Source organism: Mustela erminea, chromosome 4, assembly GCF_009829155.1.
Source record: "Mustela erminea isolate mMusErm1 chromosome 4, mMusErm1.Pri, whole genome shotgun sequence".
Classification (NCBI taxonomy): Eukaryota; Metazoa; Chordata; class Mammalia; order Carnivora; family Mustelidae; genus Mustela; species Mustela erminea.
Window position 1 is genome coordinate 142,675,258 of NC_045617.1, and position 72,089 is coordinate 142,747,346.

Consider the following 72,089-nt stretch of genomic DNA (forward strand, 5'->3'; position numbering starts at 1 on the left):
AACAGTTTCTCCATTGCAAACAGTATGTATTCTTGGCTCTTAACAAAGACGAATACCTCGAACAGGGGATTAGTATTAGCATTTCTTCAGCAAATGGTAAAAATTCATTATGACCTTCTCTTTCAATCTATCCCTACATAATCTACTTTATACTTGGATCCAAGAAAATAGTGTAAGAATTTCCATGGAGGGGGGGAATGGCATTTTATTGTAAGTCAGAGAGATTTTTTTTTTCCCATACAGGAACAGCTACCCTTCCTGTACGCAAAAATTAATAGAAAATACATTCTTTAAAACCTTACAGTTTTAAAACACATATCATCTATATGCAAATATATAGAGGACATTAATACTTTCTATTTTTTCTCAAATTCAATTCTCATATTCTTTGATTTTGTATTTGTTATCCCTCAGAATACCAAAGATCTTCAAATGCTGGCATTCTGAAACACAACCATTAGGAGAGTTGTTACATATTTAATTTCATGCTCCACTCAGCATAAAGCAGTTGTGGGACTACAGACCAAAGCAAATTAAGTGGCTTCTTAGATAATTTCCTGCTTAATTGAAAGCAGGTAGCTTTTTAAAAGTAATAATTGGCATTTGTTTCAAATGATTGTAAGGTTATTTCTTTTTTTGAATAAATGGTTGTAGGATAACTTTCTACTGAGCCCAAGCACAGTGGGTTGGGAGGCCTCCCTGCCCGGAGTCTAAGGGACATGAATGTGACTTCTGCTGACAGCAAATAATTGCAGCACTCCATGAAGCTATGTGGATGTGGGGACATGGGGCAAGGTGAGAAAAAAAAAATACACCCATACACATACGTAGATGTATGTGGATATATATATGCATAGGTATATATGTATATATATATACATATATATATACACATATATATACATATACATATATATACATATATATACACACACATACATACTCACACACCATTGATGTGTATAATAGACTGGATTTCCTTTCTATCATTCTGCTTAACTCTTAGCATTAGTTTAATGTTAGCAAGTGATCTATGATGAGGTTGGTACCCCAGATCATATCTAACAGGTCTTCCTCATTACAGTATAAAACTGGCCATCAGCTGTGATACAGTCTCGCTGCTGTAGACATAGTCCTAGTAGTGAATGTGAGCATACCAATAAGGAAAGATGGAAGAAATCAGTTTGACGTAAATGCCTGTGTAATGAGTGTAACTATGGAGTTCTGTTTTGTCAGGAGTCAATTTTCAGATGCTTTCACATATATTGAACCTGCTAAAAAGCTTTTAAATTACAGAAAAGAGAAAATGCTTTCTTATTGCCTAGATTTAATAGAAAAACAGAAAGCAGAGAGAGAGAGAGAGACAGATACAGAATGAGACACAGAGGGGAAAAGGTATTCTTTAGAACCAAACATTTTAAAACACTCAAGGGAAAAATAGACACTGAATTTTTATATTCATCAATTGCCATGGTGATTCACGCAACTAACAGCGACCTTGGTGCCTAGAGCTATAGGATAGGGCAAAGAGACGCACTTTGGGTCTTTGCTAAAACTCGAATTTGCCTGCAGTCTCTTCTGGCCCTGATTCTATTATCTGTGCTACTTTGGATCACTGTGCATCGTCAGACTGCCTTTAGAACCACTAGAAAGGCAGCTACAATGCAACATATTTGCAAATCAAATTTTCTTCCACACTTAAAACCGTCCTGGAGTACTGAATGCTTAGCTTCCCATTTTTGTAGAATTCCCAGGAATGTTTTTCTAGTCATTTGCAAAAGGTCAAAGGAAGGAAGGGAGGGAGAAAGGAAAGAATGAAGTGGGGGAGAGAGTATGAGACTGTAGGAGGGAAGGAGAGAGAGGGGAAATGAAGGAGTAAGAAAGAGAGGGAGAGTTGCCAGCCAAAGAGCCTTGAGTGAGTCATTAAAGATGTTCACCAGCTATTCCAGTTTTCCATCTTCGTGGCAGGGAGTAAAACTACACTTCCCAACCTATTTGAAGTTGGACAAGGTAACATGACATGCTTTGGTCATTAGAATGACCATCCATCCCAATGGATGCATACAACAGCCAAGCAGAAACCTTCCAGAGCGATGTAGGATACACCTGCTTCCCCAGTTCTTCATGGCACAGCAACAGACAACCCTCCCTATGGTAGAGGCTCCATCAGCCTTACTCACATTTGGAAGAAAAACACACAGAGCACTGTCTTTAGCCAACACAGGATGGACACGCAGCAGAAGCAAGAAATAAACCTTTGTTTCTCTGAGCAACTAAGATTTTCCTTTAACATGACCTACACCCTAACTAATACAGTGAATGATGAGAGAGAAGTAAGAGTTCCACTTATAGCAGTGATTACCATAAAGTTGAAAGGAAAAACAAAACAAAACAAAAAAACCAGAGATGATGTATGAGGATATGGAGTTCTACAAAGAATACGAAACTAAGAACTCAAATACTAGCAGCAACTAATTGGTCTAGATGCTAAAACAATACTAACAATTCTATAAGGTACCCCTTAATGTAGACAGATGGTAAGGCCATATGAGTTTTGAAACTGGGGAGGTTATTTTAGCTCCTTGCTGCCATACTTGGGCATCCTTCCAACATTCCTTCCCTTAGTGCTCTACAAGTTTTGAGGGATTCCCGAAGGAAAAATCAATAGGAGTTGCTTATTGCCTAAAAAGATGATACCTGAGTTTCCGGCCTGAGTATCTGAATTAATGGAGGTGCTGTTTAATGAGGCTGAGAACACAGAGGACTGGCGGAATCTGGACATGCTGAGAGTGAAATGCCAGTGACATCCAAAGAGAGACGTCCCGGGATAATCAGAGATCCACTACGTGAGTCTAGAGCTTAAAGGAGAGATTTGAGCTGAAGACATAAATTAGGATCTTCTAGCCTTTTCAGACTACTTTGAATGGGACAAGATTATCCAGGGTCAGTACACAGGGAAGAGGAGGTCAAAACCTCAAATTACACCAACATTTAAGGAACAGGTCAAGAAAAGGGACTCTCCAAGGTAAAATGAAGTAGGAAGAATTTTAGTTAATGAAACTTCTGCCCTTCACCTCTATTCTCCTAGTCCTTTAATTCCTGCTACCGTTTTCCTTCCTTACTTACTCAATTAGACGACAGTCACTTTTACCTCTTTTCTGCAATGTCAACGGTCTTTCTTACTGACTTTCACCACTACCCTACATATCTTCTGCCTTGGATCAATAAAAAAATAAAAAATAAAACCACATTTCTATTTTTACAATGCTATTTTCCCCAGAACTATTTTTCTGGCTATTACTGAGTGTGACGTTAAAAGGTTTCCAGGGTAAGTCCTCTGATTCAAGAACCCACTCCCAGTATTTAGCTTCTATAATCTCTATATACAAGTGCTATACAGAGCATGACCAAGGGAAGAAAGAACTAATATTTAAACATATATGTTGGTCTTGCTCTGCGATATATCTTTTACATATAGCATATTTAATCTAGAAAGTACGGTGAATTAATTTTTATTGACTTTTAAAAATCTAAGAAACTTGCCAAAAATCTCTTTATAATTAGCTACTCTGCTTCCAAAAATCTTAGCCATGCCACGAGGCTCAGCTGCCTTCCAAAGAATAAGAAGGCGTTGTTCCCTCCTTCAAAGTATTTTCAATTCGGGCCAAGAGAAAATCCACTTATGTTAGAATTATTTAAAATAGTCCCAAACTTAACAGAAATAGAAACTGAGACCCTCCTTCATAACCCACAATGTTAAACAGATAGGCATAGCTCAGCGGTTCTCAACTCTGACCGGACTTTTTTAGAATCACCTATGCTGCTTTTAGAAAACATTGGGTCTTCTATTTCCAGAAAGATGGACTAGAAGCACTTCTCTGTATTCCTCCCACTAAGTACAACTAAAATCTCTAGGCATTACATAAAAAAATAAAATAAAATAAAATAAACATAAGAAGACTGAAGACAAGGCAAAGAGAAATAGGCAAACCAGCCTGGGCAGTTGGCACCCAAGGAACAATATGCAGTACATGCCCTGGGCTTTCTTTTTGCCTCAAATATCCCAGATGAGGTACTAGAAAGCTGGTAATTCCGAAATGCCAGAAAGCACAGATAAAAAAAGAAAAAAAGCCCCAACAGAAGCCTACCCTCTCTAGACAGAGGACAGGGGACATTATAGCCAGACAGAAAATGCTTAGACAATTATGGCTTTACTCCAAATACCATAGAGAAAACTGTGGCTCTATGCCCACCCCCACTAGCAAAAACTGAGTAGAAGCCTAGACTTTTCCCCTTGCCAGGTACCCCAGCACTCTTACCTGAGTGATGTCAGAAAAAAAAAAGTAGAGAGCCAAGGCTGTCATCCTCACAAAGCAATAGGGGGACCCCCCCCAATGGTGTCCATTGAGACTGTGTGAGGAGCCAGGCAGGACCCGAACACCACTCAGAAGTAATGAAGTGTTCTTTTCTTCCCCACTGGAGTGGTGTCACAGAAGGATCACTGGAGGGTCAGGGTTTTCACTGTCACTCAGCAGTAACAAGACTACGCCAATTCCACAATGTCAGTGGAAGCCATGTGGAGAACAGTAATGAAGCCCTCATGCCAACAGAGGCCTGGTGGGGAGCCAGAACTCCCAGTGAAAGGCCCATTCCTTTCAATCAACACAGGCATGGATTTCCACGCCTACCAGACAGTAAAAAGGCAGCACCTTTCTCCCTCACCCCGACCCTACATCCTCTGCCAGATCTGGGTTAGAGACCTTCCAACACTAAAGTTCTAAGATCCAGAGTCTCACCATAATACGCCAAACCACAAGTTTCAATAGAAAATCATTTTTCATGACAAGAATCAGAAAAATCATAACTTGAATGAGGAAAGAAATTTGATAGTCACCAACACTGCAATGACAAAGCTGTTGAAGTTACTAACCATAGGTTTTGAAGCAGCCAGCATAAAAGTGAGCATTATGAACATGCTTGAAACAAACAAATTAGGAAAGCTCAGCAAAGAAAACAAAAATATAAGAAAGAACAAAAAAAATTGTAAAAATAGAAAATACAGTAAAAAAAAAACAAACCTAAACAAAACAACATAAAAAAAAAAAAAAAACCCAGTGGATGACCTCAACAGCAGAATGAAGAGACAAAAGAATCAATGATTTTGAACATAATAATACAAATTACCCAATCTGGAAGATAGGGAGATAATAGGCCTTTTAAAGATGAGCTGAGCCTCAGAGACCGGTAATACAATAACAGGACATCCAACATTCACATCCTTAGAGACCAGGAAGGAGAAGAGAAAGAAGATGCAGTGGAAAATGTGTTTTAGAAAAATAATGGCTGAAAAAATGAGCAATCCTTGACAAAATATTAGCAAAGGGATTTTAGCACTATGTCAGCTCAGAATTACATACCATGACCTAGTGGTATTTATTCCTGAGATACAAGGATGGTTCAAGATTTGCAAATCAATCAGTATAATCTACCATGTTTATAGGCTAAAGAAGAAAAGTCACATAATCTTATCAACTGTTGCGGAAGAAGTTCTTTTTTTTTTTTTTTAAAGAGTTTATTTGTTTGACAGAGATCACAAGTAGGCTGAGAGGGGCAAGCAGAGAGACAGAGGGGGAAGCAGGCTCCCTGCTGAGCAAAGAGCCTGATGTGGGGCTTGATCCCAGGACCCTGAGATCATGATCTGAGCCGAAAGAAGAGGCTTAACCCCCTGAGTCACCCAGGTGCCCCTCAGAAGAAGTTCTTGACAAAATTCAATATCAGTTCATGATAAAAACTCTCAGAAAACCAGAAATAAGGGGAACTTCCTCAAATTGGTTTTTAAAAATTAAAAAGTAAACCTATAACTAACACTGTACTTAAAGATGGGGAACTGAATGCCTTCCCTCTAACATCAGGAATGAAGCAAGGGTGTTCCATTTCACCATTGCTACTCATGGTACTGTAAGTTCTAGCAAGCACAAGGAGGCAAGAAAAGGAAATAAACCAAAGAACTAAAATCCCCTATTTGCAGATGACATGATTCTCTATGTAAAAAAAAAAAACCCCAAGGAATCCAAAGCAAACCAACAAAAAGCCTCACAGAACAAATAAGTAAGTATAGCAAGGTCACAGAACTCAAGATCAAATATTAAAAAATCAAGTAAATCTCTACATACCGGTAGCCAGCACATGTAAATGGAAAGTAAAAATATAATAATGTTTGCAATTGCCCAACAAATCTAATCAACATCTTCGGAATTTGTATGCTGAAAACTGCAAAATACTAACGAAACAAATCAAACAAGGTCTAAATGAGTGGGGACCCATACGGTATTCATAAGCTGGGAGACCTCGCCTAGTAAAGATTCTTCCCAAATTGATAAATAGTTTAAACACAATACCTATCAAAATCCAGGCAGGGTTTACTGCAGATATACATAAGATTATTCCAAAATTTGTGTAGAAAGGAATGGAACTAGAACATAGAGATAAGTATTCCCTCTACTTGTGTATACACACACACACACACACACACACACACACAAAGGGAATAATCTCAAAGGAATCAGTCTACCTAATTTTAAGGATTATTACATAGCCACAGTTGTCAAGATAGTGTGGTAATAATGGAGAGATGGATATACTGATCTACGGAACAAAACAGAGAAACCAGAAATAGACTTCCTATAAATACTACCAACTGATTTTTGCAAAGGTACAAAAGCAGTTCAATGAGGGAAAGATAGTCTCTTCCAGCAAACTGGATATTCATAAGCAAAAAATGAAGCTTCATCTAAACTTCACATCTTAAATGAAAATTAAAATGGATCATGGACTCACATGTAAAATGAAAAACTTTAAAACTTTTAGAAGAAAGAGCGCCTGGGTGACTCAGTTGGTTAAGTGGCTGCCTTCGGCTCTGGTCATGATTCTAGGGGTCCAGGGATCAAGTTCCCTACTGGGTTCTCTGCTCAGCAGAGAGCCTACTTCTCCCTCTGCCCCTGCCTGCTGCTCTGCCTACTTGTGGGCTCTCTCTATCAAATATATAAATAAATAAATCTTGAACTTTTAGAAAAAAAAATAGGAGAAAATCTTCAGGACTTAGAACTTAGTGGAAAATTCTTAGGCTGGACACCAAAAGCATGATCTAGAAAAGGAAAAAAATCAAAAGATCAGATCTCATTGAAATTAAAAAACTTTGCTCTCCAAAGATCTTTTTAAGAGGATGAAAAGACTAAAACTACTTGCAAACCAAACTTCTGATAAAGGACTCACATCTAGAATTTCTGAAATTTCAAAACAACAGTAACAAAGCAAACAATCCAATAAGAACATGGGCAAAAGACATGAGGAGACACTTCATTGAGGAGGATATGTGAAAGGCAAATAAGGACACAAAAAGGTGCTCAACATTACTAATAATTGGGGAAAGGCAAATTAGTAATTCCACAGTGAGGTATCACTACACACCTATCAGAATAAACTAAAAAATACTGACAAGGATGGGAGAAACTGGCTTTCTCACAAATTGCTTTTGGGAATGTAAAATAGTACAGCATTCCTGGAAAATAGTTTGGCAGTTACTTAAAAAACTAAACATATACTTACCATATGAGCCAGTAATCCCACTCCTGGGCATTTATCCCAGAGAAATGAGAACTTGTGTCCACACAAAAACCTGTATGTACACGAATGCTCATAGCAGTTTTGTTTGTAATAGTGCCCAAAAAGGGAACAACCACAGTGTCCTACAATAGGCGGATAAACAAACTGTGGTACATCCATACAACGGAAGACATCTTGGTAATAAAAAGGAATAAACTGTTAATACATGCAGCAACTTGTCCGGACTTTAAGGGCATTGTGCTGAGTAGGGGGGAAAAAAAAACCCCTCAGGTCATAAGCTTGTAAGAATGATTTATATAACAGTCTCAATGACAAAATAATAGAGGTGGAGAAGAGTTTAGTGGTTGCCAAGGACTAGAGATGGTGTGGGGAGGGACAGGACTATAAAGGAATGACATGAGGAAGCACCTTGTGGTGTTGGAAGAGTTCTGTCTTGATTGTGGTAGCAGCTACAGAAACCTACAGGTGATGAGCTGACATAGAATTATAGAAACACTTTATAACAAAGTCAATTTCCTGATTTTTGTTATTGCACTGTAGATAGATAAAATGTAACCAATGGTGGAAACAACAGGAAGGGTAAATAGAACCTCTCTGCACTATCTTCCCAACTTCCTGTGAATCTACAATTCAAAAGAAAACTTTTTTTTTAAGTAGATGCTGAGGTACCTGGGTGGCTCAGTCGGTTAAGCATCTGCCTTCAGCTCAGGTCATGATCTCTGGGTCCTGGGATCAAGCTTTGCATTGGGCTCCCTTCTCAGCAGGGAATCTGCTTCTCCCTCTCCCTCTGCAGCTCCCCCTGCTTGTGCTTGCTCTTTCTGTCATAAAAATAAATAAAATATTACAAAAAAAAAAAAAAAGTACATGCTGAGACCATACCCCAGATCAAGTAAATAAGAATTTCTAGGGAAGGAACCTAGTCGACAGTATTTTTTCAAAGTTCATGGGTTAATTCTAAAGTGTGGTGAGGATTGGGAACCACTGGCATCTAGTGCCATTATTGAAACGTCAGGTGAGCTGCATACCTGTAAGTCTAGTGGCAGAAATGAAGGGGACAACTAACTCTGCGATCTATTTTAAGTCTCTTGAGGGTTTTTTTTTTCCCCCTGCCCTAATGATAACACCTGGCATTTAGTTGAATCCAAATAATGTGGATGGGATAATCAGTTATCCATTATGTTATGGACTATTTTATACAAAAATGCCAAACCTGATAGATTGTTTTTTGGATTCTAAAGCACTTGGTACCAGTGTTATAATTTTAAAATTCTAAGGAGCAATTACAATCACATTTAAATATGCAGCAATTTTAGAAAATTAATGTTTCACAGAGTCCTCATTTTTGATGGGTAACAAAATGAGTTTGAGAGTTTAAAAAAAAATTTTTTTTAACAAACTGCTGAGGACTACCAACTGTAACTCTGGGAAACATATGACAAGTAAGCATTTCCTATCTTGACCATGAATCTAATATAGTATTTATTTTTATTAATGATCGTTGACCATTGCCTGGTGGCTCTTTGTAATGAACTATTTTGGGAGAGTGTTGAAGATACAGTATCCAAGGGTTATTAGAAGCCAGTAAATGACAACCTGACCAACTAAGATGCCTTGGTACCCTTACAACATCATCAGAAGATATTCACTGTGCCTCTCTTCAGCCAGGCCAGATTTAAAGTTTTTAGGAAGGAGTCCTCTGCCTTCAAAGAGTTTAAAATCTGTTTTGAGGTCTAGACAAAATATATAAACTTAAATAATAAAGCAAAAAAGGATATGCAGAAATCAGGACTAACAGAAAGTAGAAAAGGGCCCAAGTGCTTGTTTTCACTAGAGGTATTTTTATAAGAGGTGGGAAGGGAGTTTGCATCTTCTGGGCTCATTTATCCTGCAGATAAGCAGCTTCAACAATGCAGATTTTTCCTATCCATGGGAGGGTTGCCCTTAGTTCTCACTTGTGGAATTAGTTCCAAAAATGCAGCTGTTTGAAGCAAGAGGTTTGGCCAAAAAAGTGAAATGAAGCATAAGGAATCACCTCCCACCCAACTCTAGTCAACAGTTATGTTTTCTCCCCCCCGCCCCCACCTTCAGGGTTTAAAGATTTTTGGATGGAGATAGGGAGTGACGGTGGGAGTGGGTTATTTGCGGAACTATTTGCCTTACTCCCAAACCAACAATCTCTTCCAACAATTCTTTTCCCTCCTCCTTGTTCTTTCTCCCTAGCTCCCTCCAAATAGGAATCTCACATACTCTCCATTCTAATTTACAGCACTACAATGTCCCAGATTTTTTTTCCCCTTGTTCTGGAAAGATTTATCTGTTTGGGAGACTTCGTTCCCAATTTTAAGTTTCTAACTGTCGTGAAGCCCGATTTAAAAGCATCATAAGAACCACCACGTTTTAATAAGGGATCGTGTGAATTCTTTTAAAGAAAGTTGTTTTGTGATTGTGGGAGGTAATCAACACCTACTCAGACATTCTTTTCTAAGACAGCTGAGGTTTATCATTTTCGTTATTATGGCAATGAATTTCTCCTCCTTTGCTTTATGCCTTTTGGCAGGAGCCTCGACTCTGCAGGTGTTAGCGCTGCAAGGGCTGAACCCAACCGCCAGTAGGTCTGCGGAGCCTGGGGTGGAATGTTGCCCAGCCAAATACAGAGAGCCCAGGGAGACCGCGACCGAGGAAGGGCGCCCGCAAGCGCGCTTCGGAGGGGACTGGGACCAGAGCCCTAGAAAACTAGAGCGAGTGCATTTCCCGGCAGGGCGAACCCGTAGAGCCTGAAAAAAAAGAGAGAGAGAGAGAAGGAAAGAAAGAAACCCACCCCCGCGCTCTTAAGCCCAGAGCAAGCAGCAAGCGCGCGGGCTGGCTGGGCTGCTCCAGCTGGAAGTCATTGTGCCGGCTGGCGTCTTCGTTGTCAGGACGACCGCCCGGCCGGCGCCAGCGGAGGGGGGAGGCGGGCTCCGTGAATGGGTGACGTCACGCGGCCGGCGCCAGGCAGTCTGGGCGGCGGAGCCAATGAATCAGCTGTCGGGGGGAGGCGGTGCGGCGCGCGGGAGGAGGTGCAGGAATGCGCCGCGAGCCTAGCGGCCGGGGCGGGAGGGAGGTGCCTGCGCCAGCGCCCCGCCCCGCCCCTCCCTGGGCGGCCGGAGCGTCCCGGGCTCGCCCAACCCGCGCTCCTAGTGCCTCGCGCCGGGGTTGTGGCTCGGCGGCTGGATTCCCTGCTCTCCGCCCACCGGCGCGCGCCCTGCCGGGCCTCCCGCGGGCTGGGCCCGGGCCGGGGTAGGGAGCATCGGCTTTCCACTCATTTCATCGAGACTGGGCCACGCACTCAAGAAAAAGGGAAAACCAAATAAAACTTGTCCTTGTCGATAAACTGGGCTTTGAAAGTGTTGAGGAAATTCTGTAGCCTTACCTCTGTGCTCTGCCTTGCCCTGATATCACTAGAAAGGAATCAGAGCTTTGGGAAAAGCTCAAAATTGCACAGAGAAGAAAGAAATGTAACGACTTCACGATTCGGGCTTTGAGCCGATTGCCTTTTCTTCCATTATTCCATTGTGCTGTACTGTACAGTGTTTTTGAGGGTCTAGAAGACAAGTGCCTGCTTCCAAAGGGGCTCCAGTATTTCAGTGCTTCTGTGTTTTGTTTTCCCTAGGTCCTGCTGTCTGTTACAGAGAGTGACCTCCAGAAGGCCAAGTACTGCGTCATGGTCATTTTTGTACCTCCAAAAGTTAGCGCTCTCAGATGCCCCGTAAGGACTCTAAATGTGATGGATCATTTATGGTGCAAGACGGAATGACCTCTGAGTAAAGGCTCGGGTAAAATGAATACCCTCGAATTCCTAACCATCTATTTTCGGTGCTTACTTACTGGTTTTTGGCGGTGTCCAAGATGGATGATGCATTGTTAGTGAAACTGGAAAACTGGAGAGTGTGCCTGAGTATTACAGAAGATGTTGAATCTGCCCTCCCTGCTGTAGTCATTTCTCTTTCTGAGTCTCCAGTTTCTTCGTCTGTAAAGGAAGTTGAAACCCTGTGAGATGTTATTTTAAGAATTTTAAAGTTCTGGGGCGCCTGGGTGGCTCAGTGGGTTAAGCCGCTGCCTTCGGCTCAGGTCATGATCTCAAGGTCCTGGGATCGAGTCCCACGTCGGGCTCTCTGCTCGGCAGGGAGCCTGCTTCCTCCTCTCTCTCTCTCTCTCTCTCTCTCTGCCTGCCTCTCTGCCTACTTGTGATCTCTCTGTCAAGTGGATAAATAAAATCTTTAAAAAAAAAAATTAAAAAAAAAAGAATCTTAAAGTTCTGTAAGCCCATCATTGTACTTATCAGCCTTTAAAACTAAATTTGTAGCTCACTATTCCTCTAATTGCATTTTGTAAACACAATGATTACTCTTTCATTCAATATTCAGGGTGAACTGCTATGTGAATAGAAAGTACTAGAAGTTTACTTAAATATTTTTAAAGTTAGAAGGTAGGATCCCAGAACTGAAAACATTCCTTATGCAAGTAAGAAACAAACTAGAAAACAAGGGGTGGGGGGCACCTTGGTGGCTCAGTCGGTGAAGGCTCCAATTATTGGTTTCAGCTCAGGTTATGACCTCAGGGTCCCGTGATCACTCTAAACCCAGTGGTAAATCTGCTTGAGTTTTTCTCTCCCTCTCTCTCTGCCCCTCCCCCCTACATACACACATACACTCTCTCAAATAAGTAAATCTTTAAAAAGAAAGAAAAAGAAGGAATAGAAGAAGATGCTAATAAATTGTTATAGACCAGTGCATCTCAAAGTTAGATGTGCATTGAATCACCTGGCATCTGGTTGAAATGCAGACTCTGGTGAGGCCTGGGATTCTGGATGTATGTAACAAGCATCCAAGTGATGCTGGCTCATGGACCATACTTTGAATAAAGAGGATCTATACTACAGAGTACCAAGGAAATCCTAAAGTAAGGATATGATACAGAGAAACTGCTAACATTTCCCAATGGTGAACTTGAGTCTGGTGACTGAGGATATGGTAGGAGAGGGGAATAAAACACTTCCAGGAGAGCAAACAGCATTAAAGAAAACAAAACAAAATAAAAAATCATTGGAGGGAAAAAGAGCATGAATTAAGTAAGGCAGTAGAGAGGATTTGTTTGACTTTCATTAGGAAATATTTTAGGGAGCTACAGAAGATGAGATTGGTTATTCACTGGTGGGATGCGTAGTATGACAATGAACCAGGGAACTTACAATTTCAGAGCTGAAAAGAACATCAGACTTGTCAGTCCCAACAATTTGGTATAGAGGAAACTGAGCAACAAAATGATTTCATGAGGTGATGGTAGAGTTTGAGATGGAAGCCAAGCCGAGGAATTTAGATCACATACATTCTGTAGACAGCCAAGTCCTTGACAGAAGGAAAACCATTTGTATTGCAGCACAAGGTGGAAACATGAAGGAAAAATGAAAGCAAGAGAGACCTATAGGAAATAATTTAATAGTCCAAGCATGGGTTTGGGGGTAAGTTCTGGTCTAGGGAGATGAAGAAATAAAGGGAAAAGTTTAATCTGAAAAACTCCTTAAATTAAATGGCTGGAAGGAGCTGATTAAGTCATCTTGTCCTATAAGAGCATTCCCTCCATCCCTCTCCATTCTAACACAATGTGTTTCAACCCTGACTCAACATCAACATCACCCCTAGGAGCTTTAAAAAATAGAAAAAAGAAAAAAGAAAAGGAACGCTTGGGTTCCACCCCACATGAATTTAATCATAATCTCTGGGAGTGGAGCCCTGGCATCAGTATTTTTAAAAGCTCCCCAGATGATTATAATGTGCAGCCAGTGTTGAGAATCACTAATCAGATATATAGTCACCAGCTCATTTCATAGACTTCATTTCTGTCCCTGAACATTTCCCTAAGTGTTAACTATTACACTGGCACTCGATCATTTTTAATACTTGGTGGGTTTTGTGGTGGGTTTTGATGTTTTATAGCACATTCTCTAAGCTCAATGTCTTCTACCCCTCATTAACTGTCATGACTTAGTCGTGAGCATATCCTGATACCTCTCATTGGCAAGAAAAGGAAAAGCGATTTGGCATATTATTGGATGGAAATTATAGATCTGGTTTATGAACCTATACGGTACCATAGTGTGGCAGTGCATTGCCTTGCAGCCATTTTATTTGATTTTACCTTTGCTTTAATAATCTACATTAACGGGCTCTTCAGGATTAGAGCTGTTGAAAGAGGTAAGTACTTAAAATTGATATTGGACTCTTGGAACTTTTGCATCTTCCTTCAAAAAATGATTTTAGTTTTTGCTGGAAAAAAATAATGTGAAGTGAGTCATTCTTGTAGTTTTTTCGTTGGTGACTAACTTAATTTTTAAACCATCACTGATTCATTTATTCTTCTAAAATTAATTGAGTACCTACTATGCGTCAGGTACTTTTTCAGGACTGAGGATGCTAAGAAGGAAAAACATTTCCTCTGCTCTAAAAGAGGAACAGATAAGCATAGTTAATTTCAGATATTCTTTTTATTCAGTTTGGACCCAGGTAGTTGGCTTTCTATAGGATCCTACAATTCCATTTTATGAGTACCTCACAAAATTTTTTCAAAAACCAAATTATAGAGAATATTCTCCCTCTCATTCTTTTCCTACATTTGCCTAATTTCCCAAACACACCCCCACAAAAGTCGCTATTATTAATTTTTGAGATATGCTTCCAGAGTATTTTTATGAATATCCAAGCCAATGCAAATATATTCATATTTTTCTCTTTTTTCACACTGTTCTCTATCTTTTTAAATTTAAAGTACTGGTGGGGGGGTTCTTTTTATATCGACCATATTCTTTCCCTTCTTATTCTTCCTCCATAATATTCTGTGTCTAGAAGTACCATAATTTATTTTACTGCTGCTGACAGTGATCTAGGCTATTTCCAATCTTTTATTACAAAGCTACATAAATAACTCTGTATCTGTGTCATTTTACCCATGTGTGAGCTTATTTTTGGTCGTTCTTTTTGTTTGTTTGTTTGTTTGTTTGTTTTGTTAGTGGGATAGAGCAGAGAAGGAGAGAGAGAGAATCCCAAGGAGGCTCCAGGTTCAGCATAGAGCCCAAACTGGGGCTTGATTTCACAACCCCCAACCATGTCCTGAGCTGCAATCAAGAATCAAGTGCTTAACTGGCTGGGCCACCCAGGAGCCTCTGTGTGAGTTTATTTGTAGGGTAAAGTCCTATAAGTGAAATCACTAGGTTTTTAAAGAGTCTAAGTTAATAATCCTGAATGTTTCCTTAAGATTAATTCATAGGCATGAGATTGCTAGGTTGAAAGCTATAAATATTTTTAAGGTTTTTGATACTTAACAACAAGTCATCTTGTACTATTTATTTTCTCACTCTGAAAACTTGCCTGCACTAGAAACTACCTTCCATCTTTTTTTTTAAACAAATCTTTGTTCATTTGATAGGTAAATATAAATATATATATATATGGTATACCATTTAACTATATATATGTATATTAATATGCATTTCTATAGCTATTACTTTGACCTTGATTCCATAAGTTTATTAGCCTTTGCATGATCAGGGACTTGTTCTTTCATTTCCTTTGTCCAATTTTGAAGAATTTTTATTTTTCTTGTTGATTTGCAATAAATAGCTTATATTTCTTAATATAAATAATAGCTTATATTTATTACCCCTTACCTTATTTAGGTGCTGTGCTAAGCATTTTTAATTGGTTTTTTATATTGTAAATATTTTATCTGAGTTTGATGTGTCTCTTTAATCCTTATTTAAACTATCTCCACTTAAGAACCTAAAGAAGCTTTAAAAATTATGTGATAAAATCAATCGATCTTTTATGGTTTTTGATTGTTTGCTTTAACACATAATAAAGCCTATGCCACTCTGAAATCAGAATAGTGTTCACCTTTATCTTTTTCTAGTTCCTAAGGATTTTAAGGAATGTCTAAAACTCAAATCAACCATAAATATGAGTACTTATAAATGCTTTATGCTTACAGTGTAACTATCTTTTCTGTTTTAAGAAAACTTTTGTATCCTTTTAAAAAATTTTTTTTGTAGAAGTACAGATAACTAGAAAAGGTAGTAGGGGGACTATGATTATCCACTGTCCCATCAAACTGAGTCAATCCCTATTAGCATTTAGAGCAAATCTAGTTGGTTTTCTATACATAAATATACACACACATACACATAGGGTTTTCTTTTTTTTTCTCCACACAAAAAAATGGCATTATACCATGCATATACTTTTTGCCTGCTTCCCCACCCCTAGTCCTGCTAACCACACAGATGAATATCTTTCTATGTCAGTGACTCTCCTTATTACTAGTAATCCATTGTATGATGGAGAACTCCCTAGTGAGATAATTTCAGCACCAGAGAAGGAAGCCTGGGCAGAAGCATTCCTGGGAAAACCTCACCTGTCTATTGGACGTTCATCTAGCCAGAATTTCCCACGTGGTTGCAACCTATTGTTTCTCAAAGACTTTCAGTTTCTTTGAGGGTCTAATTGTCAGTGGAAAGGAAAGGAAAGGAAGAGAAAAGAAAAAAGAGAAGAAAAGGTTAACACAGCAGTCAATCATTAACCCACCCAACAAGAGAGACAACTGAGAAAGAAAACAGAAAATACTTCCTTTGCAAGGCATGGTTCAAAATATGCTTCTAGACTTGTGTGCCTCCTTTTGCTTTCCCACATCATTTCCCCTACTAGTCAACACACACATCTCCTTTTAGATTATTTTAAACATATGCCACTTACGTATTTCTTAACAAAAATAATGGCATGTGTTACTCTCCCAGAGATCTGACCTGAGGTTTATTCTAGCTGCAATACTAGTAGAGACCATCCTATTAATTATGAATGTATTCGTGTGTGTGGAGGCAACAGTAGGCCAGTGATAATGTTACCTTATTCTGGAGACTTACCCTTATAAATAAATAATGAGATGTTTCTGTGAAGTGCCTTTAGCAAAGGCAGGGGAAAACAACACTTCTCAGACTGAACATTTTAAAGATTAAAAACTGATATTAAAAAAACTAATACCACAGATTTCTCCACAAGATATAAACAATTTATATGGGGGGAAAAGGAGACAAAATAAACTGGAAATCCTATAATGCTAAACTGGGTGGACAAAGTTCTCTAGCTGCAAGTATAAAATCGAAGAGAACAGATCAGATTAAAATAGATTCTTGGATATGCAGGGAAATTTCTCTCTCTCCCTCCAAGCATCTTGTGCTGTACATTTAAAATAAATTTCACTTAAAAATTTGAGGTAAAGATATAATTTGGGATACAATACTACAATCTTACCTATTAAATATGATATTGAAAATCACTTTCAATGACCCAGCAATACAACCCAGCAATATGTAGGATCGATTTTTATTATTATACATCATCTTTTTTTTTTTTTGCTTTCAACTAACTTTTATTAGGTTTATGCATTAAGCTAGATATTCAAGTCTAGGAACTAATTCAAATAGCTTCATGAAGTAGAACGAGTGCTAGCTTCCCGAGTGGATCTGGATCTGTGTATTCTAGTCCCACCGCTAAGCAAAGTAGAAAATGCTTTGTGGTTGCCACTAGAGGGCAAATAGCCTCCTGGACTTCTCTTTGACCAAGGAGCATCTCTGCAGGCAGCCAAAGTTTGAACATCTCACAAATCTAGTTTTAAATCTGCTATTGCCATCTTCTAGTCAACCTTGGTCTCAGCAAGCGAACAACTTTTGAAGTCGAGACTCTAAAATAGACTCTTTTACTTTTAACAAAATGGACAGATCTCTTGCCTGAGTGCACTCACTGCTGACCTTCTTATCCTAACCGTTTCCAATCTAGGTCTTAAACCCCGCGGCTCTGCCACCAAACTGAGCTAATGTCACAGCATTCGACAGCATGCTTGGACGTTAGAGTGCCATAAGACGCCCTTTCCAATCTGACCGATTTCTGCTTACCTTTCCAGTCTCATCTCCTACCGCTCCCTGATATTCCCTCTACACTGCGTGCTTTACAATCACTGGCAGTTCCTTAAACACAGCATGTTATTCCATGCCCCTGTGTCTTTGTTCAGGCTATTGCTTCTATCTGGGATGCTGGCACTGCCCACCACATGCTTTTGAAGACTTGGTTCAGATATCACCTGCGAGAAGCCTTATAGTCTCTACTGATCCTTTTCTTCGCCTTCTTCTTCAGAAGCCTATGGATTTAGTGTCTCCCTCCTCTGGGTCCCTCTAGCATCTCGTACACACCTCCGTTCACAGTGCTAACTCTGCTACTGGGGTTACGTCTGGCAGAGTAGCAACACTCATTCTCAACTGTTTTGTCATTTCTTTGCTGCAGTAGACACAGTTCAGACTTCTAGAAGGATGAAACACAAACATCCCCCTCTCCTGTCCAGGAGGCAGATTCCAGCAACTGTGGTTTTTGAATTCTCTGCTCTTTCTGCCCTTCACTAAGGAGGGACAAGATTTCTGCTGATAAAAATCCGGACATCGTCGCCAGTGAAATGACTAGGGTTTTAGTCATAAAGAAATATTTGGAATGTGGAGAGACTGAGGTAGACCAGAAAAGGCTTTGAGAGGCCAAACATTACTGCCCAGAGTCAGGAGAGTGGTCTGAAAGCACAGCCGCTGCCAGGAGGTGCCCAGTGAGTGGGCTGGGGGAAGAGCCCCAGGAGGGGCACGGCGGATGTGCCCGCAGGAGCCGCAATGAATTGCCTCTGCCAAGTCCCCATGAGATGACCAACTAGTTGAATGGGAGTCTTGCCTCTACGGCAAGATCATTGTTAAGACTAATGATCAGGATTGGTTCATTAATCATAATTGTTTAGATATTGTACTAAAATAAGATGTTAACAACAAGGGAAACTGTGGGGGGGGCGTATATGGAATCTCTCTGTATCACCTTATCCAATGTCTCTGTAAATCTAAATGTGTTCTAAAAAAGGAACTTTCTGAAGAAGAAACAAGGAGGAGAAAGGCGAGGAAGAGAAAAAGGAAAGGAAAAAGAAAACAAACAAACAAAAACAAATGGCTGAAAATGTCTCCTTCAAAATTCTCAGGACACTAGAGGTACCCAAAACACCTGCAGCCGTGAATTCCATGCATATAGGACCAGTTCAAGCTGATATCACCAGTGCCTGGTTTGTTTGTTTGCTTGCTTGCTTTCTAAGATTTTTATTTATTTGAGAGAGACAGCGAGAACATGAGCAAGGGGAGGGGAGAGGGACAAGCAGACTCCCCACTGAGCAGGGAGCCAGCCTCGGGCTCCATCCCAGAACCCTGAGATCGTGACCTGAGCCGAGATTAAGAATTAGACAATTAACCAACTCAGCCACCCAGGCACCCCCTACCCCCTGCCCACCCCAGTGCCTGGTTGTGATATTTAGTCAATGCACGGTTGTTGAGTTAAAATATCTTTCCAATAAGGAAGTAGCAAGGGGTAGTAAAGAAAATGTTTTTCTTCTGCTGACACATAAAACTATAAAATATATTTTGTTTGCATAAGTTGGTAAAAGAAAAAAATTGTAGGGCTACCCAGTTCAACAGAGTTTGCCCTGACATTTAGAAAGAATGTTATAAGACAAACTATTACCTTAGTGCAGAAAAAAAAAAAAATCAAACTCTTTTCTTTAAAAATGTTACCATTTTTCTGATGTTCACTTGGAGGAAAACCATCCTTATAATAATGAGATGTTAAAATTGAGGTAGAAAGTACACAGAGATCAGGTATAAAATGTCTAAATAGTTTTAAGTAAAGAATGAAGTTTCAATTTCTTTTTCATATAAAAGGAAGCAAACATATTAAAATTCTCCTAAGTACTAATATTTGAGGTACAGAGAGTGAAAATAGAAAGTGCTCATATATTTTGGATACAGAAATTGTTCTCTTGTATGTTTTTTAGTTTAGTGAAAATCTCTTGGCAAATGATACTTATCACAAATTAAATTTCTTCTATGAGGGATATTTCAAAATAATTTGGAATATAGACATTGTATTTTTAAATTTTGCATATCTCATATTTGTCTTTCAATATGGCAATATGGTAGACATATACACTTCAAAAAAGAAGGTGTGGAAGAAAGGAAAGATGGCCAAAAAATAAAGGTTTCAGATAACGAATTCAAAATGTTTCCTCTGCCAGCGTTCTGTGCATTGACTGAAACAGTTGGGGTCTTGCTGATGACTCAGGACTCTGTAAGCTGTCTTATCACGACAGAGGTTATCAACCACACAAATATAAAGTTGTAACCCTCCCTACTTGGCTAGGAAGTAAAAAACAAGCAAACAAAAACCAAAGTAATAGATTTTTAGTTTGAACGGACAACCCATCCTGATATTTTTGATATATGTAAGAAAAGTAAAAGGTCATTTTTTGGTACTCTCAGAATAAATGTAAATCAATGATGTTTCAAAATATACTTCCTTCCAGGTATAGATTAAAATATATCCCAGATAGTGTATTAAACGGTATTAATCCCAGAAGATGATAATTAATTACCTGAGATAGATGTGCTAATTAATTACATGAGATGAATTCTCCATTTCTCCCTTAAAATGATTAAGAGGAATTAGTAAAAGGAGAGAATGAAGAAATGCATGTGATCAGAGGCAACAGAGTGGAAAGAGCTCTGGGTCGTACAGAGCAGAAAACGGATAGAGAGGAAAGAAGAATGGGTGGAGTCCTTACCTGTGCCAACCCCTCTATGAGTGAACAAGCATGACTACTCTATGGGCCTGTTATGCTTGGAAACTTTTTATACATTTTCTAATGTTCTTAACAACTTCAACAAATTAACGATTACCCATATTTTAGAAATGAGGACTGTGGCATTCAGAGAGTTTAGTAAGTGGTGCAATGTCACCCCTCCCCAGGAAGAAATAGACCCAGGCGTCAAACCTAGATCCATTTTATCCTACAGATTATGGGACCTACTGTACCATCCTTCGGCATTTCCCTGTCACAGTGTTTCAGGTATGACTGAAGACTGGAGATTTTGGTAAGTCAATTCTATCTGTTAGAACTACTGAAAGGATAAACTCATTATTGAAGCTAATTGAACTGTATCTATTTCCTCATCTTTTTTGACCTAAAACCTTTGCTATCCTTTCTGGTCCATAAAGAAAGATTTCATTACTTTTGCCAAGTGCTTCCTGCTATATGCCATAGGCCAGGGCAATCTGGTACCATTATGCCGGGGCTACACCCAGAATGTGCAGAGCATTATTCAAAATCTGATTTCCTATATATGTTGTTATGGCTCAGATAGTTTTGTTCTGTAAATCTCTTGTGGTTCATTATTATTGTTTCCGGTCCTCTGTAGATATTTTTCACCTTGTCTTATAACTTCTCAAAATGTGAGTGGTGGTTGTTTTAATGTCTGTGTATGAAAACCCTGTTATGTGGATCACCTGTGGGTCTGTTTCTCTAGTCTATTTTTCATCTGGATTTTGGTGACATCTTGTCTTCTTGTTTGCCTGGTTACAAAGCACTGTATGTAAAATTTGTTGAGAGACTCTGTATGCTGCTATATTCCTCCAGAGAGAATGTGCATATGTTTTTACCAAGCGCTAGGCTAGGGGCACTAGGAACCCCTACACACCTTAGTCCAGTTAGAAATGGAGGTCATCTGATGTTGGACTTCAGTTTCTCTGAGAATTTATCTATTTCCAGCTCACTGTTGTTTCTGGGGATAGCCTTTCTGGGTCCAAATTGACTGTCTGAGGTATTTACCAAGATTACTTCTTCTTGGCAAACAATGACCTCCAATTTTTGGTCTCCTACTTCCATGAATCTGTCTAAAGCTTTCTCAGGTTGCAACCACCCAGCCACAGATTTCGGAATCAGCAATCACTTTTAGGGAAAAGTAGACCCAAATATCAGGTTCACCGCTATGGACTTTGTCAGATCTTGACCTTGCTGGTTCTACAATGATTTTAGATTTTTTATTTTTAATATTACTTAGTCCAGCTTCTCTAGCTGCTCTTGGTGGGAAAGTAGGTCCACCAAAACAACATGGCCTGACATTTCTGGAAGTGGTTTTAAATACAGTATCGATTGTGAGGATTTTTCTTTTATTATTTATTCTCAATATAAAAATCAGTTTCCATTAAAGATCAAGATATATGGCTTCTCATAAAAAAATAAAAGTTATAACAAACTGAACCCAGTTTCCTGCATGTTAGGAATCTGTTGATTGGAGTAGGGGTTGGCACTTTGAGATGGATTAGGCATGATTCTGTCACAAGGCTTTCCAACATCCTACTTTATTACACCAGTCACCGTTGTTCATTTCTGCTCCTTGCCCGGCCCCTAATGACACTTGCTTTTGTGACCCCTGGTTCCAGCAACTATTTATAAATTCACATCAGGGATCCAAAAGACTAAATCAAGTGCTTTCCCCCAGAAAATTAGCACCTAGTAACAACAGATACTTTGCTTACCCCCATTGATAACCTTCAGAATTAGAGAAATTTCTGTCTGCAGACTATGGTTGAGGTAAATCACACAACATCATTTTTATAATGTATTCTGCAACAAGTTTATATCCATAAAGATCTCTTACTTGCTAACTCACAAATTTTGATTATCTCAATCATGACCAAGCAATTCTAATCCATATCAATTGCTTAAAGACTTAGAGTTTCTTCTTTAATTGAGTCTCCTTTCCTTGTTTCCTCAATTGAACTAATTAAATATTTGTGTACAGAATTGTGCAAAAATTAATTTGGGTGATAGTGAATGTTTGGCTTGGGGCAAAAGGCCAACTTTCTCATGCATTCTATCCATGATTAGCAAATATTCATTCTGTTTCGGGTCCATCAAATACATTTGAGCAGACACCCTGTGCCAGGCACTGTGCTAAATGCTGAAGGTGCCGAGATTAATAGACATAGGCCCTGAACCAGAGAAGCTTACTGTAGTGGGAAGACAGATGCAGAAAATAGTCTTTGCAACACTCCAGAGCGACTATGATAATGGATTTATGAGCAAAGAGCTATGGGAGTGGCTAGGCACGTCTGCAGTGTAGGGGGAAAAAAAATAAGGCTTCTCAGAGGAAGGAGCATTTCAACCTGCCCTCAAAATGATGATTTAGGTGTTAGTCAGGTGGAGATGAGGAAGGAGGTCTTTATGGCTTTTTGTGTAAACCATCCTCCCCCAAAGCTCCCTCTGGTGTCCCTGCCTTAAATTCTTTCCTCTAGCAATCTGTTCACTAGACTGACCTTTCCAAAGCAAAATCAAAGCATTGGTTTCCCATCCTCTTCGTGATTAACTCAGATCCCTCATCCGACATCCAAGGCCTTTGTCTTTTTAAGCCCTCTCCCATACATCTAGTCCCAGCTCACGCCATGTCTTCCAGGAGGGCTATGAACACCCAAAGACCGTGCTACCTTATGGAAGCATGAGGTAGCATGGTTTTCTCTGTCTCATCAAACTCCATGAGTTTCCTCTGTCTCATCATGGCTTCCATGATTCCTTCCACAGTGTTCTAGAAATATCTCTATTAGCAACTGCCCACTGTGCAGTAAAGCCTGATTATCTTACCTGGGTTCATTTAAAAGACTCAGAGGTCCATATAGCTCAGCCCAGTGCTTAGCACAGAGAGGTTCCTAATATCTGTTGGGGGTGAATGAATGAATCAAAGATACATTGTGATGTTTCCTGTAGCTACAGGTCAAGGGAGAATGGATAAATTGGAAGGAGATGAAATACACCAGATACTACTTATGTATGAAGATAAATACATCCCAGAATACTACATACTACTCCTTTAGATGCTACTACTACATCTCTAAGATACTGTCATTAACTTTAAGTCCATAGTGTTTCATGGTAAACAGATTTTTTAATATTTTGACTTAAAAGAATATATTCTGATAATAAAGGAAAACACCAGATGACTGAAATAAAACTTAATGATAGTTACATCCTTGAACTCAAGGTTTGTCCAAGGCTTACATCTGTGCTATTTCTATTTATTCTTCCTCATTCCAAATCTCAGTCACTATCCCTTAGTTCTAAGGTCTTTATAGCACTAACTCTTGTCCTAATTTTCCTCAACAGTTGGAGTTTTATTTTTTTTTAAGATTTTATTTATTTATTTGATGAAGAGAGATTACAAGTAGGCAGAGAGGCAAGCGGGGGGGGGGGGGGGAAGCAGGCTCCCTGCTGAGCAGAGAGCCTGATGTGGGCCTCGATCCCAGGACCTGGAGATCATGACCTGAGCTGAAGGCAGAGGCTTTAACCCACTGAGCCACCCAGGTGCCCCAGCAGTTGGAGTTTTAGACACATTTGGTATCTTGGGTTGGATCTTGGAAATGGAAAAGAACATTACCAAAAACTGTGGTGAACTCCAAATGAAGTCTGCAATTAATAGTAAAACAACAAGGTTAAGTTCTTAATCATCAAAAATGTACCATAGTTTTATAAGATTTTATCCCCTGGGGAAACTGAGTAAAGGGTGCACAGGGCCCTTCTGCTCTTATCCTTGAAACTTTTCCGTACACCTAAAACGATTCCAAGTAAAAAGTTTGTTTGTTTGTTTGTTTGTTTTAAGTTGCTGTGACAAGAAGTATGTTCAGGGCACACAGAGAAATCAAATTCATTCGAAGATTGACCCATGATAGAATCCTACAACCTGATCAGTCTGAGGCACCTGAATAATGCAGGGTATTGATGGTTTTGCTTATAAACATCCTTCTGTGCCTCTCTTTGCCTTCCAGACTGATGGGCCTTTAGATTTGTATTTGTTTTCTTTTTTTCTGTTTTGTTGGTTTGTTTGTGGTTTTTACTTAAATTTCACTTAGTTTATATATAGTGTGATATTAGTTTCAGGTGTACCATTTAGTGATTCAACACTTCCATACAGCACTGCCCCTCATCACACCGGTACTCCTTAGTTCACATCACCTACTGTAGGCTGACTCCAGGAAAATTCACATGCATCTTATTTTTTGTGCCTATTGTCTTCAACTAGAACTGATATTCCTAGCAACCCTCATTAAGCTAGAAATGTCACTGGGAAGTAATCCGTACTCTTTTAATAATAACACTAAATAAAGAATAGTAAAAAATAAAAACGTTTATAGTAGATATTCTTTGTAGATATTCTTAGTAGATATTCTCTCTCTTTCCTTCCTTCCTTCTTTCTTTCTTTCTTTCGTACCGTTAATTCATGTTCCACGTTGTGAGAAATTCAGGAAGTAAAGACAAAGATTATTTTGTTTTTATTGTTATAAATGAATTCTTAATTTGATAACTAAGAGGAAAAGGAAATTGTCATTATATGGCATTTAAGGTGACTGTGGAAAAAGAAGGAAATACTAAATTACGTTATGATAAGCAGAGGTGTCTAGGTCATGTCAGGTAAACGGTACACAACTGAACGTGCCAGGACGTGCCTTTTAACCAGGTCACTCCCTATGCAAATATCATCTACTTAACTGAGGACCCAAAATTTTAAACATCCAGTGACTTGACAACAGAGATCCAGTTGCACAATCTACCGTGTAGAGAATCTCAGTCTAATGATAAAGGTAGTAAATGATTCCTTCTTCCAAAGATCACGGGCTGGTAAAGAGGTCTCTTCTCCCCAAAGCCACCAAGAAGAAGCCTTCTCTCCAAGAATATGAGAAAATATCATGCTCATAATGTGATTCTGAAATCCACAGGCAAAATGGATCAAATAGTGGAGGGATGAGAGGAAATGGCTTAAATGGGAAGAATTTCATTTGACCCCTACAAAACAGATGGACAAGTGAGACCAGACCCATAACCCAGAGCTTCCGAGCGGTGGTCAGGCCCGTTTCCTGCCTGTAGTGGGCGACGTGTAAAAACACAAGTGACCTCATGGACCACCTGGAAGACAGCCGAGGGGGCTAGTCAGAGTTGAAAGGAGGGAGACAGATGAAAAGTGTTCCAGGGCATCCAGAGAGCTGTGGCCATGCCTAGCATGAATCCTTTAATGGAGAGTCACTCTCTTGAGCTCGTTCACTCACTTCATGTGGCCTATTTACAAGGAAACCGTTGTAATGATGAATAAGAACAGGAGGGAAATTTTTTTTCTTAGAGATTAAAAAAAAATCCTTCTACAGTGCCTTTTTCCAGTTGGAAAATAAGGACAGTTTCCTCCTGCCCTCCTCCTCCTCCTCATTATTATTATTATTGTTATGTGCGTGTGATAAGAATACTTGATGTAACATTTACCCTCTTAGTAAATTTTTTTAAAGATTTACTTATTTATTTAAGAGAGAGAAAGACTGACAGAGAGACCATGAGGGAAAGGAGGAAGCAGGCTCCCGTCTGAGCAGTGAGCCTGATGGGGGACTCAATCCCAGGAACCCAGGATCATGACCTGAGCCAGTAAATTTTTTTTTTTTAAAGATTCTATTTATATACTTGACAGACAGAGATCACAAGTAGGCAGAGAGAGAGCGAGAGGAGGAAGCAGGCTCCCCGCTGAGTAGAGAGCCCAATGCGGGGCCCGATTCCAGGACCCTGAGACCATGACCTGAGCCAAAGGCAGAGGCTTTTACCCACTGAGCCACCCAGGCGCCCCATCTCAGTAATTTTTTTTTAAAGATTTTATTTATTTATTTGACAGACAGAGATCACAAGTAGGCAGAGAGGAAGGCAGAGAAAGAGGAGGAAGCAGGCTCTCCTCGGAGCAGAGAGCCCGATGCGGGGCTCAATCCCAGGACCCTGAGATCATGACCTGAGCTGAAGGCAGAGGCTTTAACCCACTGAGCCACCCAGGTGCCCCTCAGTAAATTTTTAAGTACACAATACACTCTTAACTATAGGCACTCTGCTTTACTACTATCTCTAAATCTCTAGAATTTATTCATCTTGCATAAACTGAAACTTTGTGCCCTTTGATTATATCTTCAGTTAATTTTTTAATTACAGAAGTCCCATGGTTCTTCTTTATAAAAGGATGTTGTTATAGGTAACTTTGGTTTTAAAAGAAACATGAGAGTTAGTAATACGGTTTTCATGACTCCTAGGTCTTTTAGGGAGTGAGCTCATGTTGTTCTCACCAAACTCTGTGAAGCGTTTTCATTGTCAGGAAAAGGGCTCTACCCTCCCCTTTGCTGGCATAATCAACAGTCATGCCAGAGCTGCGATGGTGCTTCCTCTGGACTGGGAGTTCTCCTCCGAAGCGAAACTTGGCTGGGGAAAGACTACTCCTCCTTTCACTCCTAAGAGTCTATATTTGGAGAACGAGTTTACCCTGCTCGTCATGGTTTTTGTATTTATTTTTTGACAATTTCTCCCCTGTGGTTAATGCCTGGCTTAGTTCTAAATCTGAAAATGCAGCAGGCACATGAATACGAGTATTGACAAGGTTCATGTTCAGACTTCTGAAAATGAGTAAGTAGGATATTGACATAGTTACAGATATAAATTATTAATCTCTTTGCCCCCGATTCATTTTTTTCTTTTGCTCTTTTAAAGTTCTTCATCTACACTTACTCTGTTGCAATCCATGGGGTAACTAATCAGCCAACTAATGTCACTCCGTCCTTCATGTTGGGATGTCCCTGAGGATGGTGAGAATTACATATCTATATGTGAATTATTATCTATATGTGAATTACATGTCTATATGTGAATTACATATCTATATGTCTCTGAGTGCCTCGTGTGTGGTCACAGTTGAATAGATGGGAGCTCCCAGGTGCTGTCACATTATCATTGACCCCTGTCATCACCTTGTTCCTTCCCCAATTCATTTCCATTCATTTCTGCACATCTAACTCTTGAAAAATTCTGTCTTCAATTATCTACATTTACCCTACAGGCTTGAGGACATCTCATATGTACAGTGTCTGGTTTTTTTGTTTGTTTGTTTGTTTGTTTTTAATGTATTGTTCTACTCACTGTTGACTAGACCAGTTATTTTTCAAAATATGATCCTTGAATCACCACATTTGAATCACCTGAAGCAGAACGGGTTGGGGGGTATGGTTCTCAGATCTCTGTACTTAAAGCAAGGATACAGGAGATCCTTCTGCATACCAACATTTGGGAACCAGTGTTACTCTTTGAATCCCTACTGCTTCATCGATGCCATCACTTTTTTTTTTTTTAAGATTTTATTTATTTGACAGAGACAGAAAGCACAAGCAGAGGGAAGAGCAGGCAGAGGTAGAGGGAGAAGCAGGCTCCCTGCTGAGCAGGGAGCCCAGTGTGGGTCACCATCCCAGAACTCTGGGATCATGACCAGAGCCAAATCAATGCCATCACTTTTGCCAGGGGTTTTTAAGATAGTGAAAGAGAGATTGATCTTACCATACCCTTAGAGTAACCTGTATTTGTAGAGTATAATTCTCTAGAACTTACTGATCAGAATACAATACATATCATGACTGTAAAGATTTAAGTCTCCAGAAGAAGTAGAAGGACCTAATACAAATTGGTAGATATTGAATGAATGACAATACAATGGATTCAAGCCTCCTCAGTTTTAAGCACCTTTGGTATTTGAAGAGATGAAAGAGTGAATGCATACACTGCCCTAAATTGTGAACTCCATGTGACGTGGTTTATAGGGAAACTGGCTATTTATTTCCCTGTTTTAATTAGAAGATGAGTCCAATGATGTGCTGTTGTATATGAAGTGAGTTGTTGCAAATCCTTTCCAACTACATAGACACTCTGCTTCCTGAAAAAAAAAAAAGTCAATAAACATGTGGAAGATAACCAGGATTTATCTGTGCAATAGGACCATGGAGTAATGAGACTAGTTTTCTTGGATGACTTATGGAAATCAGAACTGATAATAAAGACTCAGACTTTGTATTTCAAAAATACAGCCACTACATGAATATAAATGTCTTCCAAGTTATAGATGAGACTCTTGTGCTAGATGGTAATGTAGAAGGCATGCACAAAGCAAACAGGATGCATTAAAATAAGTGCTGAATCTCTTGCAAGATGAAATATTTCTATTACTGACATAGGCCAAGTACCTTCATCGCCAAGGTCCCTGTTTATCTCTTTGCTGCCTGTACTAACGTGGTGTTAGGCATTTGGAAGTGAAGACTAGTGAAAGCATTTTACTAAAACTATAATTGCAAAGCTAATTGGAGACTGCAAATTAAGAAGAAATGGCATGTCCAGCTATAGAAGAATGTCATGGAATCACAGAAATTTACATTTGGAAGGGACCTAGATAATCTCCACTCCAATCTTCCACCAAGATCATTATATTCTGCATTAAATATGTGAATACAGGGGCACCTGGGTGGCTCAGTGTGTTAAAGCCTCTGCCTTCGGCTCAGGTCATGATGTCAGGGTCCTGGGATCGAGCCCCACATCGGGCTCTCTGCTCAGCGGGGAGCCTGCTTTCCTCTCTCTCTCCCTGCCTGCCTCTCTGCCTACTTGTGATCTCTGTCTGTCAAATAAATAAAACCTTTAAAATAAATAAATAAATATGTGAATACAGGGAAAATTCTCTGTGTTTATCTAATAAATATCTGTATCACATTCTAGCAACTCTCATTAAAACAGCTCATTCATTCAAAATACCATCTCTAATATTTTTTTGCCTCTTTGTATTTACTTTCCTAAATGTCAGACCTGGATACTTGACCCACCCCTCATATTTTCTTTTCTATGTGATCTCTGAAAAGTTTGACCTGAGGTATTTATTTCCTCTGTTAGTGTCTAAATACTTCCCCATCACCAGTCTAAATTCTTCTGCTGACTATAAAGTAGCCTTTAATTCACATGTTGCAATCACTGGTAGAAATACAAACATTAAATGTCCAAGAGGAAAATCCGTATTGATTTAGAGGTGTGATTTCTATTCATGACAAGGCAATGAAAACTAAACTTCAGCCTTTCCCTCCTCTGCCATATATGATCCCACCAGGAAGTTGATGCTCTATTGAGAAAAGGTCTTTGGAGCGGGCTGTCCTACCTGCCCCAGCTGCCTACTCACCTCTAAAATCTGGAATTGTCTGAAAATTCAGTGACAAGAACTGAAGAGGTAAAGCTGTGGCCAACACTTCTTCACGGTTTTAAAAAAGAGTCTAGGTTTGATCAAGACCTAAAACAGGTAACACTCTATTTTTTTAGGTTACCCAAGGCAGAAGGAAGGAAGAGATCCCTTGTTATGCCTGCTGTAAAAACCTTAGCCCCATCATTTTAGTAAAATGATAACCACTCTTCCTCAGTTCAGCAGGACAGATATAAAGATGCATTAGGAACCCAGTAGCTCAGCAAATATACCATGGCAGGATGAATTTGGTTTTTGTGATTTCCTGTCCTTTCAAAAATTAAATAACGGATTTCTGACCACCCAGATTATAAAACTGCTATTTCATCAACATGTTGAACATTAATCATATTACCATCGAGACAATAAAGAATCATCCTTATACTAAAGATGTTTCTATTCCAAGACAAATTTTGCCAAAATATACAATTATATTAGTGACATTATTATAATAAGCATTTCTAAACTTAAACCATCTAGGGAACCTTTATACTTACTTGACTTAAATAGTTCTGGGATTGGTTGTTCAATAAATGAATGAATTCCTGAATCTCCAAAAAAGAAACTTGATAAAAATTGTCTTCTTTACTTACTTCTTCCTCATTTACATTTTAGCCAATAGGACAGGCAGTTTATCGCTTGCTCTTGGATTACAGTGGGAGCAGGGTGACCACAGACTTCAAAAGAAAACTGGTTTGACCTCCAGGAATAAAAGGGTTTTGGGGTCAATGTGGGTGAACATAATGATTAGTTGGTATGCAGAGGGGACATAAACTCTGTTGTCTAAATTGCTTGCAACTGCATTTAAATTCAGATTGTAGAAAATGATTGAGCAAGAAAATAAAGAATTGGAAAAAAGGAATGAGAGGCACAGCCTAGACATGAACCCTGAGCAGAGAGAGAACCAACAGTAGCAGAAGTACTGACATGATCCAACCCATGGTACACACAACAGTTCCGGCGCTTACTCATGCGGCCCATATGCTCTGCTTTCTATCCCATGACATCTCCTTCTCACCATTTCCCTCCCTTGAGAAATCTCCAGCAACTTCATAATTCAAAGTCTTAGCAGCTTTCCTGGTGCTTTTTTTTTTTTTCTTTTTTTGTTAAGTAGACCAGAACCTTTTGGGGGTATCAGCTGACCCAATGGATCCACCATGAGTTGGCTCCAATGCTACCTCTTCTCAAGTCAATAAGCCAGCCACTCTCTGAATATGTGGAAACTCTGCAGGTCACCTCTGAATAGTTCCTCATCAGGATGTCATCCTGAAAGATGACGCCAGCCCACCTGAGTAGCCACTTGAGCAGTTCCCATAGGAATAAATCTCCTTATTGATCCATAAAAAGTAGTAAAAGGAAGAACTGGCCTTGCCTTAACGATGCTTTTGGTAGTTGAAGATCCATCCTGAACTACCTGCACAGCAGCCCATCCACAGATGCAAACCACCATGTGATACTGAGTTAAAAGAAGTGCATTGGATGTGATTGAAAATACACAGCCAAAAGCTGGAAACAATAAAAAAAAAATTATAATAGTTTGTTAAAGAAGTTATGGCATGTCCACATAATCGACCCATGCATCCCTAAATTTGATGACAAAGACAAATAACTATTGATAGGAAAATGTATCCATGCCATAGAAAGTGAAAATTAGGTTTCCAAGAAGTATGCATTGCACATCAAAAATCTTTGCTCGGGGCATCTGGGTGGCTCAGTGGGTTAAGCCCAGCCTTCGGCTCAGGTCATGATCTCAGGGTCCTGGGATCGAGTCCCGCATCGGGCTCTCTGCTCAGCAGGGAGCCTGCTTCCCTCTCTCTCTCTCTGCCTGCCTCTCCATCTACTTGTGATTTCTCTCTGTCAAATAAATACATTAAAAAAAAAATCTAAAAAAAAAAAAATCTTTGCTCAAGGGGCCCCTGGGTGGTTCAGTGGGTTAAAGCCTCTGCCTCCGGCTCAGGTCATGATCTCAGGGTCCTGAGATCAAGCCCCGCATCAGGCTCTCTCTGCTCAGCAGGGAGCCTGCTTCCTCCTCTCTCTCTGCCTCCCTCTCTGCCTACTTGTGATCTCTGTCAGATAAATAAATAAAATCTTTTTTTTTTAAGATTTTATTTATTTATTTGACAGACAGAGATCACAAGCAGGTAGAGAGGCAGGCAGAGAGAGAGAGAGGAGGAAGCAGGCTCCCCGCCGAGCAGAGAGCCTGATGCGGGACTCGATCCCAGGACCCTGAGATCATGACGCGAGCCGAAGGCAGAGGCCCAACCCTCTGAGCCACCCAGGCACCCAAATAAATAAAATCTTAAAAAAAAATCTTTGCTCAAGAAATAGTATCTATATTCATGGGGAAATAGGTATAACAAAATATTAAGTGTTTATTTCTAGGGTGGGTTATTTTCCTCTTTGCCTTTCTGTGGTTTCTCAATTACCTTGCAATTTTCATATCCTTCATTATAAAATGGAAAGTGACTTGTAAATAGTTAGAGTGAAGAAATTCATGACCGACAGCTTTGTGGATGCAGAAGCCACGCGACTGGAGGAATCAGAGGTCGCAGAGAGGGAGAAAAGATAATGAAAAATGGCTTCAAAGGGAAGAATATTATGAGTGTGGAAGAAAAGTACTAGTCAAGTGTGAAGCAATGGATGTTGAGTGTTTGGACTGAGGCAGGAAGAATGACAAGGGAGACCCCTGGTTTTCACTGCTCCAGGCTTCGGCTCCTGCCACTGCTACTACCTGGAACGCCTTCACCACTGAAGAAGTCATCTTTCAGGATCGAGCTCATGTCTCTCTGCCTCTTTCAAGCTTCTGTTGACTCAGGCTTGGGGTTTTGCCTCCATGGCGGCCCATCCATGCCTGTTATGATGGCACAGAACATGTTGTATTTCATTAACGAATTTTTAATCCGTGTGAGCCATCATCTCAACAGCAAGCTCCATGAGGGCAAGAGACTTACATTTCTTGAACAAAGTCTTATCATTAACAAATGTACAACTTGTTTTGTAGGCTTGACTCAAGATGACTTGAATCAAAACTGTTTTGGAGAAGGACCCATTGACAGAGAGCCTCAAAAGTAAGGTTGAAGGGGCACCTGGGTGGCTCAGAGGGTTAAGCCTCTGCCTTCGGCTCAGGTCGTGATCCCATCAGCAGGGAGCCTGCTTCCCTTCCTCTTTCTCTGCCTGCCTCTCTGCCTACTTGTGATCTCTGTCTGTCAAATAAATAAATAAAATCTTTAAAAAAAAAAAAAAGTAAAGGTTGAAGAGTTTGGTTTTATATAACTGATAATATAGAAATTTTAAGCAAGTATCTCTTTCAGATAATAGGATGCATTTCCTAGAAGAAGGATAAAAAGAAAGCATTATGAGTCTTCCAACTGTATTCACCAGAGATCAAGAGTCAGCAGCTCTGGAAAGACTGTTGATGGACAATGTGGGAAGGTGCCAAACTTGCCCACTTAATACTCTGCTAAAGGGCAAACTCATTTTATGTAGTACAAGTTGTAGATTCCTGATAAAGACAGCACAGTGGGTTGATGACCAATGTTAAAGCATTTTTAACAAGTTACTTGGATATCCTAGAACTCCAACCTAATTATTCCCCAAAGCCTCAAAGACAATATATGTAGCATCATCTGACAGTGTCACAGGAATTGCCTTAATTTTCCTGATAACATGTGTCTTGCCCATTTTTTAGAACCTAATGCAAACAAAGAGAAACATACATTGATATTGACCTAATGTTTTGACCATGGTAAGTGGGGTTTCCTCAGATCAAGTAGTATTATCTAATGTTTTATCAAATGTTTAGATTATTCTGTCATAGACTTTCAAGAAAAAATATTTCATTCCAGCTCTTAGTCTTTAAAGATTATAAATATCCTTTAATTCTGTTCAAGGGAAAGTAGTTCTAACTATAATCCTTCCCAAAGGGATGGCTTTGTTTAAACTGGACAATTTTCACATACTATCACCAATGCTGATAAAGTTCGGAGTTAACTCAGTCCCTTTTTCCTTTAATTCTACATCTTGAATTCCTTTATTGTCTTGTTGCATGTGTTTTGCTAATAGAAAAATGTATGGGTTTGATTATTTCACATAGAAGCAGGTTTTCATCTGTTCATCTACTTCCCAGAGCCATCTTGCCCTGCAGGTACACAGTTCATGGACATCGTGAGCCACCCAAAGACAATGACAACTGTGTGAGATCTGCAAAAAATGTCTCAAAAATTCCTCTTCAGGGAAAAAAACTGCAACTGTTTCTTGAGCACTGTATCCATTCTTAGGAACCATGACCTAGATATCAATAAGAGGGGGAAGTTCTCTTCAGCAAAGGCAGATTTACTGTGTGACCAGTTCACCTTCAGCATTCAGATCCAAGACGTGAAGCAAATTATGCTTTAATTAGCATCTTTCCTTGGAGGAGTTAAAATACATCTCATGGTGCTTTTTCTAGACTGGGGGTTGTTATTTGGCATTCATGGTAAAAGAAAGGGAAATGTAGCTGAAAGCCTTCATTGGTGGAAGGCTGGCTCCAGCTTGTGCTGTGAGTAGAAGAGATCTGAGCAGCCACTTCCCTTGTGGTATTGCTGGAAACAGGTAGTGGATGGATACAAGCCAGTATTTTTTGGACAAAAGTTTTCATAGGTTGTATCTATTTTGGAGAGAGAGAGAGAGAGCAGGAGCAGGAAGGGGGCAGAAACAGAGGGGGCATCTCAAGCACTCTCTGTTGAGTGTGCAGTGGGAGGCGGGGCTAGCTCTGATCCTGGAGATCCTGACCTGAGCAGAAACCAAGATGCTTCACCGACTGAGCCACCTAGGCACCCCCATTAGGATGAATTTTAAATAATACACACATACATGCATACATTCTTGCCTTGAATTTCTCCCCTAAAGGATAATGATGAGCTAAAGCAAGAACTTGTTTTCCTTGGCATCTTTTTAACCATTCAACCTATTGCAAGCCCCTTTCAATAATGGCACAGACTTTGGGGGACACTGAGTATCTTTGACACACAAGTCTACTGCCTCCTATTGTTCACTTACTGCTCTGCTTCTGGGGTGCGCAATGCAGCTACCCCTCACTCCATCCTTACAAATGTCTCCTCTTGCCAGATGAAGAGGTTGAGGCTACAGACTGAGCCATAGGATTTTAGAGGCAAAACTAGGATCCTAGCTGGGATTTTTTTACTCCCCGTTCTGGAAGTGAATGCCTTTCGTTCTGATAGAGTGTTTATTTTCTTGAGACAGAAAGGGTAAAGGGGAGAAATAGCAAGCCGTCCTCAACACAGAATGATGGAACTTCTTGTCTCCCCATCCAGCATGTGTGGGTACCCCCAGGCAGCTGCTAATATGGGGTACCTGAGGCAGCAGAGGCTACAGCTGGGATGAAGCACAGAGATGAGGGTCCAGAGCATAGCTTTCATTCCACACAAGGCATAAGTATTTCCAATAATCAGGTAGAGTCCTCCTCAGATCCTCAAATCCATGCCCCATGAGAACAACACAAAACAAGGAGGAGTGGATGTGCTTTTAGCAAAGCCCATTTCCAGCCGGTGATTGACTATGTTAATGGATCCCCATGACAGCTGAAATATTCAAGCCTACATGTCTGACGCCTGCTTTGGAGGGCATCTCACCAGCATTCAGCTAATGCTATAATCCCTGATTGACAGCACTATGATACAGAGTTTGAGAGAGAGAGAGAAAGAGAGAGAGAAATGATAAAATACCCATCTACAGAAGTTAAAGGACAAACTGATGGATTCGTGGAAGAAGCTCTTCTGAGATCCAAATATTAATTTTAAAACTTAATACTTTTTAAAAGCTTTATGGAGATACAATTGCCATAGCGCATAAAATGATACACAATATCAATACATCTATATGTAGACATATATGTTGCACAACCTGATACATTTTGATGTTACCATTACCACAATGCACATAGTAAATGTACCCATCATTCTTGTGTCCCATCATGGCCCTTGGATATATTATTTTACTTCTCTTGGATAGACACCTAGCAGTAGAAATATGGTACGCTATGTGGTGTGCATATGTTCAACCGTTTAAGAAACTGCCAAACAGTTTTCCAAAGTGGTTTTTCTCATTTTATATCCCTGTAAAACACCTGGAAACCTCCAGGTGTTATACACCCTCACCAATATTTAGTGTGGTTAATCTTTTTAATTTTAGTTGTTCTGACAGTTGTGTACTATTATCTCATTATAGCTTTGAAATGGACCTCAAATGACGAGTGATACTGAGCATCTTTTCCTGTGCTCCTTTGTCACTTGTATACCTTACTTAGCAGACTGTCTGGTCAGCTTTTTTGTCCACATTTGAATTGGATTGTTTGTTCTCTTACTATTGAGTTTGAGAGATCTTTATACGTTCTTGGTAGATGCTCTTGATAGATTTTGGATACAAGCCCTTTTCAAAGACATTCACAAACTGCTTTTAATATCCATATGGAAATGCAACATATATCCAGAATAGCCAAACAACTTTGAAATGAAGAACAACAAAGCAGACATATCCATCAACACTCCCTCATGTCAAGACTTACTATAAAGCTACAGTAATCAAGACAGTATGGTATAAAAACAGACAAGTAGAACCCATGAAACAAAATTCAGAGGCCAGACATAGAACCACAGATACACATACCGCCAATTTTTGACAAAGGTGCAAAGCCAGGAAAAGGACAGACGTTTCAACAGAGGGTGATGGAACTATGGGACACACATAAGCAAAAATAGAAACTTCAGTTCATAACTTCAACCACATACAAAAATCACCACAAAATGGATCACAGACCTAAACCTAAAACCTAAAGCCAGCATTGGCTACATAATTTGTGCCCCCAGTGCAAATGAAAACATGGGGCCCCTTGTTCAAAAATTACTGAGATTTTCAAGATGGTAACATCAGAGCATGAAACCAATAAGATCCTTCTAAGCTTGGGACCCTATGTGGCTGCATAAGTTGGGTCCCCATAAAACCAACCCGGTCTAAAAATTATAAAACATCTAGAAGAAAACATAGGAGGAAAACCTTTGTTTCCTTGGCTTATGCAAAGATTTCTTAGATATGATCCCAAAAGCATGCTCCATTAAAGAACAAATTGATAAAATGAACATCATCAAAATTAAAAACGTGTGCTCTGATAGATGATTAAGTGAACGAGAAGACAATCCACACACTGAGAAATAATATTTGCCAAAAATAATAATAAATTTTAACATGCATTAAGTGCCAGATACTGTTTCAAGAATTTTATATGTACAATTTTTATCCTCATTTCATATAAGCAGATACAATTTTTATCCTCATTTCATATAAGAAAGGCACAGGAAGTTAAACATCTAGTTTAATGATATAAAACTACTAAACCAAGGAGCCAAAACTGGAGCCCAGACATTCTGACTTTTTAAAAAAAATTTTTATTTATTTATCAGAGAGAGTGAGGAAGAGAGAGAGAGAGAGCATGAGTGGGGAAGGGGCAGCAGGAGAAGCAGCAGCAGACTCCCCACTGAGCTGGAAGGCCAACATGGGGCTTGATCCCAGGATTCTGGGATCATGACCTGAGCCAAAATTGGACGCCTAACCCACTGAGCCACAGAGGTGTTCTGACTTTCAAGCCCACATTCTTGGGGCACATGGGTGGCTCAGTCAGTTGGGCATCTGCCTTCAGCGCAGGTCATGATCCCAGGATCCTAGGATTGAGCCCGGTGTTGGGTCAGTGGGGTGGGGGGGAGGTGTCCCTGCGCAGCAGGGAGTCTGGTTCCCCTTCTTCTGCTGCCCCTCACCCTGCTCCTGTGCACTCACTCTCACTCTCTCTCTCTGTCTCTTTCGTTCTCTCTCTCTCTCAAATAAATAAATCGAATCTTTAAAAAAAAAAAAAAAAAGGCCCATACTCTTTATGTCTCCTAAGATAAAAAGAAATGACACCTCTTTCTTCTCCACATCAGCTCCTTCTTATTTCAACAGACTACCTTGCAAAACTCCTGAAGTAGGCATTTTTGCTGGCCACGTCTGCTTGGCTATGTTCAATATATAATGTCCCCTTCTTATAAGGCTTTTCCCAAGACTAAGCAAATCAAAAGGTTATCAGTGCTTCCGGGACTGGAATCAGCAAGCCAAGGGTAGCACAAGTAATTCTGTAACTCTGTGTGCCAGATAGAGCAGCCTTGAGCATGAACTGCCACATTGCCCAATGCACTCTTTCAGAGCAAGGGACGCTCCTGCAGCAGGGTACATGCTGGTTCCTTGAGCCTGGAAAGAATGCCTGTGCCTCCTTCCAGTGACCATTTACATCTAGAGAGGCACCAAGGCATGGGAACCCTCCTGTTTATCTGTGTGTCTGAGCCCACCCACTGCTTCCCTGCAAGCTGTGGGGAAAGAAGTATCAAGTCCTAAAAAGGCATTTGGACTGAATAGCACAATATGCTTGGATACCCTTGCTTCATGTAAACACAGGGTGATTGTGAATTCTAAGAGCCTGGGTGTTTCAGTTCAGCAAGGCTCTGATTAGCGTCTAGAATGCATCCCAAGAAAGAGCTGTAGAACTCTTTGTCTGGAGGAAGGGTGTACACATGACTCTGGTCACCAGGGCTCCCTAGCAATTTTCCTATGACTATTTCATCCCAGGGTCCCTCTGAGGAACATTTTGGGAGCCTCTAGCACTTTCATGGCAAAGGGCTTTTGGCTAGCTAGCCCATCTTATTTTTACAAGTGCCAGAGAAGCATTTTGATGTAAAAGGAAGAATCGTGGGAAACTAGGTTTCCTTCCCTGTCCCGGTAGAAATTCTGTAGTTTGCAAGGTTTTCCCAAGAGCTAGTCATTGCTGAGTAAACTCCAATTTGAATGATCAGTGCTGGGAGTCTGTGACTTCAGCTTTGACGTCATGCAAGGGACTGTGTCTAAGAATGAAAACATCCATGGCTTAGCCCCTAAGCTCCCAGGTTTCGGAGGCCAAAAAGCACGGGATTCCATACTTTATTTCCACCATACAATGTTTTCCTAGCCTTTAACTGATTAATATCTTTCAACTTTCAAAACGAGGAATATAATATCTGCCTCTGCCCATTCTGCTGGTGGGATTTGGGGGATCACATTTTTCCTGGGCGTTCTTGATCATGTGACCAGGGTACATTCCTTTGAACGTAGGCTCCACAGTAACCCTGCTCTTCTGACTTGGAGCCAGTCACACAGAGCCACTGCAACAAAACCTGAAACACTGGTATTTGGCACTTGTCACGCCCAGGGTACGGCTCTCTGAGATTTAGCAAAGTCCAACGAGGTGGATAGGTTTGTTTCTTGGTGTCACATATTTAAAACTTACATTTTTAAAGTAAATCAACTCGGGATCTGCAACGTTTTAAAATAAGCGTCTCCCGGCTATATTAGCATAGTTCAATTTCGTCAGAGAAAAATCTAAGGTTTTAAATATTGGAGCAGCTTTTAAACTCTAGCAAAGAAAAAAAAATCAATGGAACAGAAACATCTGTACATATCTCTGCTTATGATTATCCTCTGTGATGAAATGACAACTCCACCAGAGTAGACTCATGCCCTCGAGTGCTCCTTGACCCACCCTTCTCTCTAAAATGAAAATGTTCTGTGTTTATCTATTCTAATTTAAGAATATATAAAATTATGTCTATATTTAGAAGAAAGTCTTCTTTGACGTTTTACAATTCCCCTTTTCTTGGTAACTGTCCACATAGACCATCAAAGTACGCACGTAGGTAAGTGAGACTGTCCCTGGTTTCCAAACAATCATTAGAGGCAGTAATGTGCAAGGATTAGCGGAGAGGAGCATTGTTGCATCTTCCTGGGAAACTAGCATTAAATAGTTACTCCTCGTTTCATCAGGAAAAAGGGATGTGCTCTGGGGAACTAGCAGTGCAATAGTTATAAAATACCCACGTGGTTACACAGAGTACCTACCGGCCTCGTGCAGGTATGTCAGTGCTGGGCGGGGAGGGAGAGAGCTTCCTTGCAGAGAGTAGACTGGGCAGAGGTGAGGTCCGTATCTCTTTCTCTTAATGATCTACAAAAATGAAGGCACCAATCTATATCACGTACACAAATGAAAATTTGAGACCAGAGAGTCTTTTGCTCATTTCTCCACCAAAGGACTCAATTTTCCTTGATGAGTATACACAGGGTCCTATCAAAGTTCATTGGGCAATTTTGTTTGAACCCTTCTAGGACAGCTTTTCTATTAGAAACCCCAGAAACGTCCTTAATTAACAGACTTTTCTGCAGGGTGTGGCCCAAGCAGGACTCCAGGAACTGGAAGTGTGAATTTTAATGCTTTGCTGGAAAAGGAGACTCTGGACGTTCTTAGCATCTTATTTAAAGCGGGGTACGGCTGACTAATACGTGAGGCGGTGCGTTAACGGCCTACATTAAGTTACAGGTATGAATTTAATATAAAACGGATTAATATTATATGTCATGGTGGAATTTTAAATAGTCCGTGCCCATGCATTTTTAATATTTACGTGCCCTCATTTAATGCTTTGAGGCAACTGCCTTTTTCTGGAGCCCACTTGTGCATCTAGATGGGTGAAAAGAAAAACCCCACGACGTTTGGCTCTTCACCAAATATCTGCGTTCAGCACTCTTTTTTGCTTGTTTGTTTTGTTTTTTTTTTGTTTGTTTGTTTTTCTTTTTCTTTTTTCTTTTTTTTTTGGCTAAGCTTTAACCTTTTTAAAAAAGAAAACGGAACGGCTGCACATTCCATTCATCATTACGGTTTCGGTGATTGTGAAAAGGCGAATAACGAAACGGAGAGGGAAAAGGCAGAAGAGAACGAACGTGCCTTCCCGAACAGCGTCCTTCTTAAGGCGCTGGAATCCCCGGGCTGGAGCGGTGCGTGGCAGAGGGTCCCCGGTCGCCGCGCTGGGATCCTCGAGCAGGGCCCAGCGCTCCCTCGGCCGCCTAAGCCGGGGGAGAGTGAATTCCAGCCGCACATTCCCGCAGTTCTTCGCAGGAACTTCTCCCTCTCTCTCCCCCTCCCCAGGGCACACAGCAGCCTGGCCCGACTCCCACTCGGCTCTCTTTTCTCAGAACCCCGACCCACAGCGTTGACGGAATGGAGTGTCCTTCCCATTGGCCCGAGCGTCCTTCCCTGAGGTGGCACCGTCCGCCCGATTGGCTGGCCACTCCCGACCCCCCCGCCCACCCGGCCGCTCGGGTTGCCCGGCTCCCCGCCCCCCAGCGCCGCCCGGAGCCTCCGCCCGCGCCGTCTCCCTCCGCGCACCCGCCCGCGCGCCCAGCCCTGCTCCGCTCGGCTCGCGCGGCGACCCTGCCGGCGTGCTGGCCCCGCCCCCGGGGCGCGCGGCTCCATAAATACAGCTGCGCGGCTGGCGGGGCGAGAGCGTAGAGCAGGCGCGCTTGGGAGTCGGGCTGGCAGTGGGGGAGCCTCCGGGTCCGGGAGCGCAGCGGTGGTGGCGGCGGCGGCGGGAGCGGCCGGGCTGTAGTCGGAGCTCCGAAGGGAGTGACGAGGGAACCCGGTGGGCTGCTTTCCTTCCGCCGCTCTTGATTATTCTTGCCTTTTGGTCCCGGCCGAGTGTCGCCCGCGGAACAGAGATTCCCCTCGCCAAACCCGGAGCGACCCTGCCGTCAGTTCGTGGGCGCGGGATCGCCGGGAGCTTCGCGGTGCCCCGAGCGCGGACCGAGCGCGCCGGACGCGAAGGCAAGGGGCGCGGAGCCGGCCGCGGGCGGGGGGCCCGGAGCTTGCCTGCCTCCCTCGCTCGCCCCAGCGGGTCCGCTCGCGCAGGGCGCAGGGCGCGCGCGATGAAGGCGGTGAGCCCGGTGCGCCCCTCGGGCCGCAAGGCGCCGTCGGGCTGCGGCGGTGGGGAGCTGGCTCTGCGCTGCCTGGCCGAGCACGGCCACAGCCTGGGTGGCTCGGCGGCCGCGGCGGCGGCGGCGGCGGCAGCGCGCTGCAAGGCGGCGGAGGCGGCGGCCGACGAGCCGGCGCTGTGCCTGCAGTGCGATATGAACGACTGCTACAGCCGCCTGCGGAGGCTGGTGCCCACCATCCCGCCCAACAAGAAAGTCAGCAAAGTGGAGATCCTGCAGCACGTTATCGATTACATCCTGGACCTGCAGCTGGCGCTGGAGACGCACCCGGCTCTGCTGAGGCAGCCGCCACCGCCGGCGCCACCGCACCACCCAGCCGGGACCTGTCCCGCAGCGCCGCCGCGGACCCCGCTCACGGCGCTCAACACCGACCCGGTGAGAGGCCGGACGCCGGCCCCGGGCGGACGCGACGGGGGATCGGGAGGGCGGCGGCCGGGCTGGGGGGCGGACGCGGGCGCTCCCCTTCCAACGGGAGGGGCGGCGGAGAAATGACAGCACCCCCCTCCTCCTCCGGGCGCCCGGGGCCACCGGCGGCGGGCTCCTCGCGGCGAGCGCAGGTCGGGGGAACGCGCGGAGCGGGACTGGGGCTCTGCGCATCCTGGGCTGTCAAGTCTAGCCTGCGCCTGGGGTGGGGTTGGGGGAGTCCCCCAGGGCTGCAGGCTGGGGTGGGGGTGCCGGCGCGCCTGCCTGGTTTTCAAGAACGAATCCAGGACCGTGCCGAGCGCGACGCTTGTGCCTGCTAACCTTTGCCTTGGTGTTTCGTTGCTGTTCCAGGCCGGCGCGGTGAACAAGCAGGGCGACAGCATTCTGTGCCGCTGAGCCGCGCTGTCCAGGTGAGCGCGCGTTTCCCTTCTGCCCGCGGCGGGTCACCGGAGACGCCCGTCCCCAGGGGCTTCCGGTGCCAGGCACCGCAGTATTCTGTGCCCCTAAGCATTTCTGAGGGCAGACCCCAATGAGGTCGACACCCCTCTCCGTGCCACCGTACTTCGCTTTTAGTAATTGGGGATTTACTCTAAATGGAGACGTGTCACCAGCTCCTGTCCCCGTCGTCCCCGCCACGCCACCCTCGTGCCTCGTCCATGACCAGTCGGCTCTAACAGCCTTTCTCCCCGCCGAGGGAGGGCACCCTCGTGGGCGTGGAAACTGCAACCCGATGTGCCAACCTGCAAACCCCCCACCCCGCCGTCTGACACCCACAAAGTGGGGTGCGGGTAGGGCCTGAGAGTGGATCCCCAGTCCGGGCTTCCCGGGGGCCAGCAGCTGCCTGCAGGTCGCCTGGCCAGCCTCGGGCTGCGGGTGTTGTCTGACCTGGTGGTTTGTTTTGGGTTGTTGATCAAGCATGTCTTGAGTTTGGTCGGTGGCGCCAGCTAGTCTACAGCGGGAAGGTTCACACACCCCCTCTATTCATTCCTCTTCCACAGGTGTGCGGCCGCCTGAGCCCGAGCCAGGAGCACTAGAAAGGGAGGGGGAAAGAGCAGAAGTTAGAGAAAAAGCCAGCCGAGGAAAGGAGGAAAAAAAAAAAAATCAGCAAATCCTAGAAACGTTTCATTCGTCATTCCAAGAGAGAGAGAGAGGGAGGAAGAAAAATACAACTTCCATCTTTTTTTTTTTTTTTTGCACGTTCATAAACATTCTGCATATGTATTCTCTTTTGTCTCTTCATTTATAACCGCTGTGAAATGTACATTTCTGTGTTTTTGGAGATGCAGTTAAACTTTTAAGCTTAAGTGTGACAGGACTGATAAATAGATCAAGAGTAAATCAACTTTAGATGCCTACTTTGTGACCAAGGAGCTCAATTTTTGTTTTGAAGCTTTACTAATATAAAAGAGCATTGTAGATAATTTTTTTTTTACATCTATTGTTTAAAATAGATGATTATAACGGGGCAGGGAACTTTCTTTTCCCTGCAAGAATGTTACATATTGTATAGATGAGTGACATTTCATACCATGTATATATAGAGATGTTCTATAAGTGTGAGAAAGTATATGCTTTAATAGAATACTGTAATTATAAGATATTTTTAATTAAATATTTTTTGTAAATATTATGCGTGTGTTTTTTTTTTAATCTATGGGAATATTTCTTTTGGAAAATTATTTTTCAGCTCCATTACAGAGCTCTCGATATCTTGAATGTCTTTTCTGTTTGGCCTAGCTTTTAATTTGTTTTCGTTTTATCCAGTGTTGTGTAGACTCGGAAGTAATCGTTATAGCTAGTGGTCCTGCATGACTGCATGAGATGCTTAATCACAAAATAAACTTGTTCTGAGTCCATTCAAATGTGTTTTCTTTAACCTAGATTGAAATCTTTGTATTTGAAGCATACATGTTGGAAATATCCTTTATCAGTTTTTAAGTACAGGGTTTGATAGTGTAATATATAAAGAGTTAAGTGTCTGCCTTTTTGTTTTTTAACTGAGGTCTAAATGGATTCTGAATGGTTTTGCATATGGGATGGGGAAATGCTTGGATCCTTAAGGAGTTTATGAAATCTACTGTTTTATCAAAGTGAAAAAAAAATGCTTATCATTCTTCATTTTACACTGAGGCTTAATGTCACTACGTTTCATGTCTGTACAGATTATTTAAATCATAGAAATGAAAAATGTTCTCTGCTTGCTACCAAAGGACAAACTCTTGGAAATGAACACTTTCTGCTTTCTTTCCTCCAAAGAATATTAATAGGCAACAGTGGGAGAAAAAAAAAAAAAAAAAAACAAGGCATAATGGCAAATCCTTCAAGCAGGGATAAAAGTCGATCTTCAAACATTAACTTAAGTAGACCAAAAATTCTGATGACCGCATCTAGATTATTTTTTTATAAAAATGATTTTCACTATAGCTATGTTAGTTACTGCTAAACCTACTGTCCAATCTCTTGTGATGTGTAACTTTTACATGTGAATATTAAAGTAGATTTATCTGTCTTGTACTGTGATTTCTGGTCTCGTTTCTTCAAAACCCTTTACTTATTTTTTAAGCTTTTCTTTTCTCTTTAACGAAGTTAATATTTTCCAGGTTGGATAGGACCATCAGGGCTTGTGAACATCACGCATTGAATGTGGTCAGTACTTTGCACACCAGTTAGATGGAATTTTTAGAGTTAGAGAGAATTAAGTAGGATTTAATTGGGTGCTTTGTAAATAGTTAGTCAACTGTGTGTGTAACGTGGTCTGTTTGATTTTTAAAAGAAAAGGATTTGTTTCAGATTATACAAGAATGAAAGTATTATAGACCCAAGGGACATTTTATGAGGTCAAAGTCAAATATTTATATGAATATGAAATCTCGTCCTTAGTAGTCCCTTTAAGTGGCAGCTATGAACATAACAAAGTTAATGCTAGAAGGTTCAATTAAATCGAAAGGCTTAAAAATCTGTCCTATCCCCAGCATGTTGTCCCCCCCAGCTTTGACATTTCATTGGTCTTTGGTATTTTTAGAATTTGATATATTTGATGTTGAGCCTTATAAAGTCAAAGGACTGCTTGTTTAGATGAGGTTTATTTTTATTTTTGGTATTATTCATTCTCGTCACACATCAAGAAGAAAACAGAAAAACACTGCTGGAATTCCAAATCTGAAGAATTCGAACGATAGCGTTCTTTGTTATTAAATAAAGGGGACAATTTCTTCTTTTTCCTTGGCAGTTTCATTTCAGTAGGAAGCAAGTCACATGTGTACTGTTGGTTGGAGTTAGGCATCCACCAGGCCTGACTGCCAAATCCTACCTAAGCGGTTAGGTACAGTTTAAATTTATAGTAGAAGGTGACGAACCTTAAAACAAATGGCCAAATATTTTTGTTTTTGAAGACCGATGTCACTCTTTAGTTTATGTCAGATTTTGGGCACGAAAAACCACTAATAAGGAAGAAAAGTGTTATGGACATTGCATTTTAGAGACTTGGCATTTTTCCCTTGGACACTTGCAGAGTTTGGATATCTCTAAAGACACTGCTATTATTATTTTTTTTTTTAATTATATAGAGTTGTATAAGATACTACATTCTATTGTATTGGTTGTGACCTAACAAAGTGACCAGACAACAAAAACATTTTGAGTCATTTATCTAGTCCTAATTATTCAGATCTTAGGTTTAACAGATGAAATGCCCTGCTTCTCTCCTACTCTACCTACTTCCATTGTATAGGGACAAGCAAAGAGTACGTCACACATTTAAAAGCTTCAAAGGAATAAAGTATCCCACAGTGGGATGTCATTTCTAATTCAGTTATAAAATCCTGAACATCTCAAACCATTCCATGTTAAAGGAATGAAAAAACAAACAAAAAACCCTTTTCGTTTCAAAGAACTAATATACTTTGATACTATATAAAATTTTATGTTCACTGTCAAGGTCTAACTGAATTTTTGGAACTTCAAACGATTTTGATCTATCATATTAAAGGCCTCCTATAAAGATAAATTTTCACTGAGCAAAGGGGTCTAAAGTTTCCAGTTTTTAATTGACTTCTACTGAGTTATGCGATTTTCCATTATCAAGAAGGGTCTCTTAATGGACCACCTCAATTATTGACAGTGTTTCTTACCCTGGGATGAAAAATGTGGCTTAAAAATGGTGATACGAACGCAAGGAAAATCTGGTGTGAATGCTAGGCAGAGCTCGTCTGCCCTTTGCTGTCTGCCGGAACAGGCAGCAGGAGGATGTCCAGGGAAACTAGACCCCCTCCCCCACACACACTTACACAGAAGGTAAATAATGTAGAGAGAAAGAAATTATTCACAGTTGTACACAGCCAAATAAAACTGGTTCTGCCTTTCTAGCTGATGCACTTTAATTACATATATGTTAATTAGCCCAGATAGCCCTTGGGTCTCAACAGGGCCAAACACCAAAACCTCCAGGCTTGTAAGGAAGGAAAACCTTCCCTTTCCTGCTTTGCAAGTCCAGGAAATTACTCCAAGCATCTCAGAGTTCATCTTAACAGGGCTGTCCTCAGTAGGCATTCTTCAGACCCAGGTGATTTCTTTCAGTTATGACCCATGAGTCTTGCTAAAATATTAATTACATTAATTAGAACCATTGCCCAAAAGATGTTAGGATTGTAACACTTGGAGCATTGATCCAATCGATACTTTAAAAGAGAATTAATTTGTTCAAGGGAGAGAAGCAGCAGTCGTAGCTACTTCATTGAAAATGCTCTCAAAGTTTCAGTGAATTTTTTAAAAAGTGTGGGTCGTGTTCAAGTGCCTCCTTCATACTGATTCATATCCTGGCTTGCTCTAAAAACTTTTGCCTAGGTGCTAAAACTCGGGCCTGAGCCACCTTGCCAAAAGTTTTCTACACTCACCTAAGCAAAGCAATTCACCAGTAGGCGGCTGAAGGCAGTTCCATGGTTCATAAGTCTCCACAGTAAATTCACACATGGGATATGAAAAAAGGGCTGTTAAAAATTGAAGTTAATTTGAAAAGCTCCTCTGAGTCCATAAAAGTAAACACACCAGTTTCTGTGGAAAGAAGAACAAAGCATGTCACTTATATTCGAGTAGCTAAAATGTAACTGAAAGAGAATTAAACGTAAAATGTTTAAATAGAGAGACGCAAGAACCTATTTTCTATGCCAATCCACTTGATTCTGAATTTTTTCCCAATGAGAAATCTCACACATTAGAAAAGAATTTTCTAAGAGATTAATTCCACAAGCACTGGTGACATATGCAAATTCCTGGTGAAACTAGACACCTTTATTTGCTTTAAATTAAGATTTCTCAATTTCTTATGATATAAAGTGTGTATTAGCACTTCAAGCACGTGTATTAAGTTCACATTTTGAAATTTTCTCTAATTGCAAAGTTTAATTTCCAATGGAATTATTGGAGTCTACATACATTTCTGCAAATTCACATTTTAGAACATTTCTTAAATTTTATTTCTTAAAATTTATTTATTTGCTTAAATGTTTTAAGTATTTTCTTAAATATTTACTATTTCTCCTGTAAACTGTGGCAGTCAATTGAGAGGCTATAATTGTGTGTACCCTATGTGTGTTTACCTAAAAATAATTCATGAACATACAGAAAAATATTTTTCAAAAAGGAGTTACCCTTTAAAAAAACAAGTAAACCATGTTAACCTTCTTTTTTCCTCTCTACTTTAATTCTTACGATTGAAGATCTTAGTGCATAAAAATGCATTCCTCATTTTTGGATGGCTGTAAGCCAATCATGTCATGTTTAAGCATAAACCAGGACGGAAAATAAAGAACAAGGAAATCAAATGTCATGTTTATCATATCTTAGAATTTGGTTGAAATTCATTAAGTAATCTGAAGGATAAAAGAAAAATAAAAAAAAGAGGGATGTACCTACCTGTCAAACTCACAGACAGTCCAGGAAACTGACCTAAACTTGTAGACGTGAGTTTGACACCTTATTTCATCAAGGGTTCCTAGAAACACTTTTCATACCTGCCGAACCTGAGTCCGTGGCTGTCGTTAAAACTAGGTAGGCTCCTTGAAGTAGAAGGCTCTTTGAGGTTCTTATTTGCCTGTCTTTCAGGGCCTAATCAGGGTCTTGTAAAATATTTGTGGACCAGAATGAAGAATGTCCCCCTTAGGGAGCCTCTTGGTAGTGCCCTCGGTTGTTCTTTGTTGGCCTTTTATGCACACTGTGTCTCAGCTGGGCTTCCGACCACTGTATCTAAGTGCCTTCTGGGAAGCACAGTAGATTTGGGAAACAAGATTTTGTGGTCTCCCCCTAAAACCTGCCATTCTTTCTAGATTATTCCTTATTGTCTCAGTCAGCCATAAGCCCAGGGGCTCAAACAACAAATATTTATTTCTCGCAGTTCTGAGACTCACAGTCCAAGATCAAGGTGCCAACCAGTTAAGTTCCCAGAAGACACTGTCATTGCCAGGGGAGCACGGCAAGCCCCATGCTTCCTTCAGAGCCCCACAGTCACACCTGGCACATGGCCTCCTCCTTGGAGCTGCTCGGTAAGATTCAAAAAGAACCTGGGGCTAAGCATGGTCCTCTTCCTGCCCCAGGACCCGGAGGTAGGGATGCGTGGAGTGTCATGTCCCAGCTGTCCTTTCTCTCCTCCACTTCTGGCTGCCCTCAAGCACACATTCTACGCTGCCACCGTAACTAAGGTTTTCTCCTGTACATGCTACACAGCAAAGCATGCTCATCTCCCTAACCTTGACAGTGTAAGACTGATGTCCTGGGAGTTAGGAAGAGAGCACACTCAGGGAGCATATACATGGAACATGAAATGTGGGTCTGGGGGAGAGACACCCGCCCAGCCAGCCAAACGGGCTAACTTACCCATCTGTGGGTAAGGGTTAATGTGTCCACTGCCAAAAGGACCTACTGTTTCCTGCTTCCCTTCCTTTACAAATGGTGTTACCTCTGCCTGGATCCCTTGACTCCCCCTCTCACTCTGGGCTGCTTAAACTCCTCACCATCCTTTGACCATTTCTGCAAAAATTATATGATGTTTCTCTTCCTCACCCCCAAAACAGCCATCCCCCCCCACACTGTAGTGTAATTATTTTCACATGTCTGTGTTCCCTGTAGATCCCTGACCCTCCAGGGATTCCAGACCACAAAGTACCAGAAAAACATTCCTGTAATTCTCTGTGCCAGCAAATCTAGCAAATTCTTTGCAACTCAAAATTGTGGTTGAGGGGTTTTCAATATCTTTTAAAAGCCTTTGGCTGCCTTAAACATGAAAAAATAGATAAGCTGTGTGTTCTTGAGAATGAGGGGAGTGTGGTCAGCCTTGGGCCAAGAGAGTTGGAAGGGGAGACTGAGAAAGAGAAGAGAGAGGCAGAGCAATTGTGCATCCCGAAGAAAGAAATATGACCCAAGTTCATGAGTCAACAAAGACACCTCAGCCCCAGAGATGAAAATGTGGGGCAAGGAGGGAAGACTGCATGTATAGGCTGGGACGGGTCTGCAGAGCAAGCAGCAGACTGGGGGCACTCAAGAAGACAGCAGGATCAGGTCTCTGCAGATGTGCCTTAGGTCTCTGTTCTCATAGCCCAGGTGAGAGGCATGGATAGATCAGCCCCAGTAAATGCAAAGAATTCTCACTAGCCCGTTCTAAAAGGGTGAGGCTTGCCATGAGAGGGAGAATATTCTAGGGACAAAAAATTTCATTTCCACTCCTATGATCTGGGGTTCTAGAAGTAGAATCAGAAGGTTAGTAACCTGGGGTATGTCTGGTTAACGGGTCTCTAATTTTCCAGTGAAGAAGACAGAAGCCTGAAAGGTAGAGGGCTGCAGTCAGGCGTAGAGCCTGGTTTCTCTCTCTCTCTCTCTCTCTAATCCACAGTCCCTAGCCACAGACTCAGTATGGCTGGATTCTATTCCAGTTTACTCTTACTTAGGTGGTCTACTCTTAATATTCGGTCTATATTCTAATCTACAACTTGCCTCACATTGTAAGAAGCTGGGGTTCGAATCTGAAGCAAATAACCATTAAACACAGCACCCAGCTGGCTGTGTTTTTAAAATAAAAAAACAGAGGTAACATACATTTTATTTTTTAGATTTTATTTATTTACTTGAGAGAGAGAGAGAGAGTGCGTGTGTACAAGCTGGCGGGGGTGGGGGTGGGCAAAGGGAGAAGCAGACTCCCCGCTGAGCAGGAAGCCGGACTTGGGGGCTCTATCTCAGGACCCAGAGATCATGACCTGAGCCTAAAACAGAAGCTTAAGGGGCTGAACCACACCCAGGCACCCTGGTAATGTGCTTTTACAACAATGTATCAAGTATTTCAAAGTTTGTTGACAAAAGAGCACAGACCATTCCCTGGAGAAAGGATAGACTTTTCTATAGAAGATGCTGGACTGATTAGACATCCAGCTCAAAAGTCTGAAGGAATCTTCAAAAGTCCAGCTCAAAAACTGAACTTTGAGCAAGACGTTGGACCTTTCAAAGAGATTGATTCAGAATGGATCTTAGACTCAAGTGTAAGTCCAAAAGTGTAAAACTTCTAGAGGAAAACAGGAGGAAATCTATGTGACTTTGGGTCCGGTGATGAATTTTTAGCCACGGCACCAAAAGCATGAAAGAATTTCAGCCCTGTGTTATCAGCGCCCCCCCATCTGTGCGTGCAGACCCCCCACGGTCTAGGGAGGGGGGAGGGGCTCAGAGTGCCACAGCCTGCTGCGTGTGTCCCCTCAGGCAAGTCACTTCTCCAAGTTCCAATGGCCTCATCCGTAAATGGCTGTGCATTAATAATTACCAAGCAAGAGGGCTCCTGAAAGACGAGAGAGTAACATAGATGAAAATATTTTATAACACTGGTTATAATTTGGAGATCTCTAGAGATTTAAAAAACATTTTTTTAAAGATTTTATTTGTTTATTTGACAGACAGAGATCACAAGTAGGCAGAGAGGCAGGCAGAGAGAGAGGAGGAAGCAGGCTCCCTGCAGAGCAGAGAGCCTGATGCGGGGCTGGATCCCAGGATCCTGGGATCATGACCTGAGTCGAAGGCAGAGGCTTTAACCCACTGAGCCACCCAGGTGCCCCGACGACTAAAAATGTTCGATTCCTGACTTTCACCCCTCCCTCCCTCCCTCTTACCATTGAGATTCTGACTGATCAGGTGGAGGGCAGGAGACAAGCATCTGCATTTTAGCTTTTCCCTGGCAAATCAGAGGCGAGTCTCCCAGGAACCCCACTTTGAGAAACAGTGTTATAAGATATCCCATGTTACAGAGGCTTAAGTTGCTGTTGTTGGGCCACGCGTGGTGTTATTTCTCCTGCTATTTGACATCGCTTTCCAGTGTTGCAGAAGCTCTGATCAAGTGAAGAGGAGAGGTTAATAAAATATCAACAAAAGGTCACGGCAAAAATATCCAGTGGGAGAAAGGAATTCGGTGCTGGTAGGGGATGCCTAGGAGAGAGCTGCTTGAAACGGGCGAAACTGTGGCGTGGTCCCTGAGACACACATGCCATCAAGATATTGAGTCCTCCATACTCAGTAATCTCTTTGAGTCAAAACATGCATCATAACCTTGGCTTTACCTACCACACTAAACCTTCAATTTTCTAAAAAAAAAGGCACAAAAGAAAGAGGACGTTTTCTATCTTCTTCTGTGTCCCTCTAAATCATTATGTCCTCTCATTACATCTATGTGATGCCCTAGAAAATGTCTGGAGAAGGTCTGCCTGTATAGGCAGCAATTAGCAATATTACTTATTTTTTAAAGATTGTGTTTATTTATTTGATAAAGCACACAAACAAGGGGGAACGGAGATGTGAGGGAGATACAGACTCCCTACTGAGCAGGGAGCCCGACGCAGGGTTCAATCCCAGGACCCCGGGATCATGACCTTAGCGGAAGGCAGATGCTCAACCAACTGAGCCACCCTGAGTAATATTATTTTAATGGTCAGGAGAGTCTTCTGGATAAACAAATTTAGAAAAAATACTTCATTTTCCCTAGTATATGCTATCATCCTAAAGATGACCCATAGTGTAGTATAGAAAAGCAGTCAGGTCTGGTACCAACTGCTGTGTTTGTCTGCTTTTGAGCTGTCCTGCTTAATGCTTATCAAATGTTAAAATACCATGTGCTTGTAAAATTGGGATAGAGTACAATTGTGCCTTAATTTCCTATAACCGATTTCTCCTTCATAAAACTGTATATGATTTTTATGAATTTAAAAGGAGTGGGAAGTATAGCTTCAGTTTTTCAAAAATTGAATAAGAACTCGAGAAAGGAAACATCTGTAGGTCTGTGGAATTCGATTCTGAGCTCTGCCACTTACTGTGTGCCCTTGGGCAAGGTACTTTATCTCTCTGAGCCTTTTTTAAACTTCCTTTTATAATGGGGTCACAATATTTAGCAATAGGACTCACGTAAAGACGCCAATCAGGCGTGCAAAGATTTTAAGCGAGCATGGGAGTCATTGGGTATCATTTAGTTCCTTTCTCCTATTCATCTTGTGAGACGTAAATGTATAGGTGCCCTCTAACGTTATGAAAATGGGGTTCACAAAGACAGAGGAGCAAGGGGTGTACGTGCACCTGGGTCCTCCTCAGTGTGGAGGACAAAAAATTCTATAAATGCACCAATACTTCTGGGATTTTCAACCCTCTGTCATCTGTTTCTCTCCAGAATAAACCAGAGGTACTCTGTGCACCGAAGACATAAATGACATAAACGTTAAGGGAAGAAGAAGGGTTGGAGGGCAGATAGGAGTCTGAGGGGCAAGGAGGAATGGCAGGGGCCAGAAGGCAGAGGAAAATTGATGATTATGGGAAATTAAAACAGGGGGCCTTAATAGCTGTTGACTTTGCTGCTCACACGGTCAGGTGCAATGCTTGTTTGCTTTTCGGTCGATGTTCTTATGCATAGCTGAGTGCTGCAGGATGGAGACAGATGCTGAGGAAGGGGTCAGGGGAAGAACCCTACCCACAGATTCCCAGACTCAGCGCTGAATAAGCCAGGGTCCTCATAACACTCCCCGACTAGAGAAACAGTTTTGAAACCAAAGACATTACACAAGGCGCAGTATGCAGCATACTGAGTAGTATGTGAGAGACAGACTAAGTTGAAAAGAGCATAAAACTTGTGCATTTCTGCAGGGCTTAGCAAAGGATGCCCTTTATAATATACGTGTCATGTCCTTTCTGGTAGCTATGCTCTGCCATCAGTAAAGCCAAGATTAATTCAACAAGGTACAGAGCCCAATGTTTGGGAGTTTGTTGCGTTCACTGCAACACTTCAGTGAATCATAAAATAAGAATTTTGAAGTAAAAGCAAACGCCCTCATTTTTCTGACAAGGAAACTGAGGCTCAGAAATGTAAAAATATGCCTTTCGTAAGGAGACATGAGGTCCGGCAGAGCTGTCAGCAAAACTCAGATCTTCCAAATTGTCATCTCCTTGACTTTATTAAGTTCAATAGAGAATACAGTTAATTTATATTATCAGGCTCCCATTTATCCTGATGCACGTATTTTGTATTTTTTTTCTTTCTTGCAGATCAGTTTCCTCTTAAAAAAAAAAATTCTGTAAACATGGCCTTTTGTTTTTTTGCATTTGTAATTTGAGGACTGAGGTCATCCCCAAGAGGGCTATGTTCCTAAGAGAACAAAACTTTTTTTTTTTTTTTCTTTTAAGCTCCAGAGATGACTCCTCTGGAAAAGAGTCTTGCATCTTTTCGTCGAGAGTTATTTTCAAGTGCAAGATCTCATGATCGTTCTAGACTATCCTACAAGCAGACTCCAAGGATACCTACCCAAACCCCTAATTCCTTAGTGACCTTGCAGGACACTAGGGACCTTTCTAATTTGTTTGTCAATTTGCAGTTCTAACTTCATGACATGAGAAACACCAGTAAAAAAAAATCACCTCCTGCCTCATTTATTTTAGGGAATACAAAGAAATGCACAGTCACTGCAGACCTGTGAGCTCTTGCCAAGTCTGGTTTTTATTATTATACATATAAAGAGGATCCTCTGTTCACCAGCATCTATAAAGGGGCTGATTTTCTCAGCTCCATAGCAATTGTTTAATATTAAATCAGCCCAAAGTTTTAGGGCATGTTTCTCAGAAACCCTTTGTTTGGCATCAGGTGGGCACCCAGACACTGAAGCAGCTGTTAATTTTTAGGTGAAAAAAAAAAAAAAAGATAATGTGCATTTTCTCAAGTCTTAATGGAAACTCTTCACAGTTTAAGCAGTCTAACTTGTTGATGGAATTTTTAAAAAATATTCAATTCTTTCTAGAAATCACAAACATGCTAAAACTAAACAGAATTCAACTTTTCAGGGCAACATTTTCTAGATTCCTGATGTAGTTTCATGCCCTCTTGGTAAAGTCAAAACGATTTTAAAATGCTTTAAAAGAAAAATGAAGGATAATTACTTAAAGCCAGGTCAAATAAAAAAAGACTCTTGTAGGTCTTGGAAGTCTGGCAATCTCATTTCAGGGTTTATTTTTAAAATAAGATTTCCTTTTTGTTCACTGTTACTCCCTACTGGAAGACACAGGAGAAACAGGAGAACTTCTCTGTGAAGCTGTGTTTGGGGTTGACTTCAGATTATCCCTCTTTTTAGGAAGTACGATCATAAAGCAGTCCACTGCGTGATCCCAGGGATGAAATCCTAATACTTTCACTCCGTGGTATTAGGTTGAAGGCTGCAATTTCACCTGAGAACTTCAGCTTTCTCTCCTTTCAACAATTTCCTCCTTTTTTCATTCCATGTGCCCCCAGCGTCTTCAAAATCCCGATGTCCTGACTGGGAACCAGAGTGGGTCTGTCTTCCCTGTCACAAACTTTCTGTCTTCTGGAAGCCATGGAAATGTCACAGAGAATCGCCTTCTCCCACTTCCTGCGAGCCTCACACTCTATGGAATTTACTAGGTAGGAAGCAACAGCACACACTTGGTGGGGAGGGTCCTGCTCATTTCAGAGAAGCAGGAAAAGCCCTCACAGCAAAGCACCAAACACACAGGCGGTCTCTCCCATCAGAGGGTATGGCCATTTCTCTCGTCCTGGGGCCCTGACCTCCCAACATTGCCATCACAGATTTTTATATTGGCAAGTCTGGTAGCATGAGGCTGCTGAGGCCTACGCTTGCCCTCAACACCACCAAAGCTCATGAAAGTCCATTAATCAAATATTTGCTTTTACATTAAGCACAGGGTGGTAGAAACACCCATTTCTGGCGTGGCTAACGCTTGCATGACGTGAGTTTTGATAAAGCAGCAAATTTTCCTGCTGACATTCCTCAGGTTTCGTGCCTTCCTGGTGCGATGGGCTGTGTCAGTTATCTGCTGCCCTCTTTTGAATTTTAGGGCACACTGCACTCATAAACAGGGTCCGATGCCTAAAGGAGCCGCTTCTCCCTGTCTGGGGGCAGGTGGGATCTTCTGGCCCCTGTTCTGATGTCCAGCAAAGACTAGTCCACTAGCTGAAGTACTAGTACTGTTAGACTAGTACTTCAACCTCCCCACCCCTCAGGAATACAATCTCTCTGCTGGTGGTCTTCTGGGGCAAAAGCAAAACCCATTTTCCACAACAACAAAGCCACACATGAGTTACAAGATGTGCTATTGTGTTTTTGTTTTTGTCCTAATTTTCCCGTCTTAACCAAATTTATCACCCAGACCTTTGCCCCTTCTGGGATGGTCTATTCATTCCCTGAAATTGCAAGTGTGTGATTCTGGTGATAAGGGATCTGGAAGCCAACTTACTCCGTAGGCTTGCCCAGCTGCACACATCTGTCCTTTAAGGGCAACAGGGAGGGCTGGAGGTCCTCAGAGGTGGCAGGGTCACAGAGAAATCGGAAGGCCTTGCAGAAGTTAGACCTGGGGCTGGGGGGCGGTGCTGGGTACAGCTCGCTAGCACCCCAGCCCTCCGACCCGGCTGCCCGCCTCCACCAGCTGCGCTCTGCTGTGATTGCGTACCCCCCAAACCACGTGTATGATGCTCCCCCCTCCCCCAATAAAATCGTGCCGGCTCTATCCTCATTTCCTCTGCTCATCTTCCCCACCTCCTGTACCAAACTCCTATAGGAGTAGGTGAGAACGCGCTCATTAAAAACAACACAGAACCAACTACTGTTATCTTTCCTTCAAAATCACAGGAGTTCTTTGGCGATTAAGAAGGCAGCAACAACGCAGTGCTCAGAACAACCCGGAGGCTGGGTCTAAGATCAGGGTCTGTGAGTGAGTTGATTTCTGTCTACTGTTCCACGGCAATCTCCCTGTGTGTCCATCCGCCCCCTCCCGCTGCGCTGAGCTCCGCGCTACTGCCCACAGCCTTCTCAGACTAGATGGTGAAGATCCGCCCCGCCGTCGGCCCGCTCTGGACCAGAGCAGTCCACACTGAGAACCCCGCTGCTCATGGGGCATGGGTAGGGGGAGTGGAGACAGAGATTCCCTGCCTGCTTTCACGACCCTCCAGAGGGCCATCATTGACTTGAAGGGGTCTCTGGACATTCACAGAGAATTCTTGAAACCAAATAAAATTCATTTGCAACGTGTCTTTATATATATATATATATATATATATATATATATATATATATATATTCAATGGACCAGAGCAGTCCACACTGAGAACCCCGCTGCTGTCGGTGCAGACTCGAGACGAGATCCCTCCGCGTCTCCTCATGGGAAAAAGACTGTGTGGCTCTCACTGTCTTTCTCTGGGTGGAAGAAATGCTGTTAAGTGTCTTATGGCCCAACCAATTTGGCCACGTGAAGATGAAAATGCATCAAAAATACAGAACTTCCTCCCCCTCCAAAAAAACCCCATTGGGCAAATGTTCCCCCCACCCCCTCCTCTATCACAGGGCCGGGTTCCTGGGTGTGCAACCTGAGCAGCTGTACGGGGCCTGCATTCAGGCCAATGCTTTGCTGTTACCGTCTCGAAATGCTTCCCAATTGTTGAACCAAGGGGCTCACATGGTCTATTTGCACTGCGTCCCACAAATTACATACGTGGTTCTGCATGGCATTTGGGGCAGCCCTGTTCGGAGACATCCTATTCCCTCCTGAAATGGTGGGTTTATAAACGTTTCTGTTTAGAGGGGGGCGGTGTGTGTGTGTGTGTGTGTGTGTGTGTGTGTTTGCGTGCTCATGCCTGTCCTGATTCTCTTAGCTAGAATGGCTGCTCCTAAGGCGAGCGCCGCGTGACTGACCGGCACTTTCATTCCCAGGGACGGCAGGTTTGGTCAGTCACGGAAAGAGAAAGTTTCCATGGAGAGCTGTGCAGAGTGCCTGGAAGGAATCATCACCGCAGATAGGAAGCTACGGAGAAATTCTGCACGGGGGAGATAGTTCAGTAGAAGGAGCGGTTCACAAGCAAATCCCAGGGGTGATCGTGTCTAGAAGGAAGAGACAAGAAAAAACGTTTCTTCCAGAATCTCTCTCTTTTTTTTTTTAATCCAGCTGAAGCCACGAGGCCCCTGGCACATACTCAGCCGATATTTTTTTAATGTGTCCTACTGTTTACTCGGAATTCTTCCTGAGCCGCTGTAGAGAAGCACTACATCGACACAATGTATTTGATTACGATGCCATGTCATCTCATGTATTTCCTGTTCACATGAGGTTGACGGGCACTGTGTTTGTGTCTGAGCATATATGGAAACATATCATCACGATCACTGCATAATAGCATTTACTCAGTGCCCACAACCATAGTAGATGCTACACGCAGAACAGGGAGGGAGCATGTAACAATTTAATGGGGGGGTGGGAGATACCCTTTTTATTTAATTCAACTTGCAGAAAAACAAAACAAAATGCAAAACTACTTGATATTTCCTCTCCATGCCTGCTGTAGGGTGGCAAGAAAGACCTCCAAAGCACATAAAGCTCTTATCTTTGTTCATTCCCCAAAGAATAATAGATCAGTCAGAGCTCTGATGCTGTTTTAATAATGCACAATTTACAATTCATTGGTTACCAAGCACTCACAGTATAATTAATTTTACAGACCTGTTCAGCAAATCCGCATGGTTTTGTGCAATATCGGGGGGAAGGGGGAGGCAGGGGAGGGCAAAGGGAGAAAGGCTTCTTCTCTCCTTTTTTTTAAATATCAAAATAGTCAGGCCCTGAGCCAGCTGGGCAGATTGGCAGGCAACTGCTATGACTGCAGGAGGGACAGAGTTTGACATACAATCTCCCCACCAAAAAGTTTTGGGCCAACAAAAACTGCAGTCCTTATGGGTACCATGTTCAGGGCCCTGGAAACATCTCATGAAGGAAACATGGTGACTAAGCCACAGAGCTATGTCAAGAATCACTCTTTTAGAAGAAAAAGCTATCTCCCTGCCCCTCCTCTATACTCTTGTAAATAAAATGTGATCACTCCCTCCCTCTTGAAAGCATGTAGCAAGAGCAAGGGTACCAACAGGGGCATGGGTAGGGGGAGTGGAGACAGAGATTCCCTGCCTGCTTTCACGACCCTCCAGAGGGCCATCATTGACTTGAAGGGGTCTCTGGACATTCACAGAGAATTCTTGAAACCAAATAAAATTCACTTGCAACGTGTCATTATATATATATATATATGTGATCAATGGCCTGCTTTGTTTTTTAAATCTCTGTACCAACCTTTTGGATTTTCCAAATATATACCTAATGTTTTAGCTTAGCATCAGATTGTCCAAAAAAGGAGACCCTGCCTGGTTGTTTATTGCCGTCCTTAAAAATGGAACATAAAAAAGAAGGTGCGAATGAGCTCCGCATTCTTCCATTTATTCCTCAAGTCTGTTTTTCTCTTTGTGGTGGTTTGTAAGCGCCTCAGAATGGGGCTGACACCCATGGAAGCTGGAGACTCCGCACAAAGGCCAAGTAGTTACAGTTTGGGTCCTCCCGTCCCGTCCCGTGCAAAAGCCAATAGCTTGGGCTTCCCAGGCGCATGGACCTGGGTTCCAATCCTGACTTTGTCACTTTCTTGCTCTTCACTTTGGAAACGTCAGTGAACCTCTTGAGGCTTTAGTTTCCCCATCAATAAAAATAAAATTGAAAACATTTATCTACAAGATTTGTGGAAGGACTGAAGGAAATAATTTGTATAAAGCAGTCAGCATGATGCCTTGGCTTGGGGGATTATACCTAGTAAATGGTCATTATTACTTCATTGATGTTAGTTAGTCATGGTTAGTCATTTTATGTTTGGATTTTTGATCTTTTCGGCAGCCCAGATAGTGACCAGACGATACACGGATCGACGTTGCTTCATTCTGAGCTAGGATGCGGACACAGTGGCCATGCTTTATAGGGACCATTAGGTGGAATGGGGGAAGAAAGGTCTATGATCATTTTGAAGATAGAATTGCCTAAAATAATCCTACTTTGAGAAGCCTGAACTCCCTTTCACTGGAATTCCAAATGGGTTGGTCAACAAAGGTGAGGTATGGTTTCCAGAAAATCCAAGATAAGATGGACTCATCAGCAAAAACAAACAAACAAACAAAAACAACCATGGAGTGCCTTCCAGACATACGCAAAGTCAGTCTGGCGATGAAAGGAGGAGGTTCTCAGCATAACGAGGGTGTCAAGTCAAGGACAGCAGGCCTACCGTAAAGGGACCCTGTCACCTCTAATAGGCATCCAAGTTAGGGAGGTGGGTGGGTGCGTTTATACAAAGAACAGAGTCCCTGAGAGTAGAGGGGAGCATGCAACACAATCGCTCCTATGTTAGTATTTAATATTCCCTGGATAGTCTCCTCAATGCTTCACATGCATGAATTCATTTAATTCTTCATAGTTACAGTCATGATCACCATTTTACAGATACGGAGCACAAGGCACAGGAAGGGTAAGCCCAAGGTGACGTGAACTTCTTTACTGCTGTAAACCCAAGTGTTACGACTTGAGTTACTGCCCAAGACCATCTGGATAGGTGTTCTACTTGGGACCGGGGCTGAAATTAACAATGGCTTAAAAGAGTATTGTGAGATTATAAATTATAGCAACCTATAGTTGGAAGCCTGGGACAGCTGGCAAAATATTCACAAGCCAGGAGACTTGGCGGGGTGGGGGTGGGGGGGCAGCTCCGAAGAACCAGAGAACAAACAGCCCCAAGAAGATGCCTAGAGCACTGCTACAGCACTCTAGACCGGTCACTATGGTGACCCATTAAGGGTGTTGAGAAGAGGGGGGATTTTTCTCAAGTGCCCATTTACTAGGAGCCCTTCCCACTGGGAACCACAAACTGCTTTGTGCCCTTCTGTTTTCGTTGGATGCTTGTGGTTAGGGCAACAGAGATCCATTCAGAATACAAGAAAAGGGGACAGAGTGCTGTTGTAAGGATCCTCACGGACTGGAACTGGACCGCAAACTGCAAAACTCTAGAAATTAACACAGCTCCCTCAGCGACTGAAGATCAGCGACTCTCCCTCTCCAAAGCAGCATTATCTCTTTTCTTTCCTCATTTCCTTGTTTCTCAGCACATCTCTGCCGCTTTATTTTCGATCATCAGCTGCCTTTCTGTCATCAAGTTTTCCAATCCCCCTAAACATGACCCACCATGGGCTCTCTTGTCCCTGCTTTACCCTGAGCAGCCCCCTTCCCACCATCTGAATGTATTTGTTACAAGAGAGAAATCTGATGGGTTCTGTTTCTCTTTCTCTGAACAAAATTCTAGGTAGGGGCCAGCCCAAGGGCTCTCCATCTTATAGCAAAATACCCACTCCTATCCCAACCAGCTGTGAGACAGGCCCTGTGGGGTCACACCATACAAAACACGAGTCTGGGGGGGTTCCTCCTGTGGCAGTGACCCTGAGCAAGGCGACCTCAGTCCCGAGAGACTCTGCACAAGGCTCGTGCATCCCACCAACCTGGTGACCTACAGATCCAAGTCTGGATCAAGCCACAGAGCCTTGCTCTCGGAGGAGGGTCACAGGGTCTGGAAGGGAGGCTCAGACTCAGCAGAAAGCAATCTAGATACGTCCTCTGTAATTTTAGCCGGTATTTCCAAGTTTTTCTGGTTCTACCTACTTCTCAACTCCTGCTGCCCCTCACCTGGGCTCGTACTCAACACACACACACGCACACAGGAGGACTCAGCATCTCATGTTCGTCAGACCCTGACTTCAGCCCAGCTGCATTCTGCTCCTACTCTTCTTCCCATGGACCTTTGGCACCTGCTCTGTGTTCTTTCCGGCACCTGACCGCAGCCAGAACTCTTCTTAGTTTAGTTATGGTCTCCACAAGTCTAGTGCTTTAAGGGGTTCCCATTTTCTGAACCACACAAGCTATGGCAAAGGAATGTCTTGCTATAAGGCCACGTCGGGTAACAGTGGGGGTCACGAATGATGCAGAGCTGATGTCTACCAATGTCCACTGTCCGTTTTCTAAACAGCATTTGTGAGCTTGATTTCAGCCAACTTTGCTCAGAGGAGCTGGTCCCTCCCAGTTGCTGCTTGTCACTCAGACATACCAAATTCCTAAGTTCTGTTTTGGTTTGTGGCAAAAAAGCAAAACAAAACAATAACAAGAAAAAACCCTCTTCTATCAAGCTAAGCTTAATTTGGTTCATTATTGGATCATTTGGTTCATTGGATCCTTCTTAATATTTTCATTCTCAACCTACTTGATATTTTTCTGGAATTTTTCTTCCCTTTGACCATTATTTTTAGGTCCAGCCTCTTTCTCGCGTTGGTTTTCCGGATCTCCTGATAACCACTTATTTCATGGCAACTCCCTAATCTACCCTTCTGGCCCAGCAGGATATCATTTACTTTAGTCCTTTAAAAAAAAAAAAATGCTTTCAGTACTACACAGTCACATCTGATTTTTTTCCCCCAAGGCAACTGTCAGGGGCATCCCAAGTGTCCCTGAAATATAAAACCCTGATTTATATCGGGCAGTAGACAAATTCGATGCCACTGGGAGAAGATGGACTCTTCTCACAGAAACCAAGCATCAAGGAGAGCTCTCGAGGTGGGCACAGGAGGACAGCGGAGTAAGTTTACACAGTATGGAGATGATCCATTGCTCAAGAGACTTTTCTGCACACCTTCTAACTCAGTGGTTCTCTGTCACCCAGGGAGGTTTAAAACTTATGGATGCCAGACTCCCACCCGAGCCAATTAAGTCAGAGCCTCTGGGGTTGGGGTCCAGACATGAGTACGTTTTTCTGGTTTTTGTTTTGTTTTTTGTTTTTTGTTTTTTTCAATTCTCTAGATGGTTCTTCTGTGCAGCCGCGGTTGAGAACCCTTTCTTAGCTCAGTGGTTTATAAACTTGGCTGCACTTTCGAATCACTAGAGAGCTTTAAACAATACTGATGCCTAGGTCCCACCCTCAGAGATTTTGATTTAATTAGTCTGGGTTTTGGCCTGGCCATTGTGATTTTCAAAGCTCCGCAGGTGATTATAATATGCAGCCAAGATGGAGAACCAGTACCTTAATGGGTGTCTGAAATTTCAACATTAGCCTTCCTACTTCTCACCTAAATTTCTGACTGACATAAAAATACACATGCCCTTGGGTGAAAGATGAGGCTTTTCTCAATTATGTATACTTAAGTGCGACTGTGCTCCAGAAAGAGGGTGCTGGATTAAATACAGGGCACCGGTTAAATTTGAATTTCCAATAAACAACAAGTATTTTTTGTTGTAAGTATATTCATGTAATATTTAGACATCTTGTCATACTAAAACATTATTCACTGCTTATCCAAGAGTCAAACTTAGCTGGGCAGCCTATATTTTTATTCGCTAAGTTTGGTTAAGCCTATCCAGGAGGCTTTCTGGGAGCAGGCTGTGGGGGGCAGTGGGAGGGGTAGTTTGGGGGAGTGCACAGAAGGCAGAAAAAGCACAGAGACATAGGGACCCTGAGGGGCATCAGCAGACTACTGTAGAAAGACCACCAAACAAAGAAGGGCTGTGCCAAACAGGAAATTATTTGACTTCTCAAACTCATTCAGGTATCATACTGCCTCATCCCTGTAAAAAAAAAAAAAAAAAAAAAAAAAAAAATCAAGAGATTCTCCCCTCCCTTAGCAGCTTGGATGGAGACACGCTGTCCTTCCAGACCCACCAGCTACAACCCACAGCAGCTGACAGTGCGTCATTCTAGAATCCTGTTCCTGCCAGGGCAAGTGCAAGGTACAGGTGTAATCCACAATGAACTTACTCACTAATTTTTTTTTTCATTTAAAATTCACTACACTTAGAATTACAAATTTATGAAAATTCTAAATATGGAATTTAATTAAGAATTTAATTAAATCTCAATATAAAATTTAATTACACTCAAAGGTTTCAAAATAGCTGGCTTTGACTTAGGATAATTGTAACCTGCTTCCAGAAAGTGAGGCAGACAAAGATGCTTTCAAAATTAGGGAAAGAGGAGAGATATGTAAATAAATATGATAAAGTCTCCCTAAACTAAATTCCCAGTAAGCCTATTACAAGGTCTTGTATTCCTATGTGCACTAATCCTATCCTCCACATGAATTCACCTGTCATTTTCTCAAGGACGTTTTTAATTCCACTTTTCTTTTGAACTCTTCCTTTTACATCTGGGGATACCCAGGGGATTGTCTTCTCACCGGTTTCCAAGTTATCCAGATAGAACGTACTTACATCTGGTAACATGAAAAGTCGGTGCACCTAGGAGAAAATGGATCTCCGTCCCCAAACCTCTTCCTAGAGTCCCCAAGTCAACATATTTCAACGTATTGGGTTGCCAGGGTCCAGGAAAACAAGTTTATTTATTTACGGGCATCTTTTCCTTTCCCGGTTAAGATGATATTGGGATTGTTAAATCTGAACATGACGTCAACACCCTAGAAGAAAATGGGAGACATTCCTCTGACACAAGCAAGTTCCGCATAATACCAGGGTACCTCAGAAGTTCTTCCTAGTGCATCTTCCCATTCCTCCAACCCCCCTGCCCCTCCATCCCCACCAATGTTTATGTACCTCAGTACCTAGAAAATCTCTTACTGGGACCTCATTTTCTCATCTGACAGCTCTGAAGAATGACACTTTCCAGGTATCTCTGAGGTCATTCAGCCCTGGGTCTGACTGCTGCCTGAGACACACAGGGCCCTGTGGCCTCTCCACAGCCCTTCTCTTAAAATGCAAGTATTGTTTTCTGGCAATTGTCCAGACAGGACAGTCAGGAACACAGCCTGTGCTTTCCAGCAAAGCTGAAGAGTACTCTATTCTGTGGTAGGGCGATGCAAATTAAGCATTTGAAATGTAAGAGACATTCCTCCTTCCTTTCACACTGGGCATGCCAAACCTCCCGTTGACCTTGTCCCATCCCCAGCATATAACTGAGTAGACAGGAACAGTCGGTGTGCAGTTAGAATACCAGGTAACCTCACTGTTCAGCTTATCAATACTTACCAAATCAGTTTCTTGCAGGAGCTCTTCCTGTCTCGTCCTCTGCATAAAATTTAAACCACTGGAACTCAGAGGAACTGAGCGAACCACCAGGGAGAGCACGTTTGGTCAAGGAAGGAGCTGCCAATCATTTTAAGACCTGTTGGATGAGTCATCAGGTTCCCGATGTCTCCAGTATAACGTGCCTGGCTGTCTCAATGATCGAGATAAGCACAGCTGTAATCTACCATGATCCAGAGCTTATTCACAGATCACAGCTGTGTAATTTCAGGTAACATGCTTCCCTTGTTTGGATTTGTTTAACATTGTTAAATATATAGTCAGACCATCTGCACAGTATTTTTTTTAAATTGGAAATTACAACCATAACTTCCTTTTTATATATCAATAAACTAAACAGCAAAATTTCAAAGGGATCCTTCTGCACCAAGCCGTGAAGCAGAATGCCTGTCCCACGCCACACCACTGCCTAATTGCACACTAATTGGACAAACGTGATTAAATATTTCAAGATCTTTACTAATTGCCTCTATTTTAGCTTTAAAATTTGCTTGCCACCAACAAATTTAATGACACTGGTGTCTAGTCATCAGCAAAAAGCCCAAGAGTTGCTCTTTAAAATGTACCTAGTCAGAGTATTTACTGATTGTGCATTGTTTCCAATGTAGCTTAATTAGAAATCCAATCAGTTCGCTAAGTCTAATTATACTTGATTTGTAGATTCAGACTATGACACATAATGAAGCCAAGCAGCGAACAGTAAACGTGCCTGAAATGTAACAATAAGAGAAATATTTTTTAATGTACGTCTTGTCACTTTAGAACATCAAGTGATACACACGATCTTTCATGATGGGGATGTTGGAGGTTTGAGCTTTTCAAAGTTTCGATGGGCTGGGTTCCCATTCTACCGGTGAAACCTGCTTTGAAAGATGATGGTCAGAAAATATTTCTGTGTCTCCGTATTAAAGAGTAGAAAGAAAAGAGAAACAATCGCTTTCTTCCCATTGACTCTGTGACAAGCTTTGTGGCATTATTTCACAGAAGTTGCCTTGATGAAGCTGAAAGAGTTAAAATGGACACTTTCATGTAATTCTTATTAAAAAAAAAAATGTTGTCTTCCCGGAAATTTGATTTTCCTATTTCAGAAAATTCTTATCCAGTGCTTCAAACCCAGTGTTTACAGAAGCTTATAGTCAAATATGTGCAGATATAATTTTGTATATGCACAGAATTTTATTAAAGGGAAGTATTTCTAAACATATTATGGCATATATGTAATAATTTTCAGTCGATTCTTGGTCTGCGAAAAATAGGCTAGGTGAAGTAGAGAAAAGAAGCTTTAAAAAAAGGAATGCAGACCAAGATGACAATTACTAAGGCTTCAAACACCTGAATGATTTCAAAGGGTGGAATTTACAGGGCCCCGAATACCCACCACGCTACACCCCAGAATCCCAGCATTTCCGTATCGCTGTGCAAGGTGCCTAGATGCCACATTCACAGAACTGGCCTGTGTCGAGAAGGGTCCCTCTCGCCTTGCCATTGTCATCCGCTAAAAACTGCGGTGTTTTGGAACTGTAAAGGGGCTAGTGGTAACGCTGGTTCAAAACTGACCTCAAGAGTTAGGATCATTTCACTTCCATTTGAACACAGTGAGGGGGAAAAAGAATCAATACAAAAGAAATGTGATTTTTAAGCATAAACGTAATGCAGGGTGACTCGAAACATTCGGAAACTCTAAATTCATTACTGTTGACTGGGTAACAATAGACTATTACTTTAGCACAGTTACCTTCCCTTGAATGTAAAACTTATCTTTTTATAACAACTTAGCCTAAAAGAAACATTGAAATATTCGAGGCTGAAAGACTCTGCAGAAGGGCAAAGTGTGAGCAGTTTCCTTTTTTGCATTAAAAACCCATTATTTACATTTATTCTGGTGTTGCTTTTAAAAAACTTTGCCATAAAATCGCTCTATTGTGAGGGTGTGTGTATCTGTGTGGTGTGTACAAAATACACACACATTGTAAAGACTCTGTGACAAATATCTTGTCGTTTTTTTTGTTTTGTTTTGTTTTCCTCCCTTTCTCAAAAGCATCTCACCTCGGGTACTAAGCCTGGAGGGTTTTTTCCTTTGCTTTCTGTTCTTTGCCTTTTGACACAGTTCTGAATCAACACAGCCTCTGGCCAAGACCCTCATTTCTAGTCTTCTGTGTGTTGTCTTATTTCTCCGGTTCTCTGGAGTCGGCCTTTATTGATGAATTTCTCAAAATTGAAGCAAAATGCTATTCATGGAGCTGGTTTTCCCCAAGCAGAATTCATCACCATGACCTTAGGGTTAACAGAAAGCCCTCTTTACCCCCATGTAGATGTCAACACCATGCAAAGCCTCTTTTTCCCTCTCCTTTCCAAGGAAGGATTGTTTTTTGAATATTGCCGCTCAGATTTTGTAATGCAGGGACGTAGGGAAGCTGGGGGGAGACACGGATCCCTTTCGTTCTGGAGGTTGCACAGCTTCTCTCCCACCTTCATTAACGGACAGTGTGGGAGAAGGAAGACCAGAACGAAATGCAGAACCAGAGCTCAGCCTCCAGAACAGCTTAGTTTTAAGAACATCCTTTCTAAAAAATATAAATGTTTATATGAAAAGAACTGAATTTCTTTAAAAGAACATCATTTCTAAAAAATATAAAACGAAATACCTATAATATAGTTTCTGTATGTATTTGACATTCACTGAAAAATATATATATATATATATTTGTCTATTGCCAAAAAAAAAAAAAATAGTAACTTCATAAAGGTAAATACCCATCTTCACAGATGTCTAGGAAACCAGGAAGGAAAAGAATCACCCATTGCAGCCTTCTCCCTCCTAAATGCTGGAGAATTTTTAAAGGCGTGTTCTGCTCCTTTATTTTCCCCGAAGCTGAGTTTTTATCTTTTCCTCTTCTTATTAATAAGGCCTGGCCCCTCGTTAACATGCAGCCAGAGCCTAATGAGCCTTGCAGACTCCTGTAATTTCTTCACTGTTGAAAATGCCTGACACTAATCTATGCCATTTATACTAATAAGAGGTGGATCAGCTGATATTTGGTGCAATGAAAATATGCTAAATATACTTTATTGAATTGCACGTACTTAGTTCTTCCTAGCTCACTGTATTATGGCAACAGATGCACAATCATTACCTCTGTGCTCCATGTGAAGCAAAACCTTTGGTTTGAATAAATGAGGGAAGAAGGAGTCAGACATTTCATATGTTAGCTTCCTTGGCTTTGTTTTTTCTTTTTTTTTTTAATGCTGACAATATTGACTTTCCAACTTCCATCTCAGAAAAGCCATTTTCCCCCACAATTTTCAAAGCACAAATACAGGGCTTCTCATGGAAATAGCAACGAGTGGGAGATCTGGTCTCAACTATGACGTTGGATATTAAGTGGACTTTAATGAATGCGAAATTTGGTTGGGTTTTGCGTAGAGCTTTTTAATTATATCCGTAGGATCCCCAAAGAGCTCTTGGCGATTAGTCATCTTCTAATGACGACCAAAGAAATTATTACCCATCTGAATATACGTTGACTGTCGCGTTATTATTATATTAGGCAAGAGCAACTGTTTTCATTTTTGCATTGCCAGTCTAATTTTTTGATGAGTCTGTTGTGCTCGCCTTTCTCCTCTTACTTGCCGAGAGACACATGACTGGGGAGCCTGACTGCAGGTGTTAGCAAATGTTTCCAACACTTGTGTCAATACCTGTTTTGGGCTCAGGCATCAACAAGCCAGAGGGTGCTTTTAAAAACCTTATTTAAAATCTACATATTTATTCAAAACAGCCAGCTCCCACTGCATCCTCGGAGATGCACTGCGAATTGGGGTGGAAACTTTGGGGGCCTGAACTAAACGAACATTTATACCTGTGGACCCCCGATGCCCGGGGCCCAAAGGGCAGCCAGGAAGTGAGCTCAGCAGGGGGAGATGTGCCATTGGAGAGAAGTGAATTACAGCACTGAAGTTCCTCATTAGTGTGGCTCGTGTTTGACCAACGATTTAGGAGGAGGAGAACATCGTGATTTGGCAGACGGCGGTGGTGGGGGTGGGGGGAGTGTCAACTGTCATTTGGAACCTCAGCTCCCCATCCCACCTAGTATTTTTCTCCCAGCGAAACTCACATTTGACAATAGGCCCAAGCCATTCAGTGGTGAAGAGAGAAGACTAATAATATGTAGCGTTTCTTAAACATATTTCATGGACATTTGACTATCGTTCATCGGTGAGCAAGCACCCCTGACTGCCTCCTGACCGATATTTTCCCGGAACGTGTTTCGCGTTTGTCTGGGTGGTATATCTAACACTTATCTACGAGCATATTTTTCAGATTTTGAAATGTCCTTTGATTTATCCCCTAAGAGAATTATGGGTCCCTTCTATCTCTCCCCCTTCCCCTGGACACTTGGCTCTATCTGTGCCTTCTAGAATCTCTTGCCTCTTAACCTTTGCCAGCACAGGTACGGTAACTCCCCAAAGATTAACAGTCTGGTTGTAGGTGTGATTGAAATTGGCTTGGCTTGCCTTCAGAATCCAGTGCCCTGGCCTCCTAAATCACCTCCTATAATCTTGTGCACTTAGGCAAGGCAAACAAAATAATCTGCCAGGAAATACTAATGGGGCAGTGTCAACACAGACATTGTTTGTATTAACTGTCCCATTATTATTACCTTGCTCCTTAAATCCAATCAAACTTCAGTTCCCACTCTGCAGGGGTTGGATGTTAATTAGAAAGGATGTGTGTGTGTATGTACCTACGAGTACACACACATGCCCCTTCACACACCCACATAGCCCGCGTGCATGCTCGCCTCTGCCCATGCAGACACGGGTCCCATTGCTAATTAATTTCGCTTGCACGCGCTGCCCCACGTTTCCGGTGGGTCGTTCCAACTCGTGAAAGCATACATTCTGCGCGCATGTCTTCAGCCCTGCATCTCGACATTTTCCAACAGATGTTAGCTAATGTGGTTGTAGAAGGTTCACAGTAGATGCTGCGAGTCCAATAAATCTTCCTCTTAAATGCAGGCACTCCACCATCCCAGCATCTTCTACCTATAATACATTTTAATTACCTGGCTATTCAAATTATACTAAATTAGATTTGCACAGAGCAGCACCACGGATCCCTCCGTTTACATTCAATCCGCCACGAACCACATAAAATCGGCAAGTGCACTTTTATGAGAACTTGCAGGAGACGCTGAAGTCGGATACCTTTAAAATTATTAAGTGACAAAGATTACTAGCACTAAGGTTCTACTTTGCTTCCCCATTAGCCATTTAGGTGACAGCTGCTGTATTACACATAAAGATGAACCGTTCCTTGAGGGATGATAGTCGCTCCGCGGTGACACGGCTGGCATAAAGCGTTATCAGACCACGGCTGCTCTCGGAGCCATCACAGCCTCCTAGGTCCCTATCAGTACCCTCATTATCTGCATCACAGAGTGCCGGGAACGAACACTGCCAGGCCTCCCAGCTTCGCAGCTCATTTGAGAAGCGGAAATTAAATGTCCCAGGAGAGAAAACAAGCCCAGTGTAACAGCACCGGCGCGGTACACCAATAACGAGCCGACCGCGGTAGCACGGACTTCTATCTCATTAATTTAATAGGCTCCCAGAATGAGGATGGGAAGGTGGAGAGGCAGGCTTGACAAGTAGATCACTGAGCCGCGCTGGCATTGTGTGTCTTGCGAGCTCATCCCAGAATGCAGACTTCTACTATACGTATCGCCGCTCTTCAGATATTTGTTGGGGCTTTCCAAAGCTCTGAGCAGCAGAAAGAGATGAAACGTGAGAGGGAGAAAAAGAGAGAGAGGGAAAGAGAGAGAGAGATCGCCAAACAGGGGCAAAATGAGCTGATCATAAACATGACCTATGTTTCCACTAGGCAGCCCTCCTATGTGAGGTGAGGGACCCCCAGAAGTCGATAGATAACAATAAAGGTGCTCTTTGCATGCAGCGTAAGAGTCCCTAATTGTGCGTGTCAGGCCTATTTCACAGAAGTCCTCACCCTGTTGAAGATTGTTTTTTTGTTTTTTTGTTTTTAAAGCGCTGTTCCTCCCCCCAGCCCCGCCACAAAATTCGTACATGGTTTTGCAGCAAAAATATCAGCTCCTGTATGATCAGAGTGACACCAAGCAAAACCAAGCCGAGAAATAGGGGATTAGACCGATAAGCCAGACCAAAGAAACCTTCTCTTAAGGAAAACAAAATGCCTGAAATCTGCAGGTAATAGAAGCAATAGTGTTTTTTTTTTTCACCTTGAATAATCTGATTAATGGCCTCAATTCCCAGCTGGGTAGGCTGTCCGTTTGGATCTCTGCAAGCCCAAAGAGATGCCAGACGGTCAACTCTGAGATTATCAAGATTTTTTATACACTGGATTTTTACTTTTAATAACTGTTCTCCATCATTGTCATTTGTTTAAAGGCCTCGGGAGAAAAAAACAAAGATGGAGAAATTCAGTCTGCTGCACTTTCTGACATTGCTGACAGTGGCTTTCTTGCCTCAGGTTCTGTCCTGGTTAAAGGCAGCTATAGCAGGAGGCAGGGCTTTGGTGGTTACGGGGCATTACTCATCTGTATAAAAGACCCGGTAAGCCTCTGGGCGCCGTGACTTTTGTCTTGCTCTAGCCTGGCGGGATTATGGGGCAGGGGAAAGACAGCCTGCTCTTCCCAGCATCGGAGGGAAGTGTGTGCGTCTCTGCACTATACTGACTTGCTGTGTGTCTTCGGGCGAGCCGCTTGACCTCTCTGAGTCTCAGTTTCTTTGTCAGTAAAAGGAGGAATAGCCATCAGCTCTTAGGAGAGCTGTGAGAATGAATGTAGCGCAAATGAACATCCCTGGTGTGGTGTGCTGGGGCTCGGTGCTGTCTGAATCGAATCAGACTGTCTATTACTGATGTATACTCCCCTACGTTCTAAAATGGATTCGTGCGAGAATCTCCAGGCACAGGAGGAAATGGGGGAGGGGAGTGAAGAAGGGAGTGGCGTGAATAGAGAGGCCTCCCCCTGCCACCCATCAGCTTCCCAGAGTACTGTCTCTCTCAGCACGGCTGTTCTCCAGCCGCAGAGCTCACAGACTGCTCTGGGGATCTGAAGAAAGCCGAGGACCTCCTTGCTGAGAAAAAAAAAAATCACTAATGCTTCTCATTTTAGAGAGTCACAGACTACTGAAGCCCACACAGACCCCCAAGTCAAGGACACTTGCTCCAGAGAATGGGAAAAAACACCCTCCACCAGCCCTTCCTTCTCTCTCTCTCTCTCTCTCTCTCTCACACACACACACACACACACACACACACACATAGAATAATCCAGTAATCATGTACGACACAAGTGAGCTAGAAAGCAGAGTTTGGAGAACCCCAAGCCATCAGTGTTCTTTCTCTTTCCCATTTTGTTCAACACTATTTTCTTCTTCTTCATTTTTTTTTTTTAAGATTTTATTTATTTATTTGAGAGAGACAGAGCATGGACAGAGAGAGGGAGAAGCAGACTCCCTGCTGAGCAGGTAGCCAGACGTGGGGCTCAATCCCAGGACCCCAGGATCATGACCTGAGCCAAAGGTAGATGCTTAACTGACTGAGCCACCCAGACGCCCCCCTCTTCTAGATTTAAGGGGAGAGTATACTCAAATGCTGCGTTCCTGAAGGCTTGAAGCCAGTCCTGCTCCTGAACCCTGCAAAAGAGAGAAAAGTTCA

The 72,089-nt window shown here is 42.1% G+C and overlaps 2 protein-coding genes across 2 annotated transcripts; one reads left to right on the forward strand and one right to left on the reverse strand.

Annotated features, from left to right (window-relative positions):
• Positions 1-27,888: 27,888 nt before the first annotated feature.
• Positions 27,889-42,969, reverse strand: LOC116589211. The gene is made up of 3 exons (XM_032341209.1): positions 42,266-42,969; positions 39,599-39,701; positions 27,889-28,312 (listed from the first exon to the last, which is right to left on the reverse strand). The coding sequence occupies exons 1-3, from the start codon at positions 42,860-42,862 to the stop codon at positions 28,293-28,295; spliced, it is 720 nt and encodes a 239-aa protein (XP_032197100.1). The 5' UTR covers positions 42,863-42,969; the 3' UTR covers positions 27,889-28,292.
• On the forward strand, positions 41,342-44,453 carry ID4 (inhibitor of DNA binding 4, HLH protein). Its single transcript, XM_032341210.1, has 3 exons — positions 41,342-41,896; positions 42,296-42,354; positions 42,943-44,453. The coding sequence occupies exons 1-2, from the start codon at positions 41,456-41,458 to the stop codon at positions 42,338-42,340; spliced, it is 486 nt and encodes a 161-aa protein (XP_032197101.1). The 5' UTR covers positions 41,342-41,455; the 3' UTR covers positions 42,341-42,354; positions 42,943-44,453.
• Positions 44,454-72,089: the final 27,636 nt, after the last annotated feature.

Bases quoted from the DNA above. Each gene is read 5' to 3' on its own strand.
- ID4 (XM_032341210.1), top strand. From the start codon at position 41,456: ATGAAGGCGGTGAGCCCGGTGCGCCCCTCGGGCCGCAAGGCGCCGTCG. The intron at 41,897-42,295 runs GTGAGAGGCCGG...TTGCTGTTCCAG, and splicing joins CGGCGCTCAACACCGACCCG to GCCGGCGCGGTGAACAAGCA.
- LOC116589211 (XM_032341209.1), bottom strand. From the start codon at position 42,862: ATGCTTGATCAACAACCCAAAACAAACCACCAGGTCAGACAACACCCG. The intron at 39,702-42,265 runs GTTAGCAGGCAC...TCATTTTTGTAG, and splicing joins AACGAAACACCAAGGCAAAG to ATCATTAAGAGAAAGAGATA. The intron at 28,313-39,598 runs GTAGGTACTCTG...TTTTTTTTTCAG, and splicing joins GACATACCTGCACGAGGCCG to GAAGCAGAGTGTCTATGTAG.